General features: G+C 39.6%; 1 protein-coding gene across 1 annotated transcript; it reads left to right on the top strand.

Annotated features, from left to right (window-relative positions):
• Positions 1-29,808: 29,808 nt before the first annotated feature.
• On the top strand, positions 29,809-37,683 carry LOC139473080 (LIM/homeobox protein Awh-like). Its single transcript, XM_071255593.1, has 5 exons — positions 29,809-29,915; positions 33,431-33,612; positions 35,308-35,519; positions 36,200-36,484; positions 37,578-37,683. The coding sequence occupies exons 1-5, from the start codon at positions 29,817-29,819 to the stop codon at positions 37,637-37,639; spliced, it is 840 nt and encodes a 279-aa protein (XP_071111694.1). The 5' UTR covers positions 29,809-29,816; the 3' UTR covers positions 37,640-37,683.
• Positions 37,684-60,191: the final 22,508 nt, after the last annotated feature.

Here is a 60,191-nt window from a genome sequence, read left to right as displayed (position 1 = left end):
ACCGTCCCTCAATAGAAGTGCTTAGCAAATTTAGTGTTACACTGCTCATATACAATGACGGTCTCACTAAAAGAGAGACGTGTTTGTTCACCTATTCGCGAACACCTTGTGTCATGACTATTTAATTATGATTAATAGACACATGCTTAGGATAAAGTCGGAGTCGTACAGCTGAGATTTCTTATGATCCTGGAAACGATTCTGTCGGTGTTGTATTGTATTGTCACGATGTTGTGTGTCGTGTCATGCAACAGTGCCCTGTCAACGGAAGAGATCGTCGCGATGGCGTGGACGTCATCCATTCACGGCGTCCCGTCTCATCCATGTGCAGGTGTCGAAACGCTGAATCCTGAAATGGCACCGGTATGAAGGATGTCATGAGGAGTACAGTGACACAAGAAGAGTCTCAATATCGATCACCGAATTGTCTGGTCCAGCATCGATTATATACAGTCCGCCAGCAAATAGCTGGGATATTGATGAGTGCGGCGTTAAACAACAAACAATATACAGTTTCAAAGGTTCGATCGATCATTTGCAGCAGCACAAAGACCACCAGTCCGTGTTCCAGTATCTGTCTCTCTCTCCTTCCCTTCCCTCTCTCTCTTTGTCTCTCCCTCTCTCTCCTTTACATCGTCTCGCTTTCTCTCCCTTTCTCTCTCGCTCCTATCTCTCTCCCTCTCTCCTTCCCCCCTCTCTCTGTCTCTCCTTCTCTCTCCTTCCCTCCCCTCTCTCCCTCTCTCTCCTTCTCTCTCTCCCTCTCTCCTTTCCTCCCCTCTCTCCCTCTCTCTCCTTCTCTCTCTCCCTCTCTCCTTCCCTCCCCTCTCTCTGTCTCTCCCTCTGTCTCTCCTTCTCTCTCTCCTTCTCTCTCCTTCCCCCCTCTCTCTCTTTGTCTCTCCCTCTCTCTCTCCTTCTCTCTCTCCCTCTCTCCTTCCCTCCCCCTCTCTCTGTCTCTCCCTCTCTCTCTCCTTCTCTCTCCTCCCCTCCCCTCTCTCTCTTTGTCTCTCCCTCTCTCTCCTTTACATCGTCTCGCTTTCTCTCCCTCTCTCTCTCGCTCCTCTCTCTCCCTCCCTACTTCCCTTCCCTCCTCTCTGCCTCTCCCTCTCTCTCCTTTACATCGTCTCGCTCTTTCTCTCCCTTTCTCTCTCGCTCCTCTCCTCTCCCTCTCTCCTTCCCTCCCCTCTCTCTTTGTCTCTTCCTCCCTCCTTCCTTCCCTCCCCTCTCTCTCTTTATCTCTCCCTCTCTCTTTGTCTCTCTCTCCTTCCTCTCTCTCTCTCCTTTATCTCACCTCTCTCTTTCCTCTCCTTTATCTCCCTCTCTCTCTCCCTCTCCTTTACCTCACCTCTTTCTCTCCTTTACCTCCTCTCTCTCTCTGTCTCTCTCCTTTACCTCACCTATCTCTTTCTCTCCTTTACCTCCCCCTCTCTCTCTATATCCCTCCCTCCCTCTCTCTCTTTACCTCACCTCTCTCTCTCTCTCCTTTACCTCACCTCTCTTTCTCTCTTTGACCCCCTCTCTCTCTCTCTCCCTCTCTCCTTTACCTCACCTCTCTTTCTCTCCTTTACCTCCTCTCTCTCTCTCTCTCTCTCTCTCTCTCTCTCTCTCTCTCTCTCTCTCTCTCTCCCCCACGTACACACACTTCCTATCTCTGTCCAAAGCACCGGGGACAAATGACCATTTTCCGGCTCGGTCTAGACACTGTAATCAGTACTCAGTGTGACATGAGACACTGTCGCTATTTTATTAGGGTATTCCCGTTTTATCCACAAATGTAGTTCCCACTCAGTCGGAGCAATCCGTCCTGCATCACACCAACAGTCATCATGAAATTAGCAGTAGTAGTAGAAGTAGTAGTAATAGTAGTAGCAGCAGCAGCAGCAGCAGCAGCAGCAGCAGTAAGTAGTAGTAGAAGTAGTAGTAATAGTAGTAGTAGCAGCAGCAGCAGCAGTAGTAAGTAGTAGTAGTAGAACCAGTAGAATGTTTAGATGTTCATGGATCATTTACAAATGTACACACATATTTACTCAGTGCAGTAAATCTTTACACAGTGAAAATGAATTTAAATTCAACTCAGTAACAATAATGCACAAAATTCATTAAGATGAAATAGATTCATGTGAATCATAAAGTTATATCGATATCGTCATTAGCGATATATCGACGTACCGACGATTATCGACGAACTAAAGGTCGAGTTGACAATCTTCACTGCGTAGCACGTCTTGGTTCAGAACGAAATTTTGGAATGTTCAATATGCTTCATCGATGAATATCGATACCGTGAGGGACAACCAATCTCTTTGAAAGAAACGGATCAAAATAAGTCGCAAATGTCATGAAGTGTAAGTAAACTGATCGACAAAATAACATGACATAAAACTACAATAAACGACGTTAATATCGAATACTCTATTACAAACTAACGGATATAACGAACTTATTTTGTTGCCCCGGCCATTTGTGGATTTATGCTGTATATATGCTTATAACGAACTACGGTTATAACGATTTACAATTCGTGGACCCTTTGAGTTCGTTATAACCGTAGTTTACTGTTTTACTGGTGACTTGAAATTGACACTGACCGTGGAGACCATGTTTACAGTTACAACTCCATCTTTAAAGTTTCAGGAGGTGCCGAGGATGGCCTAGTTGTCTAAGGCGCTGCAATTCGCTGTGCAGAGTTGCTTCCCTTGTGAACGCCAGGAACTTATGATTTGGGTTTCGAATTCCGGTTCGCCGATGATTATGTTTCTAGGACCTGCATCACTTCGGACTTTCCTCCAACGTTAAGGCAGACACCCAATGATATAACAGGACAACTGCTAAAAGCGGCGATAAACCCAACTTACTCACTCACACACTCAAAGCTTCCGGAAAAATGAAAACAAAAGTCAGCTGAAGTTTACAGACAAAATATATGTGAAAAGCTGGAGTTCATAGACAACATCTTTGCGAAATGTGGAGAAAGTTTTAGACATGTAAAACCCTTTACGCGAACACCTGGTGTCATCACTTTTTTTCAAATATCCATTCATATTTCCGCCGCTGATTTGCTATTGATTCCCAATGGAATCGGTTTCGGCGGATAATCGAGGCTGATTATTCTCTGGCATTATATCTAATTTATGCTTCAGGAATATCGATGAACTGATATGATTCGATGATGGCCAAATAGCCAATTCTCTTCACCAATTACCAACTGTACTAGACATAAAAGAGCGCGTCTGTTTCTTAGTTAGATCTATGCATTATGGATTCAGTCTGTATAAGAGACAGAACTTCAACTTTGCACTGGACAACCTTGTCCCTTTATGCCACGGGGGACGGTGGGGTAGCCTAGTGGTTAAAGCGTTCGCGCGTTACACCGGAGGCCCGGTTTCGATTCCCGACATGGGTACAATGTGTGAAGCCTATTTGTGGTGTCCCCCGCCGTGATATTGCTTGAATATTGGTAAAAGCGGCGTAAACCACACTCACTCATTTTATGTCGAACAATTCCAGTTCCCCCCCGCCCTTTGGTGTCTACATTTCATAACTTTTGAGGTAGAATCAAGCTCTTTCTGCAAAGAATTCAGAGAGCGTCATACAACTCAAAGGCTGTTTGATCAGGGTTACCCATTCAAGGCCTTATAAAGTTATGTGAAGACATGTGGAGGACATTTCTAAGTTCCACCCATCAGTGACAAAAATATGTCTGAAGTAATTCCCTGTTTTTACTTGCGCCATAAGTTCTGGTGAATAGTTGACTTGCCTTTGCATGTGTTCATAACCGCTATGTTGGTAGTAATACTTAAACACAAGCATTTGTTATAGTCGAAATCGAACAATGGACCTCTATAGACAGATGTTGTTGCTTTTGTTTATTTGCATGGGAAGCTGGCAAACTGATGATGGAAGGGTGAGTTGCTGCATTTGGGAAAAGTCATTTCCTCGGTCATACAAGTTTAATTATACTGATAATGCTGCCAACTTCAAATTGCTTGGAAGGCCTGCAAAAATCCGAGGTGAAATATGGGTTTTAAGCACTCTGTGAGGTTAGGTGAGGTGAGGTGAGGTGAGGTGAGGTGAAATTGGGTTTAACGTCGCGTCCAAGATTATTGCACTTGTATAGCGACGTGCATGCACGTGTCTGTGTGATGCCGATTTATAGTGCTAGTTCACCGAGATACCATGTCGCAGTTTAACATGAATACCCCACTCAGACACAGTATTCTGACTCCAGGCAGACCAGTCCTTGTTTTTGCACCTTAATGCCGAGCGCCAGACACGGTAATAACAAGTACCATCTTTTTAACGTCTTTTGGTATGACGCGGCCGGGGATCGAACCCCGGACCTTCCGCTTTCCGGGCGGACGCTCTACCACTAGACCACGGAGGCGGTCTACGCACTCTGTATGACGTCAAGTCCGATATTACTATTATACGGACCCATGCGGAGCAGACAAACATTTTCGTTTTTAAGACGGGCTAAATCTGGATATAAGGAACAATTTTAAGGCCTTGAGTTCGGTAAATCAGGAGTTGACTGTTTTTTGTATCGAGGAAATGGGAATAGCGATGTATCGCATCGTGTGTTTGGTAACAAAACAGGATGATATTAACACAAGAAAAAGAGAAGTTTGTAAATGTGTAAACACTTTATTTCCTTGTGCATATTTCATGTGAGTAAACCACGAAGAAGCGTCAAGGAAACATTTCAAAGCTTTTGTTTTCCTTGTACTATTTTTATGATATAATCGTGCTTTAGTGGACTCAAACTTCTCATTCCTCCGGAAGGATGGAAAGAAAGTTTTCAGAGGCCTTAATCGTTTGATGTGTTTCAAATGAACTATTTAGACACAAACCCTGTTTAAAAAATTTAAAAAGTATCCAATTTCCTTCAAATTCACAACCAAAACATTAAGCCAATTACTTCATATCTTTGCTGAGCTCATTTCAAACTGTGTCCATAAATGCCTCATTTTCATGAAAGATCACGCGTCACAAGACAAATAACTGGGAGCTCATCTGGGACTCTTTTGTTTCAACCAATAGCCTCCCTTGTTTCTAACACGTGACCATGAACCACAAAACCCCTTTATCATAAAAGACAGAATGCAAAGCACTACTCATATAGGCAACTCGGTTTCCAAACCGCACATGTAAAAGACACTTCCATGCCGAAAAATTCTCAATTCCGGTCGAAAAATAAACTGAATACATTTTTTCGTGATTGCAAGCGACTTCGCCTCCAGCAATCACGTGACGATGTTTACTTACGAAGGCTCCGATTGGCTTACTCAGGAAACTCCATCTTGCTCAATTAGTAATCGCGTGAAGAAGTTTTCCGTTGCTTTCACGCTTCAGTGTTAACAATGCTTAAACAAAGTATGAATTGATTAGCTTAGAATGTGTTTGATTTGGTCGGGGAGATTCCTCTTGTAGGGTGATTTTAGTTGTTCTCAGTAATTTTATTTTCTAATTTCCGATTTGAAAGATGCAGCTAAAGAAGGCGAGAAACCTTTTCTTGCTTGTGAATTGATTTCAACATTTAGGCATCAATACAGTTCCTGCCCATCACATACACATGTTGCTGTTGCTGTTGCTGTTGCTGTCGATGTTGCTGTCGATGTTGCAGCTTGTCAGCCGGAGTTCGCCGATGTTTCTTCTGTTGTTAGATTCAAACCCCGTTAAATCGGATGGTAACTCTCCAAATGAAATCTTCACATTCCAAAATATCCAGATTAACAAAACAGTTTTAAAGAGTTACACACAGATAGGGATTTACACCAAATATCCGTTCTTACAGAATCGTCCGGAATGGAGAGTGTCCGGACCGACTGGGTTTAACTGTATTTGATCGAGAGAAAAACAAGTCTCTCCCTCAGGTAATATGTTTGTGTAGTTTGTTTGTGTGTTTGTTTGTTGTTTAACGCTGCATTCAGCATCTTTCTGTCTATATAACAGGAGTCTTTAGATAATCAAGTCTGAACCGGACAATCAAGTGATTGATAATAGGAGAAGGATCCACGACGTAGGAGAACGATGATTCGCGATGATCCAAGATACCGAGGCTAACCATCGGTCCATTAAGTCGTCTCTAACAACAAGCATAGTTTGCTGGGAATCTGTTGTAGCCCTGTATGTTCATTGGTTTAAATATACACTACCGGGCAAAAGAAAGTATACACTTGAAAATTGGATTTGATCAAAATCAGGCGTTCAACCACCAACCAATCAACAATCATCATATGGGCAGATCGGATGCATTTCAAATTCCTCACTGGTTCAAAATACAGAACGGATACAAACAAACTGGATCTTCAATGCTGAATATTCTATTATTCTTTCTAAAATTGAATGATTTCATACCAGTTCGATAACAAAAATGCAAATGACGACAAGCATGGGTTACTGAAAAGCAAAAAAACAATTCTAACCCGGGAAAAAAGCGAGTTATACGGAGAACCAATGATTATCTTTTCTGGGTGAATGGAAGTTTGGTGTCAGACTTAGCTTGTTTGTTTGTTTGTTTGTTTTTTGTTTAACGCCACACTCATCAACAATCCATCTAAGTAATCGGGTCTTGACCAGACAATCCAGTGACTGACATCATGAGCATCGATCCTCGCAGTTGGGATACGATGACATGCATTAACCAAGTCAGCGAACCAGACCCAGTTGCCACCTACGACAAGAATGGGTTGCTGAAGACCTTTTCTAACCTGGATTGTCATTGGTCACTCATTCATGAGGGATATGCGTGACTTAAACTATAGCGTCATGTCTACGAACAATATCTCAGCGATTAAGGCTTGGGGTTCAAGCAAAGGAATGTGTGTGTGTAGCTCCTTGTACTAGTCCGGACTGATGCCGATTTTCTAGTGCTAGTCCACTGAGGTACCATGCCGGAGTTTAACATGAACACCCGACACAGACACAGTATACAGACTCCGACACTCCTTGTTTAAGACCGTTAATGCCGAGCGCCAGGCAGGGTAACAACAAGTACCATCTTAAGCGTCTTTTGGTATGACGCTGCAGAGTATCGCCCGGACCTTCTGCTCTCCGGGCGGACGCTCTACCACTAGACCACGGATGCGGTCTGAGCAACTGAGCAAACGAAAACAAATGATGCATAATATAAAACCTAAAATCAAAATGGACAGTTAAACAGTGCTTGCGTTCGATTTACAAAATCTGGACGACTCGGGTAAACCCGCGTAGACCAAGGAAACACCGAAGTTAACCGTCCACCATTGTTACCAGATGTTAACTCATTAACGTCTTACTTCGGTTGACCTGCGTTACCCATATCTACTTAACCCATGGTGTGCGGCTCTCTGGTTTGGAGCTTATTAGTTTCATTTATTTATTCAATCATGAATATAACCATTTCCATGAATATAATTATCTAGGTATTGTTCGTTTGTTCGTTTGTTGTTTAACGCCGCACTCAGGAATATTCCATCGATATGACGGCGGTCTGATAATAATCGAGTCTGGACCAGACAATCCAGTGATTGGCATCATGAGCATCGATCCTCGCAGTTGGGATACGATGACATGCATCAACCAAGCCAGCTAGCCTGACCACCCGGTCCCGTCAGTCGCCTCTTACGACAAGCAGAGTCGCCTTTTACGGCAAGCATGGATTGCTGAAGACCTGTGCCGATAACTAAACTGAACGAAACTTAACTACCAACCAACTAAACTACCAACCAACTAACCAACCATCCATCCAACCCATCCAGCCAACCCATCCCCCTACCCACTCACCTATTCCCTCGCTCACTCGCTCAGAGTCAGAGGTGACTATGGGATGGGTTGCTGAAGATCTATTCTACTATATATATATGAGCTGTATATATATTAGGATCAATATTGAAACATTGATGATTTTGCATCTGCTTGATGTAATCGCGTTACTTTTAACATTCGTTTTACATGCATGTTTTACGTGTCGTTTTACAGGCATTAAAATAGAAGAATTAAAATGGCAGTTTTGTGAAGCAGTGAAACACGTGTTAGCCTCTCATAACTGTGAGTTATAGCAATACATGGCTGTTGTTTTTCTCCTTCAACAAGTACAAGTTCAAACAACACATCTATAGCGTGCGTAAGATACATGGTGGTACGTGACATTTGTCTGCGAAAGGGAAAGTCGCGATGGCGCTTGTACGTCATCATCCATCCACGGCATTCTCGCAATTTGCTCTTGGTTTCGCACCTCACACACGAGGAAGCTTACAGAACCAAATTATATAGTGAATAAGTGACGCATCTCTGATATTAATATCTAGTAACAAACACATATTTCTTCTCAGACGAAATGGAACTATTTTCGATTAATAAACCCCGAAAGAATGGAAGCAAATCAACGATTAACACGTTTTTCATTTCTACGTCTATCAAAGTTGACCATTGATAGGATACCTTGCCATCATGTGCTTGGGGTATGGACAATAGTTCGATAAATCGTTACACCCCAAGGACAAAATATCGTCGTTGACAAGCCTGCGCACAACAACTCGACTGTTGTGTTGATGCGAAGGTATACTCAAATAGAGTGAGTGAGTGAGTGAGTGAGTGAGTGAGTATGGTTTTACGCCGCTTTTAGCAATATTCCAGCAATATGAAGGCGGGGGAACAACAAAAATGGGCTTCACACATTGTACCCATGTCGGGAATGGAACCGGGGTCTTCGGCGTGACGAGCGAACGCTTTCACCAATAGGCTACCCGACTGCCCCTATATACGCAAACAGAAAAGTAATGTAACCGTGATCATATAAACCGGTAGCATAATAATAATAATCACATTCTCCGAAAAGTTCTGGATGGGTTTGACTTGGTCGTGCTTCCGGGGAGAAGTCCCGTTCGCTGCGTGTAGAGGGGACAGGGGCCCTGAGCTGATGATGAGCCTAACCAGTCGGACTGTGCAAGGAACAACCAAACCCTTTTTACTGCATTTTTTAAATTTTAATCTGTAAATAATAATAATAATAATAATAATAATATTGCGGATTACACCACTCAGGGGCATGCTCAAAACGCTATTATTACCCCGGACACTGGATCAATATGCACTCAAGAATCTTTTTCAGCTCCCTTGGGAGTATTCAACCCAAGCTGCCTGTCAGGCGGTAGAAGGTTAGCAACCTCATTGCCATTACACCGGGTACCCATTCACTGCTGGGTGAACAGAGGCACATTTCGAACAAAGTCACTTGCCCAAGGAGACGCCGCACGTGTCACACGTGCTCCAGAGTGGGGCAGGACCGAAGCCCTAGAAACTCCCAGGAGCCAAGCTGCCGAAACGCGGTCACCCATCTAAGGACTCTCCGCGAATGATAATCGAACGCACTAATTATGATTAGTATCCCCATTGTAACATTAAACAAAATACATGTAGATGAAAGCAAAACGTATTTGGATAAATGTATAAACTACCATTAAAATATTTTGATAAATAAATTTTGAATTCTGCAGTTACATTTATTTTATAGACCAGATTCTTTCAAATAGTTCCAATTGCTCTCTAACACGGTAAATACACCGTTGTTCTCCTAATCTATATTCTTTTATATGTCACTCATAATCATATGAAGAAAAAGAAGAAGTAGAATGCGTGTTTGCTGTTTGAGGAGGACGATATCATGAGCATGTGTTTAAGAATCACAAAATAGGTGATGACACCAGCTGTTCGCGAAAAGGTGTGCGGATCCTGCCCCATCCTACTTTGAAATAACCTTTTATTCAAGTTCAAAGCGATACAATTATAGCATTTTTTATGACAAGATATTGGTTTTAACCCATATAGTCATTTTTTTCTATTTTTTTCTATGATATATAATTTATGATATTTTATATGATCTTTGACATCATTCTTTATATTTGTTCTTTATATGCACATGTTTGACATTTTTAAGTGGTTCTCACCGGGAATAGCTGAAAATTGCTGAAGCGGCGTAAAACAATACTCATTCATTCATTAGGCATAGATCTAAATATGAAACAGATGAAGCGGTCTCACTGATCTCCTGCCAAGTTCAGGGGGGTAAATCAGTGGAGGATAGGTGGCTATTTGATGGTAAATGTACGATATCAGATCATAGATATACCTGAAGCTTAAATTAATCTTCTTGGCCACATTATACTGTTTCGACTACACAAAACCGAGCAAAAATTTCGATTCATGTGGGTAAGGAAACAGATCCGCAATTGGTGCCCATGTGGATGCCTACTTCTTTGCTAAATGTCTTACCACTAATTTGTTCATAAATGTTATCAATGAGGATGTCCTGCATTTCACCTACTGTTTTTTCAGTAAACTTCAGATGACATTTTCCTTTTGACTATATGTATCTGCTCATGTTTACATGCTATTTCAAAATCTCCGATTAAATTCTGTTCAAGAATATACGTGACGGTTACTATGTGTTGCTAAACGCATGATTGTACAAGACGCTTGCGATTTTGTATCCATCATATATATATATATATATATATATATATATATATATATATATATATATATATATATATATATATATATATATATATATTTACAAAAATGAGGTAAATGTTCTCTCGGTGTACATGTAATATACATTATTAGAAGAGCTGTCATGAGACAGCGAAAGTACTATGTTTGAAACTGATATAAAGAAGATGATGGACTAACGTGGACTTTATTATTTTAATATATATATATATGCGAGCTGTATAATAATATATATAAATATGTATATATTTTAGGATCAATATTGCAACATTGATGATGATTTTGCATCTGTTTGATGTAATCGCGTTACTTTTAACATTCGTTTTACATGCATGTTTTACGTGTCGTTTTACATGCATTAAATAGAAGAATTAAAATAGCAGTTTTGTGAAGCAGTGAAACCCGTGTTAGCCTCTCATAATTGTGAGTTATAGCAATACATGGCTGTTGTTTTTCTCCCTCAACAAATACAAGTTCAATATATACCAAGAATGACCATTGTTTATATGATAATGTTTACATGTTATTTCAAACTCCCCATTTACATCCTTTTCAGGGACGTACATGGCCGACGGTTAACTCTTTTGCGCTTCGACTGTGCAAGTCATTCTGCTCCCTCTTCTTTCGGAAATGTTGGCATCAACGGTCACAGGTCTCTGGCTACAACCTTGTTACGACTAAACGTCACATTTCATCAAACATCTTAACAAAGTTGATCGACAGGGCACTGATGCATTAAATATGGTTAGAAAAGACACATTTGATTAGGAAACTCAAACTTTGTTAATTCAAGCCAAATTGAAGACGGCCAACGTAGGCCAACTTCATTACGTAGAATTTGCCGACCGGGGACGCTGCATAACACCGTAACCCTGGCTAATTATTTCGCTGTCGACTCTCTGACTCAAACTTTGAAAAATGAGATCCGACATCTTGTTGTGGCTGTTTTACGAAATCTTATTATCTAATTGTTTCATTCAGTGTGTTGCTGTAGGCTAGATTTAGTTTTTCTTCCTTAATATTTTAAGTATAAATTTCACAGTGGTTTATGGATGTAGAACGGGGAAATGTCATTGGATAAATGTCGACTAAATTCAAGAGCAAAGGTCGAAAATACTCATGTATTGTACCACTTTTGTGTTCAATGATATTTTTTGTCATTGTATACATATTTTCAGATTTTCTCCGTGTGTTCCAAAATAGACTTGGTGTCGGTTACTGAATTGTTGATTGGGTTGATGATAGGGAACTCTCATCTGTACACGGCGCCAGAACTCGCATCTCAACATGACGCCATAACTCTCATCTGAACACGAGGCCAGAACTCTCATCTCAACTTGACGCCATAACTCTCATCTGTACACGACGCCATAACTCTCATCTGTACACGACGCCATAACTCTCATCTGTACACGAGGACAGAACTCTCATCTCAACATGACGCCAGAACTCTCATCTGTACACGACGCCATAACTCTCATCTGTACACGACGCCATAACTCTTATCTGTACACGACGCCATAACTCTCATCTGTACACGACGCCATAACTCTCATCTGAACACGACGCCATAACTCTCATCTGAACACGACGCCATAACTCTCATCTGAACACGACGCCATAACTCTCATCTGTACACGGCGCCAGAACTCTCATCTCAACTTGACGCCATAACTCTCATCTGAACACGACGCCATAACTCTCATCTGAACACGACGCCATAACTCTCATCTGAACACGACGCCAGAACTCTCATCTCAACTTGACGCCATAACTCTCATCTGAACACGACGCCATAACTCTCATCTGAACACGACGCCATAACTCTCATCTGTACACGACGCCATAACTCTCACCTGAACACGACGCCAGAACTCTCATCTGAACACGGCGCCAGAACTCTCATCTGAGCACGGCGCCATAACTCTCATCTGAACACGACGCCAGAACTCTCATCTGAACACGACGCCAGAACTCTCATTTGAACACGGCACCAGAACTCTCACCTGAACACGGCGCTATAACTCTCATCTGAACACGGCACCAGAACTCTCACCTGAACACGGCGCTATAACTCTCATCTCAACATGACGCCATAACTCTCATCTGAACACGACGCCAGAACTCACCTCTCAACACGACGCCAGGACTCTCGTATAAACACGACGCTAGAACTCTCATCTGAACACGGCGCCATAACTCTCATCTAAACACGACGCCAGAACTATCGTATAACCTTGACGCCATAACTCTTATCTAAACACGACGACAGAACTCTCACCTGAACTGTCGCAAGCAAAGATAGCATCAATGCCTGCTAATTTTCTCCAGGGTTTCGAGATAGAATTGGTCCAGGTGCCAAATTGCCAACAGGTAATTAGAAAGATGAAATGGCTACTGGGTATAGATAACCACTCTCTACAGTTTTTTTTACATCGTTGCTCACAATATCAATCACTGATTGGTCTGGTACAGGCCCAAATACGAGCACCACAAGTTTGATTGGTGGTATGGCTGAATATTCATGAGTACGGGGTAATAGGAAAGTATGTTGCTGAATTGTTGAATGTTGTTGATGAAACAGACGGACGCAAAAGCGTATCATAGGCTCCTGGTACGCCTAAGGGAGGAAACTCTCTGCACGTACCGCCTATGACGACTGGGCCAACTCCCTAACTGATCTGAAATTACGTTTGAAACCGGAATTAAATGAAATAGAAATACAAAGAGAGTGTTTTATTGTTGAAATTCGTTAGGTCATAAAACCGACACCGATTATAAATATATGTTGGTTGGTTGGTTGATTTGTTGTTTAACGCCACACTCAGCAATATTCCAGCTATATGACGGCGGTCTGTAAGTAATCGAGTCTGGACCAGACAAACCTAGTGATTGATATAATGAGCATCGATCCACGCAATTGGGATTGATGTCATGCATCAAGCAAGTCAGCGAGCCTGACCACCCGATCCCGTTAGTCTCCTTTTACGACAAGCATAGTCGCCTTTTACGGCAAGCATAGGTTGCTGAAGACCTATTCTACCCCGGAATCTGCACGGGTCTATAAATATATGTGAAATTATTTCTAAATAAACTATCAAAGATTTGTTTTCATTTTGAGAAAAGCAATATTGCCATTGGTATTTGTATTAGAATCCTTGGAGTTAAAAAAGAATACAATCATCTCTACGCATTCGTAGTTCCATTCACGTACTGCACATGCGCGCCAACGTAACGGTAAAGAGCGACAACGTGACCCTATGAATAATGACAGTTTCACACATTTTAGATGTGGCGATAACTATCCATTATCATATTGTCGATAAAAAATTGATATTCAAAATGCGCCTATTAGTCAAAATGTCGCGTTGTCGCGTTGCTGGGTAACTGTGTCACTTTAACATAGTTTTTTACGCGGAACATCGCGACTATGTACCTCCTGGGATTCCATAACTATGGCATTGGTCTTCACAAAGAAACTTACATTTGCACTTAATTCAAGCATAAAGAGTATCTGTCTGATACTGCCATTTAAACTTTCCAAATGGATATATTTATTTACATAAAACATACTCATTTACTCAAAATTGTTAAATTGTTAATTATTTGTTTATTTATTAATTATTTTTTTCTGTAAAATGTTTTCATTTCAGAGACTAGATATTAATCTAATTTGTCTTCTGTGGCGGTTTTCCTTTCAAAGATCGAAGTCCTAATTGAGGCCAAAAGAAATGAAGCCGGATCGTAGTAAAAAGCTGACATCCGATTAGCTCAAATATATATTTTCAATGAGCGAACAAAATTCGCTATGGGTTCACCGGACGCGAACTTCTTTTGAGGTGTTGACAAATCTTCAAGGAAGAGATCTCGTATCGGACTAAAAATATCTTATTTTAGTAAGATTGCATAAAAAAACATTTGTCACTCGACGATAACGTCAGGTCACGAGGAGTCACGATGACACGCCTGACACGTCATCGAGCCATGCCACCCGATCCACGCTGCGATTCCTACGACAAACATAGGTTACCGGGTGCCTATTCTAACCTGGAATCACCACTGGAATCAACAGGAAAGATACCCGTGAAGATCCGGGGTAGAACAGGTCTTCAGCAACCCATGTTTGCCATAATAGGCGCCTATGTCTGTCGTAAGAGGCGACTAACGGGATCGGGTGATCAGTCTCGCAAACTTTGTTGATGCATGTCATCGCATACCAATTGCGTAGATCGATGCTCGTGATGTCAATCACTGGATTTTCAATGACTCGATTATTTACAGACCGCTCCAACATATTTCTGAATATTGCGTTAAACAACAAACAAACAAACAAACAAGAAAAGGCCTCAAACAATGTACCCACGGATGGAATTGAAGCAGATCTTTGGCATGACGATCGAACGCTATAAAGACAAAACTAAACTAAAACGTACTGTTGTGTCTGTTTATACTGGACTAAAGTACTGTTGTGTCTGTTTATACTGGACTAAAGTACTGTTGTGTATATGTATACTGGACTAAAGTACTGTTTTGTATGTTTATACTGGACTGAAGTATCTTTGAGTATGTTTATAGTGGACTAAAGTAATGTTGTGTATGTTTATACTGGACTGACGTATCTTTGAGTATGTTTATACTGGACTTAAGTACTTTTGAGTATGTTTATACTGGACTTAAGTACTTTTGTGTATGTTTATATTGGACTAAAGTACTGTTGTGTATGTTTGTATTGGACTAAAGTACTGTTGTGTGTGGTTATACTGGACCGAAATATCGTTGTGTATGTTTGTATTGAACTAAAGTACTGCTGTGTATGTTTATACTGGACTAAAGTACTGTTGTGTGTGTTTATATTGGACTAAAGTATTGTTGTGTATGTTTATACTGGACTAAAGTATTGTTGTGTATGTTTATACTGGACTACAGTAATGTCGTGTATGTTTATACTGGACTAAAGTACTGCTGTGTATGTTTATATTGGACTAAAGTACTGTTGTGTATGTTTATACTGGACTAAAGTATTGTTGTGTATGTTTATACTGGACTAAAGTATTGTTGTGTATGTTTATACTGGACTAAAGTAATGTTGTTTGTATTTATACTCGACTAAAATACTGTTGTGTATGTTATATTGGACTAAAGTACTGCTGTGTATGTTATATTGGACTAAAGTACTGTTGTGTATGTTATATTGGACTAAAGTACTGTTGTGTATGTTATATTGGACTAAAGTACTGTTGTGTATGTTATTTTGGACTAAAGTATTTATGGGTATGTTTATACTGGATTGGTGTATTGTTGCGTATGTTTTTACTCGAATCAAGAAATGTTGTGTATGTTTATACTGGACTAAAGTACTGTTCTGTCTGTTTCAACTGGACTAAAGGGGAATCGCATGACTATAGCTTAAAGTGATTTCCCTGGCTCGCTTTCTAAGGTTTAATGATTTCCACTTTTCAACCACCATAAATCGTAAATTAAGGAACAAGTTATTTTCGTTTTTTAATAGATCGGTAATAGATAAGGTTTAAGTTTTGTTATGTTTTAAAAAGTGTTTTCATGCCTTGATTCTATGATATCAAGTGTACACCACGTGACACATTATTATTATTATTATTATTATTATTATTATTTATTATGCTGATGCTGATGCTGATGCTGATTATTAGTATTTAAAAGATGGCAAACAATATGATAACGCATTTCTTATTAAAGCTGTTTTAAGTTACAATGCGTCATAAACGTGTACAAATTGTAGTGCCTTCAAAGCCAGTTATATATCATTATATGTATTTATGTATATTTTACATTTCAAGTGCGTGTGATACTTTAATACATGATATACTACTACCACTACTACTACTACTACTACTACTACTACTACTACTACTACTACTACTGGGGGAACGGGTGGCCCAGTCGTCTAAGGCGACGCGATTCGCTGTGCGGAGTTGCGTCCCTTGGGCACGCCAGAAACCTATGATTGTGGGTTCGAATCCCGATTATGTTTCTAGGTTTGTCAGCAACATACCCGTGCTCGTGGGTTTCACCGAAGTGGTAAACGTCTGAGACCTACATCACTTCGGGCTTTCCTCTCACATTAAGCTGACACGCCGTGAAATAACTGGAATACTGTTAAAAGCGGCGTTAAACCCAACTCACTCACTTCTACTACTATTTCATAGACGACAGGGTACGGAAGCTGAATTTCTTGATAAACCGGTGCTGATTTTATAGCAAATATTCCACTCCTGTCAGTGATTGCCCGGTAAGCGAAGTTGCCACAATAACGGATTTACTGCATTCAGACACGATAAGAACTAAAAAGTCGTGACTAGTGAACTAACTGAATGTGACTAAATAGCTATTATTGTTGATTACATTTAACTACACTATGTTATCGAATTTAACAATGAATGACAACACATTGATAATGCTACATCTCGATAACTTATACTTATTGAATAAAATGTGTCGAATATGAAATTCGTGTTGATAACTTGGATAGACAGGAGCAGTGGAATTTCCGGATTAACGAATTCCGCTTACGGTCATTTAATTCCTTTTCTTTTATTTAGAAATTGCATTTCTGATTGCATATGTGTTCTTATTTGTCAATTACTAATACATATATATAACTTTTTTTGGAAGAAATTGAAATTGCCAATCCTGTTTTGAAATAATCACGAGATATGCATGTTCAAATGTGATCGTTTCTGTATCAAGTGCGTTATTTTCTCCTTACTGTAACGAACCGAGGTTCTAAGTAGCGGGTGCCAGTTAATCCAATGATAAGGAAATATAAAATCACGTTCATACGTTGTTAATTTCAACAATGATTTAATTTTGTTTCACCCATCCCATTCAGGGTCTGATGTCCCCGGGCAGAGAGTTCCGCCTAAATCGCGATATAATCTTTGAGAGTGTAATGCTTGTCATTGCGTTGTCAATTATATCCCGCGACCCATGTTGATCTTGCGCAAGCACGTGACTGTCTATTTCAAAACATCTCGATCATGCACATATTTCACAACCGCAATTTCAATCACTGTTTGTTTGACAGGGGGAAACAAATTGGGGCACATCTCGCTGACGATACACAACTCGGGGACTGAGCCAACCACGAAACGGGGGTCACTTATTGCAGAATTGATTTAACGACTTGAAATAGACAAGCCGATGTGGATTTCATCCTCGTTATGCAATGACCAAGTAGATAGAAAAGAGAGCTATTTCCCCCTCGAGCCGTCACAAATAAGAGGAAAATTGGCGCAATTGATGGCAATTTGTTCTATTCTTTCAATGGTGTGTGTATTTGTTCATTACGAGTATTGTCGACGAATGCTTGGCGGGAGGCTCGTCTAGTAAGCGTTCTATAGAGTAACGTGTTCATTTGTTCCGAACGGAAGGACATCGCTCTCTAGCAAAACTCGCGTGGCGCTTGCCCGATGTTTGGGCTCAATGGAGTTCTCATTTGCTCGACGTTTCTCTGATCAGGCTGAGTCAAGGACTCTTACACCGCGATCGTGGGGGCAATGGGGTATGGTTCTTTGTGAATCGTCCCCATAGCCCCGGGTGAATGGAATACGCCGTCAAGAGCCCTTCCCCCAAACCCCGTCCCGTTGTGAACCCGTCGAACAAAGCTGACAGTCAGTTCCTCGCTTTCTTGCACGAGAAAAAAGAGCTACAACAGTCTCTCCTCCACTGAAAGGACCTGGGATAACAATTGATTTGTATGAATAGGAAGCACAATCTAATTTTTGCCAATTTACGTTTCCTAGGTAACCATGTTGGAGACTGTGATTTGGTTAAACATCGGCGTTGATCGCCATAATGACACAGCGGCGCTGGGCGCGGAGGCGGGCAGTTTAAGATTTGCTGGTATCCTAACAAATAACGCCAGCTCTAACTTAGCATACCCGAATATTAAATGTCTCTATTCTGAAAGAGAATTCCATTTTACGGGTTGTTTCGTACAGATTATATATTTCATTTTTCAGAAAACATTTTTTCCACCTGTAAAACATTCTTTCTTAACAAATGAAATCATATTTTGTTGACTAGGCCTTTAACGTCGTGGCTTTTCATATTACAGTCGATAAAACATCATCTGGGTTTTTTCATCCACAGCTTCCTATTAATTTGTTTCAAGGGAGATTTATCGTGTTTTTACGATGATCCAAAGACACTGTTCACAAGAACGATATGCATTGTCTCTGAAAGAAATATTTTTAAGACGATTTAAATTTCTCAACATGAAGCTGTCCATTTATGCTGTGTCAGTCGAATACTTTAAAGGATAGTTAAAGATGTCATTGAACCATTGTTAAGTCGAACTCCATTAATAATCTGTTGCTTAATAGGCTGAAATTTGTCTGAAATCGTTGTCTTCAACTACTGATATCTCGATATGTTATTGATTGTCTCAAGGTCTTCGTGATAACAGGGCTTCAATTGTTGTCTCTAGGACCTTGAGATAACGGGACTTCAAGCATTGCCGCTGGGACATCGAGATAACGAGCTTCAAGTATTGTCTCCAGAACTTCGAGATAACGGGTCTCATTGTATATAACAGTATCAATGACCAGTCGCGTAGTATCAGAGATCAGGCAGATACTCGAATATTCGATTTATGCATGAAATAACATAATCATTTAGACATACGCACTGTAATCGATCACCTTGTTACAGGCTTCGTCTGTTGTTTGTTTGTTGTTTAACGCCGCACTCAGCAATACACCAGCTATATGACGGCGGTCTGTAAATATCGAGCCTGGACCAGACAATCCGGTGATTGATATCATGAGCATCGAGCTACGTAATTGGGATACGATGACATGCATGAACCAAATCGGCAAGCCTGACCACCCGATCCCGCTCGTAGCCTTTTACGACAAGCATGGGTTGCTGAAGGCCTATTCTAACCCGGATCTTCACATACCCTCTAGGAGAAATATCGATTATATATTTTTTTTTACAGTGAACAATCGATTGTATACTTTTTACAGTGAAATAGAGATTAAATAATTTTGATAGATAGGGTATGTTATCTATAAATACATAATAAATGTGGTTACATTTACCGTTGTATCAATTTCAAATAAACTAGATTTAGAAGGGGTTAATTTAATCTGAATATACTTGTACCTCATGCAGCATTGTACTCGTGAAGATCCGGGTTAGAATAGGTTTTCAGCAACCCACGCTTGTCTTATGAGGCGACTATGCTTGTTGTAAGAGGCGACCAACGGGATCGGATGGTCAGTCTTGCTGACTTGATTGATGCATGCCATCGTATCCCAGTTGCGTAGATCGATGCTCATGATGTCAATCACTGGATTGTCTGGTGATAATGTAAGCAACAGCTACCAGTCACACATACACATCTACCTGATCATTGTCATCTACGACAGGAACGCCTCCTTAGTCAGGTGGGAGAGTATCCGCCTGGAGAGCGGAAGGTTCGGAGTTCGATCCTCGGTCGCGTCACACCAAAAGATGATAAAAGATGGTACTTTTTGTTACCTGCCTGACGCTCGGCATTAAGGGGCTACAATAAGGACTGGTCGGCTCGGAGTCAGTATACTGTGTCTGAGTGGGGTATTCCTGTTAACTGCGGCATGGTATCTCAGTGAGCAAGCACTATAAAATCAACATAGGTCCTGACTAGTACAAGCACACACACACACACACGTGCATGCAAGTCGCTATATAATTTTGCACGCGACGTCAATTTCACTTCACCTCATCTACGACAGCATTTCAGACTCTGTAACTATATAAGATATATTCAAAACATTTGTTAAGAACCGTTTTAACGTAAACATATTTTTGGGAACGATAACGACAACAATAGAAAACAATGCTGCTTGTTTACTGTTTTTCAATCAGTTGTTCCAGACAGATCCACGACCACCAGACCTACCAAACCTCCTTCCTCTCCCCCCTTCCCCGCCGAGCCGTTCCATCCCCCTCGCGTAATTTTGGCATTTGATTGACTCAGACTTTACCCCTCCCAATTAATTTCCATAATTTGATCAGCAATTTTGTGACGAAGCGGCCGAGAAATTACGAAGGGCGATAGCAACATCCGATCGGTGATTTCCGGCGTCAGTGTAAGACCCCGGATGTCTTGCAAGACATTTCACAGGGAATTGATTTTTTGTTTAGTTCAGGACCGATCGAATATGCGCTTTTACGAAAACGTCGGTAATATACGGATGAATTTTCCTTCCTATCCTAACATTCAGTTTATGAAAATATTAGGCCCGTCAAGTCATCACCTGCGATTCTATTTCGCCTGTCAACATGTTTTCTTTTGTTTGTGGAAATCGCTAGGGGTGACGAGGGTTGGGTTGTCAGTTAGGAAATGAAGAAGAGCATTCCACGCCATATAGCTATAGCAGATAGCTATAGATCACGTATGTCGCGCTGTCTCTGGTGCCATGTACTCGTGTTTATACGCGAAATAGACAACCGACAGGTGCGAAAACTTGTCATCAGATAGCGTCGGATATCCTATTGATGTTACTGATTCCATAGTTCCTAGTACAGATGTAGTCTCCGTATATTCATATACAAAACAACTGCAAACACGTCATTGTTGTAAGTCAGTGGAACTTAGCCGTGGCTGATTGTGACAGGGTGTGCAGCATGTTATCTCTTCTGTTGTATCGGACTGTAACGAATTGTGTAGAATCGGACTGTAACGAATTGTGTAGAATCGGACTTAACGAATTGTGTAGAATCGGACTGTAACGAATTGTGTAGAATAGGACTGTAACGAATTGTGTAGAATAGGACTGTAACGAATTGTGTAGAATCGGACTGTTACAAGTTTACAGAATCTGGCTAACTAATTGTGCAGATTCGGACTGTAACAAGTTTACAGAATCTGGCTAACTTATTGTGCAGAATCGGACTGTAACAAGTTTACAGAATCTGAATATCTAATTGTGCAAAATGTGACTAACAAGTTTACAGAATCTGGCTAACTTATTGTGCAGAATCGGACTGTAACAAGTTTACAGAATCTGAATATCTAATTGTGCAGAATGTGACTGTAACAAGTTCACAGAATCTGACTGCAACTTATTGTGCAGAATCGGACTGTAACAAGTTTACAGAATCTGAATATCTAATTGTGCAGAATGTGGCTGTAACAAGTTTACAGCATCTGACTGCAACTAATTGTGCAGAATGTGACAGTAACAGGTTTACAGAATCTGACTGTAACTAATTGTGCAGAATGTGACAGTAACAAGTTTACAGAATCTGACTGTAACTAATTGTGCAGAATGTGACAGTAACAGGTTTACAGAATCTGACTGTAACTAATTGTGCAGAATGTGACAGTAACAAGTTTACAGAATCTGACTGTAACTTATTGTGCAGAATCTGTCTGTAACACGTTTACAGCATCTGACTGCAACTAATTGTGCAGAATCTGTCTGTAACACGTTTACAGAATCTGACTAAGTTATTGTGCAGAATCTGACTGTGACTTATTATCCTAAAACGATTACTCAGCGTACGCCGTGAAGAATAAAAATGGCGCTTACTTAGCTGTTCCTGGTGAAAACTGGTGATTGATAACTGATTGTTTTACGTACATTCGTACCTGATTAGTCCTAATGTAACTGCATCTGACTGTAATTGATTAAACTATGTCTGACTGTAACTGATTTTGCCATTCCTGTCTGTAACTGATGTTTCTAACTCATTTGCCCTCTCTGATTGCACTAAGACCTGCATCGCTTCAAACTTTCCCCCTCAATCAAGCTGACATGTGAGATATCTGAAGTACTATTAAATGCGGCGTTAAACCATCTCACTCACTAACAAGAGAACAGACATAGTTGTAATTCAGACGGACATACATGTATGTTTGATGCTTGGTTTCACAAACTGATACCAGTTTGTCATCCCGTACCATTTTTCATTGAAAAATATAATTTTCTGCAATTTAAAATAAGTTTTAAAATTGATTTTCAAAATTGTTGTATTTACAGCATCAACAAGCACTTCTCTTTAAAATAAATCAACTAATTATTATAAGGCTCGAAAATAATAAATTAGAAAAAAGCTCGGTATGTGATATGAAATGGATAATAGTGATCATTCATCAGGCGCAATTTTAACCATCTTATTTTAACTGTTTATTATTTGCCTGTGTTGATTTTTAAGATTTTTAAAAATTTCTTCACGAGAATTAGAGAAATCCATTTATAAAAGAAACAATTGCTCATCACGTTTCAGTTTGAGTTGTAGCAGTTCTGTGTTCATAAAAGGCCTTTTGTTTACTGTTCGACACTGACGGTTTTACAAATTAGCAGCGTGTATCATGTTTTTACGATGGGAAATAAAAAGGCAAATCCCTCAAACACTTGCACCAAACGTGATAGGACAAATTAAACGAGAGCTATTTCAATCCAACTATCATAAAACTGAGTTGAAGTTGCCATCAAGATGAATTCTCAAATGTGGTTAACTTTCTAACGAGAAGAATTTATTGAACTTCTATTGGGTTATCCAAGATGTTAGAAAGCTATAAACAGATTGGTCGCATTTTATCTGTTGACAAGATGGAGGCGACAACCCCCTTTTGGTACGCGGGATTCGGGGGTCTATTTAGAGGGTATCCGGTACTTAGTAGTGTCCTACGCGGGACTCATGTTTAATCGTATATGGTACGCAGATTTAACTGTCTTTTATAACTAATGGTGTACGTAAAATGTCCTTTATTAGATTTTTTTGTTTTTTTTATATTTGTCAGTGATTTAGTTTAAATCGCACATTTTTTCAACTTAGGACGTGTTTTTACAGGTCTGTCGTCTAGGGCCGATGTCTGCCTTTGTAAAGGGAATTCGGATGTGTGCGTTAGAGATTTGTGTTAATCAGTATTCGGGACTTGGGGGAACAAATAATACTCAAAAGTAAAACATTAGATTGTATTCGGGAATCGGGTGAGTGAAGGTTGGCACCCTGAAGATGTTTCAGTATTGAGTCTAATTAAACGAAGGTTGTGGGTATATTTTCAGAATATTTTGTGAAATGTCACGAGTTTATTTTACAAGTGAACTGGCGGGCAGAATTGTGTAGATTTAAGAATTGGATTTCACAAAAAATATCAATTTAATCAAAAAGTTATTGAGCCGAAAACAGTCGCCGAAGCACTGCGAAATTTAAGTCCAAAACACAAATACATCACCACCGAATAATCACTTCTCGTTTGCTAGACTCCATCAAACACCGGTGTCTGCAGTCTTTTGCTCGGCGGTTTAGTTTAAAATACATATGCATTTAAAAAACAACAAATGGATTCTTGTGATTATTAATCCTTCATGATTAATGACAATTTTAAATTTGCGATTAAGGCAGAACCTCCAGATCATATTTGCATAAATATTGTATATATACAATGATCACCCCTAACTGTTAAAAAGTGATCTCTTCACGCAGATATTTGGAACAAAAAACAACTTGCCATGTTCACAGGTGATACATTCGACACCTATCCTCATTCAGACAATTGACCACGTGTTAAGCTGTTAACATCTACAGGGAGGCTATCGCCCTTCAATCTTACATTAGCCACTTAAAGAAAGTGATTTCTTTGAAATTTACAAGACAGATGTGCTTGGCATGATTGACAGGTCGAATCGACACGGTGTTGCTACACGCGCGGAGGTGCGACCTCTCGAGCGCGATCCTTCGCAGGGGAGCTCAAGTGGATTACCTTAATCCTTTCATCTCCGCCGCGTTAACAGGTGATACGATTATCACCTATACAAACAGGTCACCTCTTTAGACAAAACAGGGTTATAATATTTCATGTTTCTCAGTTGGGTTTCTTTAAAACCTTACACGTGCAATCTACACGGGAGTCACGCCGGTGATCATTGAATTTAGATCCCTGTGTAATATGACGCCAATAAAAGTTATTGAGCTTATATATCGATCTATAAACGTTTGATTCGAGACCGACAAGGAAAAAAGTGACATATGGTCAGTGTTAGCAAAGTCCGACCAAGACTGTCTTATATTACAGCTTATTTTATTTCATAGGAAATAATATTTCAGCCTTTTCTTCGAAGTCTTGGGGTTAATTCTAGCTACCCTATAATCGTTGGTATGTCGAGTTTTAATCTTATCATTCTTACGGATAAAAGAAAATGGTGAATGGCGTTAAAGAGTCACAGTTAAAGTTTCCAAAAAGAGCAGGAATGCAAATACGTTTGTATAAAAAGATGGAGGAAGGAAAGTGAGTGGGATTGTACACTGGGTTTAGCAATATTTCAACACTTATACAACTGGAGAAAGTGCTTAACAAAGAGCTGCCAAGACGGGACAATAAGCAAAATACACTATATTCGATCGCCCATTTACTACCTGAAATACATGTAGCACTTTTCCATGAGAAATTTCTGATCATTGTTGTATGTATTTTCCGGGGCGGTCGGGTAGCCCAGTGGTTAAAGCGTTCGCTCGTCACGCCGAAGACCCGGGTTCGATTCCCGACATGGGTACAATGTGTGAAGCCCATTTCTGGTGTCGCCCGCCGTGATATTGCTGGAATAGTGCTAAAAAGCGGCGTAAAACCATACTCACTCACTACTGTATGCTATAACCTTATTATGATTGTAAAATGTGTTTTTGTTAAGATCTATATTATCATTCAGCTTAATTTGTAAAACATTTTTTTCGATTCTGAACAATGAATTGTAGTCTCCGTACAGTTGTACTCGAGGATATGAGGCCAAAACAGAATTTGCTGACGAACAGCAACCAAGTTGACTATACCACAGTAAATATCTTCATGGCGTGATCACACGAGCCATACATCCACACAAACACACACGCACACACTAAGGTGTGCATAACGAGAGCACGGGAATACGCTGCAAACACTAATTACAGTCACACATCGACAACGGCTCAGGATTTGTTTTTCTATGTTTTTCAGAAACATTATTATTTATTATATTCAATGAAATATCAACATTTCGAATTCCTTTAACTCGATATCTCGTTTAAGACGAATACCTTAAAGATCTCGGAAGATTCATGTTGGCGTCGATGTTCAGCCCTTGGCAAAAACACACGGGCGATTGTTTTGAGTGAGTGAGCGAGTGAGTGAGTGACATGCTTCCCCTTTTAGCGAACACCTGGTGTCATCACTGATCAATTCACATAATTTCCACCGCTTTTATCCTTTTACTCCCAATGGAATCTGTTTCGGTGGACAAGCGAGATTAGTTACGTTTTATATGCACGTCTCGGTATATTTCATTCTGTCGACTGCTAAAGAATAATCGGAAAGAGTACACTTCATTGACCAGGATGATAACATATAATTGGTATATAGAGGGCCTAGGGTTAATCATCCCGAAACTTCTTATCACCGTGTGTAATTTTCTGTCTAAGGTTCCCCTGTATGTTTAGACCATCTGGGAAGATTATATACTAAAACATAACCATAATTATGATCACATTATTAATATCTCGAATCAGACAAATCAAAACTTGTGTTTGTCATTAAAGATTTAAAGCGGACTGGTGTTTAATTTGGCTGAAGAGAGACCGCCGAGCTTTTTCAACATGTTTAAATGATATTTTAGCAAATTCAAAATTTCAATTTTTGCGTTCCTCACTCGGATTATGGTGAAATGTCTGGGTATTTAATACTGACCAATTAGAGATGTACAACAGTTTGAAAGGGAAAGAAAATGTGAGGTACGTTTTTCTCTTTGATCCCTCCACGTATGTCTTGACATCTCACATTATTATTATTATTATTATTATTATTATTATTATTATTATTATTATTATTTTTATTTTTTTTGAGCTACCGGCTCATATGATAACGGTTGCATTACTTTTCTGTTTGCGTATATAGGGGCGGTCGGGTAGCCTACAGGTTAAAGCGTTCGCTCGTCACGCCGAAGACCCCGGTTCCATTCCCGACATGGGTACAATGTGTGAAGCCCATTTCTGTTGTTCCCCCGCCTTCATATTGCTGGAATATTGCTAAAAGCGGCGTAAAACCATACTCACTCACTCACTCTGTTTGAGTATACCTTCGCATCAACACAACAGTCGAGTTGTTTTGCGCAGGCTTGTCAACGACGATATGTTGTCCTTGGGGTGTAACGATTTATCGAACTATCGGTGCATCGCAATTGTCCATATCCTGAGCACACGATGGCAAGGTATCCTATCAATGGTCAACTTTGATAGTGAGTGAGTGAATATGGTTTTACGCCGCTTTTAGCAATATTCCAGCAATATCACGGCGGGGGACACCGGAAATGGGCTTCACACATTGTACCCATGTCGGGAATCGAACCCGGGTCTTCGGCGTGTCGAGCGAACGCTTTAACCACTAGGCTACCCGACCGCCCCGTCAACTTTGATAGACCTAGAAATGAGAAACGTGTTAATCGTTGATTTGTTTCCATTCTTTCAGGGTTTATTAATCGAAATTAGTTCCGTTCCATTTCTTCTGAGAAGAAAAATATGTTTGTTACTAGATATTAATATCAGAGATGCGTCACTTAATCCCATCTGACTTGGCACTGTAAACTTCATGGTATGTGTAGTGCGAAACAAACACAGCCGTGGTGGATGATGACGCACAAACGTCATCGCGACTGTCCCTTTCGCAGACAAATGGCAGTACCACCATGTATCTTACGCAGGCAAAAGATATGATGTTTGAACTTGTAGTTGTATAAATTATGTGAGTGAGTGAGTGAATGGTGGTATTACCGGTAGAGAACGACATGCTCCCCCCTTTAGCGAACACCTGGTGTCATCACTGATCAATTCATATAATTTCCACCGCTATTTTTCCTTTTACGTCTTTTTACGAGTGAGTGTCTGGGTCATGCAAACCGTTGATTGAAATCATGAACAACACTCTACATCATCGGCGTGATGACAGCAATATTCGGTCCCCATCCTCTTTATAGTTAGTTCTTAATCGTACATAGAATACTGAGACACATTTTGATCCGGTATCTCCTAGACTAACGCATATTCACTAAAACACAGTTACGCAAAGAGTTAGATAAATATAGTTTAATGAGGAAACCCTCAATTCTAAGGAACCTTCACGTCTTCACTGGCTAGAAGAACTGTGAGTGATATGTGTTTAACGCCGCTTTGAACAGTATTTAATGCAGTTATATCACGGCGTGTCAGCTTAATGTTGGAGGAAAGTCCGAAGTAATAAATCCGAGAAAGGAATTAGGGATGGTTTTGGTTGGTTTGTTGTTTAACGCCGCACTCAGCAATATTCCAGCTATATGACGGCGGTCTGTGAATAATCGAGTCTGGACCAGACAATCCAATGATTGACATCATGAGCATCGATCCACGCAATTGGGACCAATGACATGCATCAACCAAGTCAGCGAGCCTGCCCACCCGATCCCGTTAGTCGCCTTTTACGACAAGCATAGTCACCTATTAAGGCAAGCATGGGTTGCTGAAGACCTATTCCTATCCGGATCTTCACGGGGGACAAGCATGGGTTGCTGAAGACCTATTCTACCCCGGATCTTCACGGGTCTGAATAAGAGATGGACTGAAATGGGAATGATGGTTTTATTATCAATAATAATTTTTAAATATTATTCTTGGATCTGTAAAAAATGCTACTGAACCCCCTATGTCATAATGCAGATTTCCGAGAATGATGGGAGTGAGAAAATATATTAATATGATGTTTTGACATAACAATGATAAAAGCCTAGACACATTAATATGCATTTAACATTCTGAAGATGGAAAGACTGAAGAAAGTTCATAATAAATTGAGCAAAATAAAAATTTATTTGTTTCGTTGAGATAAGGTGAAATGACATGTACACGAATTGTCCGTGCAAGTTTGTGACTTATTTCTCATTCTCCTGAAATGTACAATACTTGTCCTCAGCATGAAAAGCATGCATCACGTCCACGTGATCCAGGTAAACTTACACAATATGTTCCAACATGTACGGATCTTGGGTAAAGCAAACATTATCTTCGAAATCTTTAATCGCCACCCTCAACAAAAGCTTTCAGTCAGGCTCTGCAAGTCCTAAGTACGGAAATACGATTAACGGCAAGTCTTAAAACTATTACCAGTCGACAAACTTGCTCCCGCTACCATTTTCTTTTGTTGTGGGTTATGTAAGAAACCAGGTTAGGGAATAAAGACAATGACTTTTCGCCTTGCTCTGCGGGAAATAGACACGGGTTTACAGGCACTCATAGCAGGTTTATAGCATTGAGATTGTTTTAGAGCATGTGATCAATTTCAACGGCTTTGATATTGACTATGAAATTAACTCGGCATGGTATTAGGGACTCGTTGTGACTTGTTACAGGTCTGAAAGAAACAGATTATATGTGTCTGTGTTTAAGAACAGGGTTTCGAAACAGAGTTAGGTTTATGCCAACTTTCGTTTTTTAAAGTATGCGCATATCATATTCTGCATCCGTTGTTAAAAGTCTAAAAGAGAAGTTTTTTAACGTCTAGACAGGGCGGAATAACAATACATTAAACATTTACGGAAAATATATCCACAATAATCAATACAATTCTAAATTTATAGTATTTATAGTTGTATTGCTCACTACCAATTTATAACATGCAGAATTAACCTGAAGACAAAAAAATGTCTTACGACTAATCAAGAACTGGGAAGATAAAAATATTTAGTTTTCTGTTTTCAGTGCTCTCCAAAAGTACTGAATAATTCCATCTGCATATAAGATAGAAGATTCAACAAGTATAATATTAAACAAACACAATTAGGACATCTAAATAAACATGCTGTCATCACTAAATAAATACACGTCACTAATTAGTTTCAACGGCGAAATTAGCACTAATCCCTATCAAGATGAAACAATGAATAAAACATCCTAAAAAATACATATAATTTGTTGTGAAAACACAATTCTCTGAGATGCGTTAACGGACCGCTACGGCACGAGCTTAATTAATCGATACGGGACGGTTGGATGACGTAATTCACAGCGGGCGTTCTCATTGGTCAACTTGGTCAGCCGGCGACGAATCAGCGGGGTGCTCTTCGTACTTGCACAATCTCATTGGCTGGGACCATCTGTCAAAGAATGTAGCGATGTTTTGGTAACTGAGTGAACACATGTCACTTCGGGTGTATAAAGCGTTGCACGTGAGGTTCGCCCATCAAAAGTGATGAGTCTGAAATAGACATCTCCACTTGGAGCTGTACTGATATATACAACTAAACGGACCGTTGGACAATTGTGTCATCAGAAATAATATTTGTGGATATCAAGACGTGACAATGTCGGACATGTCGGTGGATATGATGTCATCTGATTATGAAGACGATTCGTTTTCGTCAAGTTCGCATGAAAAACACTTACAAGTAAAACTGATGAAGGTACGTTTTCATATTTCGTTTTCAGGTTTTCATATTTCTTTCAGGTGACCGTGTTTCGTTGGGACTGTTGTTATAATTCGAACATACTATCTAAGATATCCTATCGATGGATGTATATTTCCAATATGTTACTTCAAATTCATCATTCTGTTTCGATAAAGAAGATGAGCCCCATCGATTGTAAACTATATAAAATATCTATATAAAAAATGTAATTCGAATAATTGTTTACTAAAACTTCACATTGATATAAGTATCCGATAAATGTATACGTTGTCGGATTTTACAGTATTAATCATAAAATTAGAATTAAATAAAAATAATTTTCACCCATATTTTTAGCTTGTATTCAAATGACAACATGCAGGTATGACCAGGTGTTTTTATTTAATAGGTTTTATTCTAGTTGACACTGTCAAAAAGTACTTCAAACTGCCAATTAAAATAATTATAAGCGTTCCACTATCAAGTAGACTGTGAGAGATAAAACATTTGTATATGACAATGTGAAGTTCGTGGTGTTTTCCTCCGTTTAAGGTCCTTCAAAAATAAAGAATTCTGTGGAACGCGGTATACCCGACACAACGCCTAATTTTCGTCCTTTGAAATGAACATCGGTATATTTCACCGTCAAAGACAACAATTCTGAAATGTACATGAAAGAAATCACTTGTGACGAGTGTTGATTTTTAACAAACACGTGTCAAGTTTCAAGGCCCATTGCACATTAATGAAAATTTGTCAACGAGGTTTAAAGAACGCGCAATTGGTTTTATTCTCTGTCGTTGTGAAATGTTTTTACAGTTAACTAGATTGAACTGATTGAATTAAGTCGCTCTGTCGCGAGCATGTGAAGTGTCCATTAAACACGCTTCGGTGAATCTTGATGACATTCGCTGTCGATGGCAGGATGTCACCCGTGACGAGAATTAAACCTTTCATCTAAACTTTTCCGCCTGTGCCTCAATTTAAGAAATATACCGTGAAATACATGTTTAGGCAAATTTGAATGAGACATGAAATGAATTAAATATTTCTAGCAATGAAACACATTTGGCGATCATATACAACACTGTTTTAAAAACTAGATAGTTGTACAGTCTGTTACACGCACGCGAAATTGATGGGAAATTCATCTACAATTTTAGAATTCATTTAAAATTGATATCCCTTTTATGACAAAATTGTATATAGTAAATATGAAATATCATGATGATAACGTGGATAGAAAATATCTTAAGTGTACAAAATCACCCGTTAATATATATCCACGCAGGTTTTCTACCATTTTCCGGCTTTGTTATTTTTAGTTCAACTGATAGCGTAACGAAAACTAAATTCTAGCCATGTATAGTTGAAGTGTACTTCACGGCTGTGGAGGCTCGAGGTGGAGTTTTTATGCCCCTTCTATCCTGTGGTTAAGTGATATCTCAAACCTTCAATACAAACCTAGCTTCTTTTTCCAGAATCATAGAAATAAAGATCACGATGTTCGAGTGGACCCCATTTCCTAGTTTTACAAGACTTCCGTTAGAACGACGCAGCGAAAATCTAATAAAAGGGCTGCGATGTTCGCTATAGAGAACTTTCACGCCCAACAGCGCGGAATTTTCGTGTCGAACTTGTCTTGGGAAAACGAATTTTCACAATTTTACGTAGCTCAGCTTTCTAAGCATTCAGCGCATGCTCGACTCTCAAAGACAGTCTTAACGTGATTTTCTTACTCGTCTTCTAAGACGAGGAAGTAATTTCAAGCAATACGGAAGTCCTCTTTCTTGGCCCGACTCACCGGAAGCAGGGTATACAGCGCGACTTCTGAGCGCGCGTGTAACCTTACTGGGTGCATTTCGTTTTCACTTAGGTTATTTCCTTCTTAAATGAAATGCACATAACCCCTGTCGTTTTGCTATTCGCAGAGTCCAAGCCCTCTCTGCTTCCATTAAAGACGACAATATGCCATGAGAAGAAAACGGCCTAGCCCGGAAACACATTACTGTCAATCTATTCATTGGACTTAGTTCGTACATTTACGGCTTGAGAAAGGTACGACCCATTGAGGGGAAAAGAGTAAAGGATTTTCTTTTAGACTTGCGCGACACTGAAAGCCCACCCTTGCGCAAATCGAATGATTCTTTTCTTCTAATCTGACAAAACACACGACGAGTGTTAATTGATTTCAGGATAAAAGGAAGCCGACCCTTGAGTCGTAAGAGCATGTGACATGGCGTAGTCGGCGAGTTTCTGTAATATGACTTTCCACATGTCAATCACCCATGATGTAACTTTCATGTCCATTTCACATATGGTGGCATCCATTTTTCTAGATACCATGTCTATTTCGTTTGATAACCCCCAGACATAAGCCGCTGTGTTCCGACGGACGTCTTCGATTTCGTTTTGTTTAATTTCGGTTTTATATTCGATTTATTTTATTATTATATGTAAATAAAATTCAGTCAAGTTTTAAAAGTGTCAACAATCCCGTCAAGTCAATCCCGTCATTCCCGTATGGTGTAGTAACCTCAGAGCTGTTATTTACTCACGTGTGTGGTATCACACATTTACAGGTGTGGACTTACAGGTGCGTACTGAAAGGCGTTTCCAGCGCCGACTACGTCATAGAGACTTGCAAAACACAACACTGAATCATATAAATAAGAGCATTATATTATCTCTGGCGCTCATAAATAACGGCCTGCAAAGCGAAACAGACGGGGAAAAACACTCAACGTTTCCAAGCTATGTCCATGATGACCAACTACAACCACGGGGCGTTTGCTGTCCCAGCGGGGTGCGGCACTCACAGGTTTGGGGGACAGTGTAGGAATCCTACACCCCCCTACTTCACCCAGTGGGGATGTCATAACATTTGTTATCATGACAGATTTCTTGAGACAACGAGAGAGGTATTCTGCTGGCTTGAAGCGCACGATTGTTTTAGATAATTTTTATCATCATGTTTCAGAAGGGTTAAACAATTTGTAAAACGACTTTATTTTCATATTGTTTTAGACAACTGATTGTGCTTTAACTTAATTGATGTTTCAATTGAAAAAAATATACATGTTCGCGTTTCACACTTTTTTATTACATGCAATGTTACTGTTTGTTTTTCATTTCCAGTGCTTTTATCTATATTTTTTGAAAATCGTAACTATTGAAAACATGTTAACATTGTCCTTCGGGGCATTTTTAATCGTAAATATTATAAGCGAATGGTGTAATTGCAACGAGTATTTTTTTTTTTAATTTTAATTTTAATATGCTTTCAAATCTAGAATTGTACACATATCCATTTCGGATTTGTAAGCCATATTTCATAATCATTATAATTTCATTTTCAGCTAGTCGCTTCAGTTAAATAAATGATTTATCATCCTTACATGAGTATTAGCAAATAGTGAAGGAAATTCGTATACTTACACTGATGTTAAGCTAAAAAGAATTATGTTTTATTAATTGACAAAATGTGCACGTTGGACTTCTTCATTTATTTCTATTTCTGTTGCTTGCAGACAGAAGGGGATATCTGTTTTGGCTGTGGTGACGTCATAGCGGATCGTTATCTGTTGCGGGTGAGCGGGCGCTCGTGGCACGTGCAATGCCTCAGATGTTGCGTGTGTCAAACCCAGCTGGAAAGACAATCGACATGTTTTATCAAAGAGGATAACATCTATTGCCGAGTAGATTACACAAGGTAAATACCATCTTATCTTGCAGTAGACTTCAGTTATGTTAAATTTCTTTTGACGTCTAGCAAACAATGTTGAAACAGACAGGTACCTTGATGTGTTTTGCGCTTTGCGAAACGGTATTTTATATTAATTTCTTCTTTTTTTTTACAGAATATTAATATATATTTGAACATACCATGAATGAAAACCTGGGTAATTCGCTCCTTTTTTGTGCAACCTATCTTAGGAAAACTTTAACTTTAGCATTTATAAACACGTTTTATTTCATTTTATTTCCACAATAAATCAAAATTCATGTGAAATGTGAAGATGGTCATTATTTTTGAAACCGTTCTCTCAGATATGATCATACTGACTTAAAACAATATTGACGCGTAATAACAAAAGAACACGCATATTTTATTATATGGGGGATGATTCAAATTTAATTTTTCTTTCGACGAGGAAGTGTTTTGTAGATAAACTGTTTTTTTAATAGACACGAACATCAGTCGAAAGTGATATGGGCTCACGAAAGGCTTACGACTATCCTGAAATGCACGCGCTTATGAGAAGCGACCCCTAGTGGCAGGTCAAGCATTATCTAATCGTACAGAAAATCGTGTAGTCAGCACAGATTTTAGTTATGAATTTCATTTCTTCCTCGAATTAGGTGCAATTGACTTTGAGAGCATGTCGATCGCCCAAAGCGGGTTCTGTGAATACCGAAACCCAGCATTCGATCGACAACTAATTGCGCGGGAAAATTAGCAAGGTTACAGCCGACGTTTTTGATCGGGGAAGATCTTGAAGAAAATTGGAGGAACGTTCTTTGATATTTCTTCGTCCTTTTCAATTAGGAGTTCAAATATCGCATCACGTGATAGGAATAAGATTACGCTCTTTTATTGCCCCTCAAAAGGTGAACAAGGGTGTGAGCGAACCCTCAAAAGAACTCCTCACTGAGACCAAAGCCCTCAACGGCTTGTTCCGCTATTGTTGCATTTTTGCATTAATTCGCCTGGAGTTTTGAGGGCTTTCGGGTAATGTTACAAATTTATCGGTCAAAGGTGTTGTCAAATTGTCATTTTCTTTCAGTCGTTACTAATAGACTATAAATAAATGGGTTAGCGAGATCCGAACGAGGAGTCTCGGTGGAATTTAGAGTGGCGTTTCTTCAGAAACTCTGACAGAGAGGTCAAGTCTTGACTAAATTGTTATGTAGGCGCGTTACAAAGACCAAGATTCAATAAGGAACACAGTGCGGTGTTATTCTAGCACTGGGGGACACTAATTTGGCCGTAATTCCACATGAATAACAAGCGTCCACGGTGCCTGCAAATGTTAATGGTTAATGTCGCGGGTGACGATTTATTGACTTCTCCCATCAGTTTTCCGTGTAAAGTCATTGTAAATTTGCAATAGCAAATTGTCATAAAATACCATACTGCATTCACGGCATATGAGAACGTGAAGCATAAAAACGTATAATTACCCGGATTTATAAAAAAAAGTCGATTAAAAAAATGATTCCATCGTGTATATTTTATACGTAGATCTTTTCTAAAAAATGAAATATTCATCCAGTCAGGTAGACAGGTTATTAGATATTAGAAGTTAGATATTACGATATTTGATTATTTTAGTGATTGTTTTAGAAAATATCTATTTAGGTAAAATTGGCTTACAAAACATTGCAAAACTGTTTTTGTTTTCAGAGAGTTTGGCGCTAAGTGTGCAAAATGCCTGCGTCATATTCAACCAAACGATTGGGTGCGAAGAGCACGCTCTCATGTCTATCATCTGGCGTGCTTTGCGTGCGACAGCTGTAAACGTCAACTGTCCACGGGAGAAGAATTCGCTCTCCAGGACAGCCGAGTCCTCTGTAAAACTCATTACGTTGAGATGCTGGAAGGAGGTCCTGCTAAAGGTGAGGAAAATAATCACAATGGCCTTTGACTAAGAGAATGATGTCGATCTTGACTATTTAAACACTACGCTCGGGGGCCGGTGGGTCAGTAGTTTAAGGCCTGTGTCGTGGGTTCGAATCCCAGATTAGCCCTGAACATTATTCTTTGTTTACCAACAAAGTGACAAAAAAGGTTTAGCAAAGGCCTATGTTCCAACTCAATATGTATTTGCGGAGACGCCGTAAAATAACATATATACTGTTTGTTTGTTTTTTAAACGCCGCACTAAGCAATATTCCAGCTATACGACGGCGGTCTGTAAATAATCGAGTCTGGACCACATAATCCAGTGATTGACATCATGAACATCGATCCACGCAATTGGGATACGATGACATGCATCAACCAAGTCAGCGACCTGACCATCCGATCCCGTTAGTCGCATTTAACGGAAAGCATGGGTTGCTGAAGTCCTATTCCACCCCGGATCTTCACAAGTCTGCTGTTTGAAGCAGTGTTAAGCGCAACACACACACTCACTCGTTATTAAGTGTTTATATGCAAACAGACGATTTCAGTTGGTAGAAAAGGAAAATGTATTAACTTATAACTTGATAGGAAACGCATTAATGTGCAAGGCGTTCAAAGCCCGTTCTAGCTGGACGCAATGTACATTTTCAGACTTGGCACATTTTCACAGATTCGGACAGCAGTCAGAAGACAAAGACGAAGCGGGTGCGGACCACATTTACTGAGGAACAGGTCCAAGTTCTTCAGGCTAACTTTCAACTGGACAGCAACCCAGATGGTCAAGATCTCGAGAGAATCGCGCAAATCACAGGACTTAGTAAGCGCGTGACGCAAGTGTGGTTTCAGAATTCCAGAGCGAGGCAGAAGAAGTATCAACAGCAACAACAGAAGGGAGACAACTCTACCGGAAGTATCAGCCCACGTGACACACTCACCATAATAACGAGTCAGCATAGTAAGTGTTTATTGACATTCGCACCCCGTGATCACTAATATTCTAGCCATTAACTAAAATGTCGGGTAAAAGAAAGTATGCCCCCGTATTTCATGGTGGAAGGGACAGGTCAGGGGTTCGATTCCCGCCCGCGTCATATCAAAAGACGTTAAAAGATGGTACTTGTTTTTACCCTGTCTGGCGCTCGGCATTAAGGGGCTAAAACAAGGACTGGTCGACTTGGAGTCAGTATACTGTGTCTGAGTGGGGTATTCATGTTACACTGCGGCATGGTATCTCACTGGGCTAGCACTATAAATCGGCAATAGTCCGGACTAGTACAAACAGCCACACACACATAGAAACACCCACACATAGGTGCATGCACGTCGCTATGTAAGTACAATAACCCCAATTCACCTCACCTCACTTTAATTTTGTAATGTTGAGGTGACTGTTTTCAACCTTGTAATGTTTTTAGAACGTTTGCATTTTTTTTGTCAAAACCAGTTTTCAAATGTATATTTTATTTTGCCCGGTTGTTTTTTTTATTCGTTTGAATAATGATTGATAAGACAAAATCTACCTACTTGTTTCACTACTCAAACGTCATGTCAACCTGTGAATGTGTTGAAAATCTGACACTGCACTTGGGACAGACATTTGATATTCCGGGTCACCAGACATCCTTGATAAAAAAAAATGTGACGCCTCCTTTCATATAAAACCATTATGCTTTGAAATCTTGACCGAAAAATATCCTTACTCGAACAAACTTCCCTCAACCATAAACCATACTATTCTTCATAAATGCGGTATGGTATGGTATGGTATGGTATGGTATGGTATTGATAAAAGGAGATCGTTGCGTCCACTGTTTATTTTATTCTTGCTACTCTTGGCGTCAACTTATTGTTTCCCTTGTCTCATTCTCCGACAGGCATCGATTTTTGTTTTCATAATATTTCTCTATTTCTAACAATGGCGTCAAATTTGTATTTACGTCATTTCTACTATTGGCGTGCAATTCTAACGTCCCCTCGTTGGCGTCCATATACCTTTCTTCAAACTGTCCACATGCATCCACTTACGTTTTTTTCTTATCCACTTCCAGGTCCACAGTGGTCCAGCGGTGAAGAGTGTGGCTCAAGCAGCGGCCTTTCCTTCATGGAGTGACGTCAACGTGACCTTGACATTGACTTGTGGGCATACATGCAATATCTAGAGCTACCAACACAAAGTGCTGCCATGACAACCGAAGTGACGTGGTGATCGTAATATTTAAAGTGCTCTGTGATCATTGAGAGAATGAACCTTGGATCAACTGAAGTTGAAATATGGATATTTGGGAGACAAATGCATGCACGTGATTTGCCCTAAAAGGTCATCGTGACCTTTCCTTACCTGCTGAAGGCGATCGTGCGGGACGTATTTCCACATCTGTAAACAACATGAATTATAAGAAAATATTCATCAAGAGTTACATGGACTTGAACATGTCTGTTTTTTCTGGTGCTTGTTAATTTTCTCATTGCTGTATTTGTTAATGTTAGTTATCGTGCCGAATGTACATTTGTAAATATCAGCCATTTGTATATAAGATAGATATTTATTACAACCCTTGAAAGATCGTAGTTCTTCGTGATCGATTGTCTTACGATACCGTCGCTGTGATTCGATTTCAAATCGATGCAGTGGAGATGACGGGTGTATATTTAACGAGTTCTGTTTGCAATAACATTTTGAACTTGAAACTAAAAAGTTACAAGAAATACACGTCAATGATTATCGAATATAACGAAGTGTTTGTGTTTATTTTCTAAAGTGTGTGTGTGTGTGTGTGTGTGGGGGGGGGGGGGGGGGGGGTGGGGGGGGGGTGGCCTAGTGGTTAAAGCGGTCACTCGTAACGCATGGTCATAAGACCATGGTTCGATTTCCCACATGGGTACAATGTGTGAAGCCTATTTGTGTAGTACCGTGGTGTTACCGCTAGGATACCGTGCCAATTTGAGTAAAACCATACTCACCCATTCCTTCTTTTAAAAAAAGCTTAATGAGTGAATGATGTTTTATGCTGCCCTTACTTTTATCGTAACCTTTTGCAAATTAACACAATTTGTCATACAAATATGTGATAAATCATGTATAAAAACAACCAAAAACATGGACAATGTACTTTCAAGTAGCTATTGAATCGCTGAAAGGTGAAGCGAAAATGTCCAAAAGTACATTTTCCATATTTTTGGTTGTTTTTATACATGATTTATCTCATATTTGTATGACAAATTGCGTTAATTTGCAAAAGGTTACGATAAAAGTAAGTGAAATATCAAAATATTGAAAAACAGACTCCATGTCCCTTATGGGCCACCGTAATTTTGGATACATTTTGTCGTTCGTTTTGCGGGTAGTATTATAATAATAACCGCATGCTTCAGGGTCTCTGTGTTAAGCTCACCATGATCCATGATCCAAGATCATGACTCATTGTCTCTCGACAGCCCGTGTTAAGGAGGACGTCAAACGTCATTATGGGACTCCTTCGTGGTGTTTTAATTGTTTGTTTGATGTTAAACGCCGCACGCCGCAACATTACAGCTATATGACGGCGGTCTGTAAATAATCAGGTTTGTTTGTTTGTTGTTTAACGCCGCAATTGTCCAACTATATGATGGAGGTCTGTAAATAATCGAATCTGGACCACACAGTCCAGTGATTGCTATCATGAGCATCGATCGACGCATTTGGGATACGATGACATACATCAACCAAGTCAACGAGCCTGACCACCCGATCCCGTTAGTCGCCTCTTTCGACAAGCATGGGTTGCTGAAGTCCTATTCTAACCCGGATCATGACGCGTCCGTACAATAAAATACTAATTTTTGAAACATTAATAAGTATTAAGATAATCTCTTGCCAAAAAACGACATATCTAGGAATATAAACCATTTACATGACGTCTGTAAAATGTGTGTAAAATGTTTAAAAATTCCTAGACATTTTTATAAAATGTGTAGGAAAATTATAAAAATTAGAAAGCAATTAAAAGGAAAATGCTCACCAATTGTTGAAAATGTTTAAGCATTATCTCAGCAATAATTAAGACTCGGGGAACTGATAGTGGTAGAATTTCAAACATTACAATAAAGTTTATAATTAACCATGGCTTGTAGAACAATGACTCAGTACTGAGTGTCCCTTCAAAAGGTTCATAACCAAATAGGTAAAAATATGATTTTACCTGAGTTATTTGAATATATTTATTAAATTAACAACACATGAAGCAAGCTGTTATATATCTAGATGTTTGCATTACATTGTCACTTCTTTCCGATTTCTTAAACGATGAACTGGTTGGGTCATGAAAAACAAAAATATAAGTAAACGAAACTGAAGCGTATAGAGAAAACTACCGTTAGTCCGAACCCCGTATATCCGGATACCCCGATTCCGGACGATTGCGTGAATGTCCGGATAAACTGGATTTCACTGTACATGTTTGCAATAGGTTCAACATGTGATCAAACAATTAAACGAATAACTTCATTTTCTTAGAAGTACATAATCGCGTGTTGATAGCCGTGCATTTCAATATATTTCTCGCGATATGATATCCTTGTATGATTGATTATCCTTGTATGGTATTCATATATTCATGATTTTTATACGATATTGTTTGATGGTTATCCTCAGATGATATCCTTTTATGGTGAGGTGAGGTGAAATGGGGTTTAACGTCGCGTCCAAAATTATTGCACTTATATAGCGACGTGCATGTGTGTGTGTGTGTGTGGATGCTTGTACTAGTCCGGACTGATGCCGATTTATAGTGCTAGCACACTGAGATACCATGCCGCAGTTTAACATGGATACCCCACTCAGACACAGTAAACTGACTTCGAGCCGACCAGTCCTTGTTTTATCCCCTTAATGCCGAGCGCCAGACAGGGTAACGACAAGTACCATCTTTTAACGTCTTTTGGTATGATCTCCGGGCGGACGCTCTACCACTAGACCACGGAGGCGGTCTATCCTTATCAATGTCGTTATTTGATTATCCTTTGATGATATTATATATGATTATCCTTATATACTTATCCTCACGTGATTATCCTTCGATGACATCTGTATATGATAATGCTTATATAATTATTCTTAGATGATTATCCTTAGATATCATCAAATGATTATCTTTATATGATAGTGTTATGTTGAAGGAACGTTCAAAGTGACAGGTAGGTCGTACATGTTTACATCATTGTTGTAACCAACATGCACTGACGTGGTACGAACAAACCTGCGATTATCTGGACAAATAAGGATTTCGACCCAATATCGTTGAGATGCTCATGCTATCAACCATTTTTTCGTGTGTACTAGGCTCGTGCGGTGAGTGTGTTTCAGGTCTCTTTCGGTATTCATTCCAAAAAAACACCACCGGGGACACAAGGAATGGGCTTCAGACATTATACCCATGTTGGGAATTGAACCAGGTCCTTCGAACGCTTTCACCACCAGGCTACCCCGTGGCCTCATAATGACTCGTCAGTTACGTCACACGTGACAATCCCATCCTTGTCTTTATAAGCTTTTGAGGCAATGATCGACGGTCGACCACGTGTGCACATGACTCTCAAGGGGTTAGGTGAGTGAGTATTGTTTTACGCCACTTTCAGCAATATTCCAGCAATGTCACGGCGGAGGACACTAGAAATGGGCTTCACACATTGTACCCATGTCGGGAATAGAACCCGGGTCCTCGACGTGACCAGCGAACGCTTTAACCACTAGGCTACCCGACCGCCCAGTGATGATGATTATGATAATGGATGTTGACACGATGATGATGATGATGATCATCATCATCATCATCATCATCATCATCATCATCATCATCATTACCAGTTCAGTCACGGGGTCCATATTGACAAAAGGAAGAGTTTTAAATTCACGCTTTTAGTAATATTAAAAACAAGTATTAGCATTAGTATGCATATATATGTTATAAAACATACCTGGGTTTTTATCATATGCTGACCAAAAACTAGTAATTGCAATCGCATTAGGAGGATTTAAAACAATTCGACTTGTCTGCTCCTGTGATAAAAGAAATAGCTTTGAAATCAAGTCGTTGTTGTCACATAAATTTAATTTGCACGTGCGAAATTGATTAGGCGAGTCTACTTCTGTATAGGGGACAAATAATATTTTAAACTTTAGGCTTCTTTATTTGTACCCTCAGATAAAACACTCAATTTATGCATCGTTATCATCGGAATTTTTTAATGCAACGGGGTAACTGAGGCTTTAAGTGTTGATAATGTATTCTCAGATATTCGTAGTTTTACTGTAAGCAAAACAAATACAAGATGTTGCATGAAATACACGTGCTGCGAACAATCCTTCAAAAATATCCACGATATGTTGTCAAGTGATCTCGAGGGGTATGTGGTGTGAAGTACCATGTGTGCTAGCTTATGTACCCTAGTCGTCAGTCTCGCGCACAGGGTACATCACACCACATACCCCGAGTGATCAGTTGACAACGAATTCATGTCATCGACGTTCATTCATACAGACCCGGAATATCTGTCTCAAGTTTCACCGAGTAAATCGCTGTGATTCAGCCTTTTGGACAGCTAGCAGACGATCAACCCTAGTTACTTCCCTCTAATTTCAGTTCAACGATACGTATGTGAGATAAGCAAGTTACCTTAGGTGTGTTCCGATTGATTTCTCAAGGGGGTGGGGGGCTACATGGAAAACAAGATATCTTTCACCCAGAGGATCAACACGGGACAAAAATGTTTTGTAGCATACATACCTATTGCTGCAAGTACCTACACTGTCATAAAGCGCACGTGTAATCCCGAAGATGAAACACATTGTAATTTGCATGTGGTACCTTCAGAATCAGGAATGAGAATATGGCACATTTATGTAATATAAAAGTGGAAAACAAACATACCATGAAAACAAACTGGTAATATGTTTTCACAACACGTACAATGATTTCTGGAAACATTTGTGAGCGTTGACGATCCGGGATAGAATAGGTCTTCAGCAACCCATGCTTGCCGTAAAAGGCGACGATGCTTGTCGTAAGAGGCGACTGTCGGGATCGGGTGGTCAGACTCGCTGACTTGGTTGATGCATGTCACCGTATCCCAATTGCGTAGATCTATGCTCATGATGTCAATCACTAGACTGTCTGTTCTAGACACGATTATTTAGACAGCCGTCATATAGATGGAATATTGCTGAGGGCGGCGTTAAACGAAAAAACAAACTGAAACATTCGTTATTGTTTCCAAAGAATATGGATATGGGGTATGAAGCTGACACAAAAATAGTAGTATACATGTTACTGTTGACACTGATATTTCAACAGTGGTAAATTATTATGAACCACACTTCTCTATGGGAGTTACCTCCCTAATGGTAAAATGCTTACTCCTGTAGCCGGACAAGTCAGTTATTCACACTGTCCAAAAATGATGATATCTCGCTATACGGAAATGGGTCAACGTTCCACCTCAGCGAAATTCTGTATGGGGAAATTGGTCGAAAAGCGCTAGACAAGCGCTCTGGGGCGGGTAAACCAGTCGAGGACAAGGCGTGTCTCCCACTTATGATTGTTACCGAATAACATAAGCATGTTTTGTGAATTAATTTACAGATAGGAATGTTTTTTAAAGTATTTTCATAATTATTTTTGTATTTCGTATGTTCGCATATCATTATACACATGTGATACATGGATACAATTTCTGTTAAAAATTTAGCTACATCTTTCCAACAATTACTCACCCCCTGCTCCTCAACTAATCAGAAGCTAGTCTTTTAATGTGGGTTAGATAATCACTCCTCGAGATCAGCTGACATTTTCAAATTTAATAATAAACAAACATGTATGTCGGGAAATTCTTTTTATGTTTTACCCTAACATAATTTTTCGGTGTTTGGGAGGTGTGTGTGTGTGTGTGTGTGTGTGTGGTTTTTTTGGTTGTTGTGTTTTTTTGTTTTTTTGTTGTTGTTATAGTTGTTGTTTTGTTTTTTGTTGTTGTTGTTTGTTTGTTTCTGGGTTGTTGTTGGGTTGTTTTGTTTTGTTTTTTTTGTTTGTTTTTTTGTTTGTTTGTTGTTGTTGTTTTTTTTTGGGGGGGGGGGGGGCTGGGGTATTGCTTGATTGATACTCCTAGGGCACGCTGCAACATTTGTAAGAATAGGGGAACATGTATGTGTATCTTTCACTCAGATCATAAAAAAACCCATTGAAAACAAACAGTATTTACTGTAGGTGGCTTTCCCGTTGCCACCCATGTTATAACAAATTATAAATAATTCTAAAAAATGTTATTTAACAAATGATAAAATGTTGCACCATGGGTAGAGCTTGACAACGGAGATGAGTTCAAATGAGGTGAGGTGAAATGAGGTTCACCGTTACGTTCAAAATCATTGCACTTATATAACGACGCACATGCGCGCGCGTGTGTGTGTGTGTGTGTGTGTCTGTGTCTGTGTCTGTGTCCGTGTCTGTCTATGGCTGCTTGTACTCGTACGAACTCATGCCGTTTTCATATTGCGACCCAATCAGTTCTTGTTTTATCCCCTAAATGCCGAGCACCAGGCAGGATAACAACAAGTACCAAATCTATCTTAAAGGAACGTCGGATGAAGTTGAGTTTAAATCTCAAAAATATGTTCGAAAATAATATCAGCAACAAAAGCAGCGTTCGTTTCGGTTCCCAGATGAGGAGCAACTTCGGCGAGAGTGAGTAGAAGCTCTCTGGCATCTGAAGGCGCGAGATCGAGATCGGATCGATATCTTGTGCAGGTTGCGCTGACATGAAACCAAAGAGGCTTGAATCACGAAGATGTCTGTGTGAAGAGACATGCGATATGAAGCAACAGGCGTTAAGACAGACAGGCATATATTTGATTAAAGTCGAACTACATGTACAGCTTTATAATACACGAAAAAAGCGTTCACGAATAGAAGCTCATGCACAATACCTTGTAGTATTACGAGAAGCTAAACACAAATACAGTAAACTACGTTTATAACGAACACGCTTATAACGAACTGACGGATATATCGAACCTACTTTTTTGACCCGACTATTTGCTGTAGTTATGCTGTATATATGCTTATAACGAACTACGTTCATAACGAACTAAAATTAGTGGTCCCTTTGAGTTCTTTATAACCGTAGTTATATACTTTATGTACACTTTATATACTGATAACTAAATATAAACTAAAATAATTTCACAATAAATACCCTACACATATAAAAAGTACCTTAACGACAATATAACAAGGCTCAAAGACGAGGAGATAAGAAGATGGTTTGGGCAATACAAACAATTTCATTGGATATAAGGAAACAAAGCTTCCGTAGATCAGTGGCATCTTCATAATCAATATTATAATAACAGGCCATGCAGTGTAAATAACTAAATAAATTCAGTGATTAAAACTCAAAGGAAATATTCGCTATTCTGGTGCCAAGTGACACGTGTTTATTTTGCATATTCTGTGACAGGTTTGTTTGTTTGTTGTTTAACGCCGCAATTGTCCAACTATATGATGGAGGTCTGTAAATAATCGAATCTGGACCAGACAAACCAGTGATTGACATCATGAGAATCGTTTTACGCAATTGGGATACGATGACATGCATCAACCAAGTCAGTTATACCTACATCCCAATCCCGTTTGTTGCCTGTTTCTATAAACATAGGTTGCTGAAGACCAATTCTAACCGAAAACTGAGGGGCTGTAATTATACCGGTCATAAATTAAAGTCATTAACTAACCACCAGAAGAAACACACGGATGTCCGCATAGGTTAATACCATGAAGCATGGATGCTAACCAATGGCGTAGTGATTGTTATATACTATTTCAATGAATAAGGATCACCATATTATTTCATATCACTATAATAAATCGGTCATGCCATGACAGAATAACTATAGTAATGTGAAAGAATCAGGTGATATGATAAATTAACTATAGCAATGTGAAAGAATCTGGTGATATGACAGATTAACTCTAGTAATGTGAAAGAATCAGGTTATATGCCAGATTAACTATAGTAATGTGAAAGAATCGGGTGATATGACAGATTAACTATAGTAATGTGAAAGAATCGGGTGATATGACAGATTAACTATAGTAATGTGAAAGAATCAGGTGATATGACAGATTAACTATAATAATGTGAAAAAAAACCGGGTGATATGACAGATTAACTATACTAATGTGAAAGAATAGGGTGATATAATAGATTAGCTATACTAATGTGAAAAATTCGGGTGATAAGACAGATTAACTACAGTAATGTGAAAGAATTGGGTGATATGACAGATTAACTATAGTAATGTGAAAGAATCGGATGGTCCTAAACTTCTTTTTAGTAGTGTACACTATACAGTTTAGTTGCTCGAAAATTTATGGTGATTTCTGTTTTGAGTAAGGGAACTGATAATTCTTGTTGCTAAAATGAGACATGTTTATACATACACAGCGTAGACCTTTGTACATTAGGTTAGATAATTGGTTTATTCAAATTGCGTCAGAATGTTTGTTTATAATTTTTATAATAACCAAAGGAATTGTGGGTCATGCCATGACAGAATAACTATAGTAATGTGAAAAAATCAGGTGATAATATAGATTAACTATAGCAATGTGAAAGAATCGGGTGATATGATAGATTAACTATAGTAGTGTGAAAGAATCAGGTGATATGACAGATTAACTAAAGTAATGTGAAAGAATCGGGTGATATGACAGATTAACTAAAGTAATGTGAAAGAATCGGGTGATATGATAGATTAACTAAAGTAATGTGAAAGAATCGGGTGATATGACAGATTAACTATAGTAATGTGAAAGAATCGGGTGATATGACAGATTAACTATAGTAATGTGAAAAAATCGGGTGATATGACGGATTAACTATACTAATGTGAAAGAATCAGGTGATATGACAGATTAACTGTAGTAATATGAAAGAATCGGGTGGTATGACATATTAACTATAGTAATGGGAAAGAATCGGGTGATATGACAGATTAACCATAGTAATGTGAAAGAATCGGGTGATATGACAGATTAACTATAATAATGTGAAAAAAAACAGGTGATATGACAGATTAACTATACAAATGTGAAAGAATCAGGTGATATGACGGATTAACTATACTAATGTAAAAGAATCAGGTGATATGACAGATTAACTATAATAATGTGAAAAAAACGGGTGATATGACAGATTAACTGTAGTAATGTGAAAGAATTGGGTGATATGACAGATTAACTATAGTAATGTTAAAGAATCGGGTGATATGATAAATTAACTATAGTAATGTGAAAGAATCAGGTGATATGACAGATTAACCATAGTAATGTGAAAGAATAAGGTGATATGATAAATTAACTTTAGTAATGTGAAAGAATCAGGTGATATGACAGATTAACTATAGTAATGTGAAAGAATCAGGTGATATGACAGATTAACTATAGTAATGTGAAAGAATCAGGTGATATGACAGATTAACTCTAGTAATGTGAAAGAATCGGGTGATATAATAGATTAACTATACTAATGTATAAAATAGGGTGATATGACGGATTAACTATAGTAATGTGAAAGAATCAGGTGATATGACAGATTAACTATAGTAATGTGAAAGAATCAGGTGATATGATAAATTAACTTTAGTAATGTGAAAGAATCAGGTGATATGACAGATTAACTCTAGTAATGTGAAAGAATCAGGTTATATGCCAGATTAACTATAGTAATGTGAAAGAATCAGGTGATATGACAGATTAACTATAGTAATGTGAAAGAATCGGGTGATATGACAGATTAACCATAGTAATGTGAAAGAATCGGGTGATATGACAGATTAACTATAATAATGTGAAAAAAAACCGGGTGATATGACAGATTAACTATACTAATGTGAAAGAATAGGGTGATATAATAGATTAACTATACTAATGTGAAAGAATCGGATGGTCCTAAACTTCTTTTTAGTAGTGTACACTATACAGTTTAGTTGCTCGAAAATTTATGGTGATTTCTGTTTTGAGTAAGGGAACTGATAATTCTTGTTGCTAAAATGAGACATGTTTATACATACACAGCGTAGACCTTTGTACATTAGGTTAGATAATTGGTTTATTCAAATTGCGTCAGAATGTTTGTTTATAATTTTTATAATAACCAAAGGAATAGTGGGATTTCACCAAGGTATGAAACGGTATGTTGTTTGTTTGTTGTTTAACACCGCACTCTGCAATGCAAACGATGACATGCATCAACCAAGTCAGCGAGCCTGACTACCCGATCCCGTTGGTCGCCTCTTACGACAAGCATAGTCGCCGATTGCAGCAAGCATGGGTTGCTGAAGATCCATCTTTACCCGGATCTTCACGGGTCAGCTCGTCCTATGTGTTGCGTCAGCAAGCAAATGGATTTCTGGAGCCATATTAGCCGGCAGTTGCGCAACTGACATGTATTATGCATAGATTACGCCATGATCACATACAAATTTATCAACATAGATGTATAGCTTGCGTAAAATTGATGTCTGACATATATATCGTATATAAAGCATTTAAAACAGTTGAACCTGGAGCCTTGCATTACCCTTCAACGATGTATTATTAGTGGCAGACAATATATTTTTTGTCCTAACTCTTAAGCAAAATTATTTTTTTCAAGCATATTCGGGGACAATCTATTTTTTGTTGTGGAATAGAAGCCAGGCCAGACCTAGTGCTCCCTTAACGTAGGAGGGCGGCCCGAATCGGGGCTTTCATGGCCGCTACGTACACAAACATGGTTATCATGTAAGTGAAACTTTCTACGTTTAGGGGCAGACTCTGCAGAAATATAGTAAGCTGAAGCACTTTATTATTATGATGATGGTGATTATGACATTGATGATGATGATGATGATGATGATGATGATGATGATGATACGTTTAGGGACATTCTTTACAGAAATATAGTAAGCTGAAACACTTTATTATTATGACATGATGATGATGATACGTTTAGGGACATACTCTACAGAAATATAGTAAGCTGAAACAGATGATGATGATGATGATGATGATGATGATGATGATGATGATGATGATGATGGATGGATGATGGATGATGACGATACGTTTAGGGACATACTCTACAGAAATATTGTAAGCTGAAGCACTTTATTATTATAACATTGATGATGATGATGATGATGATGATTTTAAGAGATTTTCCCATGGACCCGATTTCCTTCTTTTTCGCGTACGTGTTTAAGAGGTCGCCTTCTGTCGAAGTACTTCCGGCTGACCTGTAGTATGACGATGAAGGTGACGATGATATTGGAGATTTTACGTAGGCTCCCGGAGGACTTGATTTTGCACTCGGTCTGACGTATTCCCAGCAAGCCAGCATGGTATATCCATGGGAGACCATGAACGAATGAACTGGCTTCTGGGAGAGAGACGATGATGAGGAACTAGGACACGGACTGGTGGCCTTTGTGCTGCTCGATCGAACCCCTGAAACTTTGCATATTGTTTGTTTGTTGTTTAACGCTCAGCAATATCCCAGTTATATGCCGGCGGTAGATAGATAGATAGATTTTTGTAAATAAAGATATTTTAATCCGCACGGTCTTTCCTAACCATATGACCTTGACTCGTACGGGGAGATTGGGTAGCTTCATGAATGGATTCCACGAGCATCGATTCACGTAATTGGGATAGGACCAAGTCAGCGAGCCTGACCCCCCCGATCCCGTTAGTCGCTTCCTACGACAAGCATAGTCGTATTTTACGGCAAGCATGAGTACTGAACACCTATTCTACCCCGGATCTTCATGGGCCTGTGTGTGTTTGTGGCCGATTTCATAGCGCTAACCCACCGAAATACCATGCCGCAGTTTAACATGAATACCCAACACAGGCTCATTGTACTGACTCACATCTTCCCTAGGCGAGGGAGTTAACTGACTTTAAAAGTCCAGTTTCCACCCTCGCCGAACTAGGTTGGAATTCCTGGGCTCGATCGTAGCGCCACCTGTGGCTATAACGAGTTATGTCCCTTCCATGCCTCTGCTATGGACCAATCAGATTCCACCTCTCGTATCACTTGCATTTGCTTCTATCAAAATGGCGGCGCCCAGTCAAGACGATCTGATCGATAATCAAGATCTATATTGTGATAAAACGAGTCCTACATCACGAAGTGTATCAAATCACGTGAGCACCTTGAATGAAAACATGAAAAAAAGATTGAGAAAATATCTGCTGACAACGAGTTGGCGGTGATCACATTTTGCAAAGCCTTCAATCGACCAAAATTGCATGACAGTTTACGAACCGGCTTTGGATTTCGGTGCGCGATTTTGATTTGCCTATGCATAGACTCGTTAGTCCAGCCAAAATGTAACTCCATAATACCAGCCTATTTCGGCAAGGGTGGAACTGGACTTTTAGAGTCAGTTAACTCACTTGCCTCGGGAAGATGACTGACTCCGTTAACGACCGGCCCCTCAATATCGAGAACATGGAAGGGTAACAAAAAGTATCGTATTTTAACGACCTTGGTGTGACGCGGACAGGGATTCGAACCATGGACGTTCCACTCTCCAGGCAGACGCTTTGTCCCCTAGGCCAACCGGATTTTAAAGAAGTGCTTCAGCAAGTATTTCAGAGACAATGTGTAATGTTTTGTTTTCAGACTTGAAAGTGTTGTTTGAATATAGATGCTTGGACATTGGTTTGGAACCGGCGGCGTCAACTGATATAAGCACCATCTTGTTGACATAACACTGACATCACCGGTGGAGTTTATTATTGAAGTAACAGTAATTGTTTTTCAAAAGCTGAATTTGTCGGTGAGAAAACTCGTAATCATCTTTAATGTCAAGTGTTTCTAATTGCACAAAAGCCTCAAAGATTACCTCCACGAACCTGATAAAACTAACAGTTTGGCCTTCCGTGCGTCACGAAAATACAGCTTGCAACAGGAAAATAGATTGTTGACGATGAATCTGACACCTGTAGAGTTACTTGTACTCCATGTACAGCGACGCCTGACCGCGGATCCGGCGCACTTGAAGATGAAAGACAAAGCCAAAACGTTGAACATAGCAACATCTCCTCCTCAATGACATGCATATAGCTGGAATATTGCTGAGTGCAGCGGCATTTGCATAGTTCCGTTTCTCCGAGCCTTTCAAGACCATTTGCCATGTTCAAACCAAAAAAATCACATTCATGTTTGTTGATGTTTGTTTGTTGTTTAACAGCCCACTCATCAATATTACAGCTAAATGACGGCGGTCTGTAAATAATCGAGTCTGGACCAGACAATCCAGTGATTGACATCATGAGCATCGATCCACGCAATGGGGATCGATGACATGCATTTTATATTTGGAGGGGGAAACGTGAGAAACGTGAGAAACACGAAATCAATTTGTCTAACTCTTACTATGAAAAAAAACTAAACTCTGATCAGGTATTACTTACAGGAAGAGAGGGTGTGTCCCACATTCTTAGCCATAACGGAAACCCGATAGAGGGTATTAAATGTTCTGTAATACTTTGGGGAAATACAGTTGTTCTATAAATAACTCGTCTTTTCATTGGTCGCCGGTACGACGTTACATTCGTTCAACCATCTTCCCGAGGCAAGAGAGTTAACTGACTTTAAAAGTCCTGTTTCCACCCTTGCTGAAAAAGGCTTGAATTCTTGGGCTCGAAAAGGTTAAGAAAATATCTGTTGACAACGAGTTCGCTGGGGAACATGTTTTGCAGATGACTGACTCCGAGACGACCGGTCCTTGTTTAAGTGAGTGAGTATGGTTTTACGCCGCTTTTAGCAACATTCCAGCAATATCACGGCGGGGGACACCAGAAATGGGCTTCACACATTGTACCCATGTCGGGAATCGAACCCGGGTCTTCGGCGTGACGAGCGAACGCTTTAACCACTAGGCTACCCGACCGCCCCCTTGTTTAAGCCCCTCAATATCGAGAACATGGAAGGGTATATAAGCACCATCTTGCTGACATAACACTGACACTGAGACATACCCCACATACACCCTGGACCTGATATAGCGCAATTGAATAAAACAAGAGTTGTCTGCCCTTTTTAGAACATCACCGGTGGAGTTTATTTTTGAAGTAACAGTAATTGTTTTTCAAAAGCTGAATTTGTCGGTGAGAAAACTCATAATCATCTCTAATGTCAAGTGTTTTTAATTGCACAGGTGCCTCAAGGATTACATCCACGAACCTGCGAAAACTAACAGTTTGGCCTTCCGTGCGTCACGAAAATACAGCTTGCAACAGGAAAATAGATTGATGACTTGACCCCATGTACAGCGACGCTGCTCCGGCGCACCTGTAGACCGAATGAAACCGGAACTGCTTCATGATATGAAGGACAGACGCAGGTGTTGTTCGCAGTTACAGCCAAGGTTATCCCTGATACATTTTCAAACCCTGAAACAATTGTAAAACATTCATTACACAAAATATTAATATATGCTGACATCAAATATTTCATTACATTTGATGATATACTCAAAATGCTATAACTACTAATTGATAAACTTACATCTCATCGATTAATCCTATATCATAATCATACTTAACCCGCATATATACTTATATATGTGTATCATATAAATAGAGTAAGATAGACGTGACATGATACATTTACTATCATGTTTACATACAATATACAATATATGAGAAATATACATAAAACCTAGTAAATCCACCAAGTGTGTGGCCCTGGGTTCATCAGTCCAGACACAGACCCCTGCTCGAGTGATACATCTACATCTGCACCACAAATAAATGAATATATATACACACACTGTGCGGACCAATCTGATAGCAGCAATATAACTACCAACCGATACATAGTGTTATTGCAGAGTAACTTAAAACATTTCTAAAATATAATAGTAAAACCCTGATCCATTCTTACATCGTACATTCCTACATAAAACATTCATATATACCAATATGTAACCTAGCAACACTTATGTTTCACATTCTTACTTTCATACTTCATACGTTCATACATCAGCTACACAGTGATTGAATATTTAGTTAAATTGTATTTTAGGCCTAAACTTAGCTCTTACTGAATTATTTACTTTACGTAAATAATAACACTTCTAATGCATTCAGAATCACAACTAGATACTATGATCTAGCTAATATTTAAAACATGACAAAAAACAGCCAAATTATCAACAGCATAAACGCAATATACCTACAAATCATAGGAATACTTACAAACAATAAAATATCATCAAAAGACCAACCTTTAGAAGTGAATTCCAAAGTAAATAAATCAAACACCACAATTAGTCCAAATTGTGAATTCCAAAACGTCCAATGCTATACGTGTGTTCGACAGTAACATCAAATGTGATATGAACTGTAGTAAAAACTAAACCCTTTAAACTGGAGACAGTAAGCTAGAAAGTTAGACACAAAGGGGCTGTGAGGGGCGCGCTTGGGCAGGCTAGTGCACTAGTTGATTGAGGCTGTGGCAACTACTCATGCAGTAAGCTGAAACAGAGAATTAGGAGAGCTGAAGTGTGAAGTATATAATGTTTAAAACATACTTGACTGAATATTTAATTCAGTAAAAATCTAAAATAATAAAATTATCAAAATATATACAACTATCTGATCCTGGCACACCAAGGACAAGGCCAAAACGTTGAACATAGCAACATCTCCTCCTCAATGACATGCATATAGCTGGAATATTGCTGAGTGCAGCGGCATTTGCATAGTTCCGTTTCTCCGAGCCTTTCAAGACCATTTGCCATGTTCAAACCAAAAAATTCATATTCATGTTCGTTGATGTTTGTTTGTTGTTTAACACCCCACTCATCAATATTACAGCTAAATGACGGCGGTCTGTAAATAATCGAGTCTGGACCAGACAATCCAGTGATTGACATCATGAGCATCGATCCACGCAATGGGGATCGATGACATGCATTTGATTTTTGGAGGGGGAAACGTGAGAAACGTGAGAAACACGAAATCAATTTGTCTAACTCTTACTATGAAAAACTAAACTCTGATCAGGTATTACTTACAGGAAGAGAGGGTGTGTCCCACATTCTTAGCCATAACGGAAACCGGATAGAGGGTATTAAATGTTCTGTAATACTTTGGGGAAATACAGTTGTTCTATAAATAACTCGTCTTTTCATTGGTCGCCGGTACCACGTTACATTCGTTCAACCATCTTCCCGAGGCAAGAGAGTTAACTGACTTTAAAAGTCCAGTTTCCACCCTTGCCGAAAAAGGCTTGAATTCCTGGGCTCGATCGTAGCGCCACCTGTGGCTATAACGAGTTATGTCCCTTCCATGCCTCTCCTATGGACCAATCAGATTCCACCTCTCGTATCACTTGCATTTGCTTCTATCAAAATGGCGATAAAGACGATCTGATCGATAATCGAGATCTATATTGTGATAAAACGAGTCTTACATCACGAAGTGTATCAAATCACGTGAGCACCTTGAATAAAAACATGAAAAAAAAGATAAGAAAATATCTGTTGACGAGTTGGCTGGTGAACATGTTTTGCACATCCTTCCATCGACCAAAATCTGCATGACACTTTACAAACCGGCTTAGGATTTCGGTGCGTGATTTTGATTGGACTATGCATAGACTCGTTAGTCCAGCCAATATGTAACTCCATAATACCAGCCTATTTCGGCAAGGGTGGAAACTGGACTTTTACAGTCAGTTAACTCACTTGTCTCGGGAAGATGTAGTTCAACCTGCCCTCCACGTGATCATTTGGAATGAGACATGGCATAATTCTTGATTCTGATTCTCAATAGTAAACCGCAACTTGACAAATGTTCCATATCCATCTGTCCATCGCCCATTTCTACCATGACGCTATGAGGATTTTACGGGAAGCTTCAATCACTTACGTCGGGGTATGCTTGTCACGGTGATTGAATTAAAAGTGAAAAGCGCTTCAATAGATTTGTTTGTTGTTTAACTCCGCTTTCGGCACTATTCCAGCTATATAACGGTGGTCTGTAAATAATCGCTGGGTCAGACAATCCAGTGATAGTTGCACAATTTGGATACGATGGCATGTATCAACTAAGTCAGCGAGTCTGACCACCCGGTCCCGTTAGTCGCCTCTTACGACTAGCATCGTCGCCTTTTACGCAAGCATGGGTGGCTGCAGACCTGTTCTAACCCGGATCTTAACAGGTCGCTTTATTAAGTGAGGTGAGGTAAAATGGGGTTTAACGTCGCGTCCAAGATTATTGCACTTATATAGCGACGTGCATGTGTGTGTGTGTGTGTGTGTGTGTGTGTGTGTGTGTGTATGTGTGTGTGCTTGTACTAGTCCGGACAGATGCCGATTTATAGTGCTAGCTCACTGCGATACCATGCCGCAGTTTAACATGAATATCCTACTCAGACACAGTATACTGACTCCGAGCCGACCAGTCCTTGTTTTAGCCCCTTAATGCCGAGTGCCAGACAGGGTAACAACAAGTACCATCTTTTAACGTCTTTTGGTATGACGCGGTAGGGGATCGAACCCCGGACCTTCCGCTCTCTGGGTGGACGCTCTACCACTAGGCCACGGAGGCGGTCCGCTTTATTAAGTACCGCGAAGCGCACCTGTCTCGCATACACGAGATGGTAGCTCGGCGTCTTGCGAACACGTCACGTCTGTGACTAATATATCTGAGTTATGAAAGGCCTGCAACACTGGTTTCATAAACATAAATAAAATAAATGACTTGCGACAATTAATTCTATGGATATCACCCATGGATGTGCTATCCTGAACACAGATGGGGTAGTGAGTCGGCAGGATTTTTTTTTAAAAGAAGTTATTTCAGGAAATACCCCATTCCTAAAGCCCTAACCCCACCTCAACCCAACCGCCCTAAAAAACATAATACTTGTTCGCTGGATACAAAAGGGGCGGTCGGGTAGCCTAATGGTTAAAGCGTTCTCTCGTCACGCCGAAGACCCGGGTTCGATTCCCGACATGGGTACAATGTGTGAAGCCCATTTCTGGTGTCCCCCGCCGTGATATGGCTGGGATATTGCTAAAAGCGGCGTAAAACCATACTCACTCACTCACTGGATAAAAGATAAAACTGTTTCAAGAGAGCAGAAAAGAATTCATGTTTTGAAGCCATGACCGTAAAAACATATCCTGTCCCTTATGTCCCTAATGTCCCTAATGTGGTGACACGTGGTCCTGTGCACAGCGCATGGGTCACAAATCAGGCGTGGTTACGCAACGTAGGCAGCTTGACTCCTGAGAGTTTCTACAATGCCGTTTAAGACATTGCAAATCGACAATGGCTGCGTTTTGACGCAGTGTTTGTCGAATATCAGGCCACCCACTTTTCCCAATAACATATATCCAATTTATATACCGGATTTTTCGTGTAGTCAGGTTCATACAGTACATACTACCTGTGCGGTTTTTTTTTGAAGAGTGTATGTGTATTTTATGTGAGAACAGATTGACACGACAATAAAACCAGTCTGAGATTACCGAACATGCCTAAATAACATTCAAATTAGAGTATATAAGATTATCAGCAGATAACAAATCCTTTAAATTTAGATTCACTTTTTGCACTGTAACACTCTGACGGACATACATGTATTTTCAGAATGTTTCTTTTGAAATTATTAGTGACTAAATCCGTCTAATTGCAAGGCTGAAATACGCCGCCCTTGATGAACCCAGCCCACGTCAACAAGCTTGTGATTCAGGCCCACGGCTGTTGAAACGCTGAATCATGAATCGAAGCCGTCATGGAGGCCGAAGTTGAGAGTTGAGACGGTGGCGTGGCGAGGATATGGGTCGTGCAACACAACGTGACTGTAAACTATTGATTAAAATATATCAATTGAAAGCAGGCATGCAAAACTTCGATGAAAGCTTTTGTACACTACACACGTCTCTTAAGGTGCGTGGGTGGTGGGGTGGGGTGGGGTGGGGTGGGGGTCTGACGCATGAGCGGGACCCTGTGTGGATTCAGATGGAGAATAGGAACGAAGCCACGGTATCACTGAGCCTGTCCACGTGTTTTTTCTTTTTTCTGGTCTGCCCTATCTCTGTAAATATTTCATTTTCATAGAAACAAGCAATTACTTATATATTAGAAAGGAACCCCAGTTAGATCCCTGAATCTCTGGAAAATCCAGACTTGCTTCAGTTAGTGGAATTAACATTACAGCGAAGTCTGGGTGGAAGGGAAAATATCGTGGTTCAGGGACCGTTTGTCTTCTTCAAGAATAAAACACATGTCATTACAGAAGAAGAAGAAAAAGAAGAGAAGAGAAGAGAAAGATTGAGAAGAAGAAGATGGAGAATGAGAAGAAGAAGAAAAGAGAAAGAAGAAGATGATAAGAAGGAGGAGAAGAAGAATAAGAACCAGGAGAAGGGAGGAGAAAGAATGAAAAGAAGATGAGAAGGAGCAGAAGAATAAGAAAAGAAGAGAAAGAAGAAAATGATAAGAAGAAGGAGAACGAGACGGAGGAGGAGAAGAAAAAGAAGAGAAGAGAAAGAAGAAGATGATAAGAAGGAGGAGAAGATGATGAGAAGAGAAAGAAGAAAATGATAAGCAGAAGGAAAACGAGATGGAGGAGGAGAAGAAAAAGAAGAGGAGAAGATAAAGGGGATGGAGAAGGAAAAGACGGAGTTAAAGAAGAATAAGAAGAGGAGTGGGAGAAGAAGATGGAAAAGATGAGGAGAAAAAGAGGAGAAGAAAAGAGAAAGAAGGAGTAGAGAAGAAGAAAACCATAATCATAACATGAGTCAAACTAGCTAGTTCAGTCTCATAAGACTTACGAGACACTTGTCTACATTACATATATCAAATACCATTAAAAAGATGTATGTACAAGTATACACACAAAATGTTTAAACTAACAATAACAACTGAGATACAACAATGAATAAATTATATCGGAAAAAGAAGGAGAATAACACATGGTGTAGAGAGTAGGGAATGTGAGAAAAGATCATTAATCATTACATTACATTATCTAAGAATAGGTTCCAGAGATAAAAACAGTGGTTCGAATTGTGAAATTTTACAGAAAAGAGCGTAAATCCGAGTATAAAGAAGAGGAAATTAATAAATAACATTCGTCGTCAACAGCAAATAAATTTCAGTACGTATCTACATATGCGATTACATGGATATGCTAAAGGGACACGGTGATCCGGTTCGGTTGACTCACTCACTCACACATTTGGCAGTGGTGAAGAACTCTGGAACGCCCTCCCAGTACTTACCTGCTGCAAGTTTTGTTACAAAGGAAGACCCTTCTTGAAGGGACATTTTCTGCGAAAGGCACTGAAGAACATACAACGTTCATTCTCAATTAATTGTTTGTTTGATCAAGATGTTGAGCTGCTTAACACCCACTAATAAATACGGGTGAGAAAGAGATTTCTTTGTGACGTATTCAGGTCACGTGTTACTGTAGGTCTTCTAGCCTTTTAGACTACTCGATGGTTACCTTTAAATATTTCATTACGTCGCCGTAGTCAACCGATTAAATATGCCCCATTATTTCCGTTCAATAAAAAACTTAGAAATGTCATTTAGATGAGTGCACTCTTGCAACTCTAACCATATTGGCATACAGGAACTCGATGATAGCGCATATAACATAATTTATCATATAATGGGGAGGTTTCTCGGCAGGATAAAGCCAACGGATAAAAACGATATCCGTTGGGGTCATATGCGGATAGAGATGCAAATATCAAAGGTCAAGTAGGGACTACTTTCAGTGTTTATAAACAAACATGGCGCCGCACTTGTCATTCGGCGATCGAGTCAGAATTAACCATCCTGAATCTGGATAAACTACAGGGATAATTGATACAATTGAAAAAAACAGTCTTATATACTGAAAGTCAGTGTCGAACTGCGACGTAACTAAGGCATTTTATTAGTTTGGGCAACTTTGGAGATATAACTTTCGAAACAATTTTGCGAGGGCACTAGGCCTAGCCAAGCAGGATCAGAAGCCATATCTGTGCTTGTAGACCTCTGCGGCTTGAAACCTTTTCCACAAATAAAAATAGTTGGGTTTAGGCGAAATATGTATGAACTGTTACCTTGTTTCGTTTTGGCGCTGTGTATACATCTGACTACACTTCTTAACGTTATGACAGAACAGGCCGACTGTGAACAATCACTGGTCGTGATGTCTCATAGACTAGGGTTAGAGTAGCTTCCCTTTGACAAAGGGCAGTTACTCTAGCGGACAGACCGATGGATTGTGGCGAAAGGCAAGTAAAAACAATTGTTGTTTTGCGTATATGCTGCTTCGCCACTGTATAAGAAACAGATTTCAGTTTGAACTATATTGGCTACTGTCACTGTCCGACTGACACATCACCTACCCTGTGACGTAAAAAATATTAATGCGCGCATTCCAGGAAAACTCGCAATGTTTAAGTAATGTTTGTGAGTGAGGGGAAGCGATTTTCAAGCACAGAACTGAAGAATGACATTATATGATAAAGAGGTTATCACGCTTGTGTGTTTAGGGATGGTAAATATCCTGTATTAGGAATAAACACTATGTATTTAGCTCGCCAAGGCTCGCTAAATACAATGTTTATTCCTAATGCAGGATATTTACCATCCCCAAACACACTCGCGTGATAACCTCTATATATTCGTAAAGAAACAAATCACACCCCTCTATATACATATATACCATTACATTATGTTATACACGCTATCATCGAGTTCCTGTGTCTTGGCACGGTAATTAGACTAAGTCTTACCTAGGTACGCAATGTCAATGTCATATTCGGCGCAAGAATATTTTACAGACTTGTCATTAAACATTAAGTCAATAAGACATATGGATGAACAACTTTATTACAATTAGGAACCACTTGTTCTCAATGTTATTGAGTCGGTTGATGGTTGAGATTGCCACGTCTCCATGATGACGACGAATAACAATCACCCACAGATCTTATCCTTTCTTAGTACTCCAACTTCTAATTGCCTCTCAAAGAAGTTAATACGTCACACCACGCCAATCTATGTTTGTTTGTTTGCTTGTTGTTCAACGCCGCTCTCAGCAATATTCTATCTATATGACGGCGTTCTGTAAATAATCAATTCTGGACCAGACAACCCAATGATTGACATAAGCATTGATCTATACATCGGGAAACGATGACTTGCACCAACCAAGTTAGCGAGCCTGACCACCCGATCCCGTTAGTCACCTCTGAGTGATTGAGTGAGTAAGGTGGGGGGGGGGGGGGGGGGGGGGTGAGCGAGGGAGTAGGTGAGTGGATGGGTTGGATGGATGGGTTGGATGGATGGTTGGGTAGTTGGTTGGTAGTTAAGTTGGTTGGTAGTTTAGTTTAGTTCAGTTAAGTTATAGGCACAGGTCTTCAGCAACCCATGCTTGCCGTAAAAGGCGACTATGCTTGCCGTAAGAGGCGACTAACGGGATCGGGTGGTTGATGCATGTCATCGTATCCCAACTGCGAGGATCGATGCTCATGACGTCAATCACTGGACTGTCTGGATAATTTACAGATCGCCGTAATAAAGCTGGAATATTGCTGAGTGCGGCGTTAAACAACAAAACAA

Source organism: Haliotis cracherodii, unplaced genomic scaffold (assembly GCF_022045235.1).
Source record: "Haliotis cracherodii isolate W230 unplaced genomic scaffold, xgHalCrac1.p SCAF_26, whole genome shotgun sequence".
NCBI lineage: Eukaryota > Metazoa > Mollusca > Gastropoda > Lepetellida > Haliotidae > Haliotis > Haliotis cracherodii.
The sequence above is the reverse complement of the archived record's forward strand: the minus strand, read 5'-3'. Positions and strand labels throughout refer to the sequence as shown.

What these genes read in the sequence shown, in the direction of transcription:
- LOC139473080 (XM_071255593.1), top strand. Translation starts at nt 29,817, where the DNA reads ATGTCGGACATGTCGGTGGATATGATGTCATCTGATTATGAAGACGAT. An exon ending in TACAAGTAAAACTGATGAAG is followed by an intron (nt 29,916 to 33,430) that starts GTACGTTTTCAT and finishes TGTTGCTTGCAG; the next exon opens with ACAGAAGGGGATATCTGTTT. An exon ending in GGAAGGAGGTCCTGCTAAAG is followed by an intron (nt 35,520 to 36,199) that starts GTGAGGAAAATA and finishes ACATTTTCACAG; the next exon opens with ATTCGGACAGCAGTCAGAAG.